Source organism: Bufo bufo, chromosome 10 (assembly GCF_905171765.1).
Source record: "Bufo bufo chromosome 10, aBufBuf1.1, whole genome shotgun sequence".
Classification (NCBI taxonomy): domain Eukaryota; kingdom Metazoa; phylum Chordata; class Amphibia; order Anura; family Bufonidae; genus Bufo; species Bufo bufo.
The window spans coordinates 116,786,344-116,847,291 of NC_053398.1; the positions used below are offsets into that span (position 1 = coordinate 116,786,344).

Here is a 60,948-nt window from a genome sequence, read left to right on the forward strand (position 1 = left end):
GGTGTGCTGTATCATGTATAGTTTGGGGTGCTGTATTGTGTATAGTGTGGGGTGCTGTATCATGTAAAGTTTGGGGTGCTGTATACGGTGAGGTGCTACACTGCTCTACTGTATACTGTGAGGTGTTGTATACTGTGGGGTGCTGTATACTGTGGGCTGCTATACTGCTCTACTATATACTGTGGGGGTACTGTATAGTGTGGGGTGCTATACTGCATACTGTGGTGCTGTATACTATAGGGTGCTATATTGCATACTGTGGGTTGCTGTATACTATAGGGTGCTATTCTGCATACTGTGGGGTGCTGGGGTGCACTGTAACACTAGGGTGAGCCGAGCCCTGGTCTCCTTCCTGCAGAGCGGTGCCCACTTCCAGCCTGAGCCCAGCTGCCCAGAGCACTGATCCTGAGCCGCTGGAGTCCTCAGAACTGGAAGTATTTACAGTCATTCACTGTACTCTACCAGATGTGTGGATTTTTTGTGTGTGTGTTGTGGTGGAGGGCGTGAAATCCTGCTAAGGTGTGGGAAGGCGGGATCCAGGGGGCCCAAGTAAATTTTTGCCCAGGGTCCAATCAATATTAAAGATGGCCCTGGTCAGCACAGTAGCAGGAAGTGGAATGCAGCAAGGACCTGGGCGACGCTGGTGCGCCATCAGCAGGAGAATTTTTATAATTTTTTTTTACACCATCTGCAACCCTTTTTATTGGTTTAAATTAACCTTGCACGCGACCGTTGGTCTGGTCCGCATCCGAGCCGCAGTTTTTGCTGCTCGGGTGCGGACCCATTCACTTCAATGAGGCCGCAAAAGATGCAAACAGCACTCCATGTGCTGTCCGCATCCGTTGCTCCGTTCCGTGGCCCCGTTTTGCGGTCAAGAATAGGCATTTCTACAATGGGACGCCTGTTCCGTTCCGCAAATTGCGCAAGGCACACGGGCGGCTTCCGTGTTTTGTGGATCCGCAATTTGCAGATTGCAAAAGACGGAACGGTCGTGTGCATGAGGTCTTAGTCATCAACATCTGATCGGTGGGGGTCCGACTATCGGTGCCCCTGCCGATCAGCACTGTGCAGAGTCCAGAGCTCTCACTGGAGAACCGCAGCCTCCTCAAACATATTGGGGGAGAGGTGGAGGGAGTGCCGGGTGTCGGACTCCCACCAATCAGATATTGACGGCCTATCCTGAGGACACGTCATCAATGAAAACCCCTTTAAACTTTTGTTATATTTCATTTATGACTTCTATGTAAGCCCTCAATGAAGTGTAGCTTATAACGATATAAAGTGTGCAATTGCTAAAGTAGCAGTTCCATGACATAAGACTAGTATTGCAAACAGTGGGCAGCACAGGAATCTGCATAAGAAATAACGTGTGTAGGCAATAACTTGCTTAGTAAAGGACCCACCAGATCCCTAAGCAGCTGGTGACAACACTGAGCAGTGTACTGCGCATGCGCAAGATTACAGGGCCAGCGCAAGAGCGCAATGATGATGCCTGGCCCTAACAGTGAAGGGGGGCATTGCAGAGGATCTGAGGGTCACTGAGGGGGCTTGGGCCCACCCCTCGGTATACTAAAGCTCTAATTTTGATGAAAACTATCATATCTCTGGAACAGAGCAACACATTTTAGTGATAAAGGCAACGTTGTAATCAGCAGAATCATCCCTACCAGACAGTGTGACTGCTACAAATCTGCCGTGTGTGAACACACCCTAAATGCAGGGAGCTAATTTCTGTCCCTCTACAAGAACCCAGTGAATAAAACACTGGTGGTAATGTCTGTCTGTGTCTTCACACCTGTCAATATCTGTCAGTGACGTCTGCTCGTCCAAGGACGACCTTCCCAGGCCTGGAAGAGGCTCCGCTCCTGGGAATTCTATAGAAAAACAGCCACAAGCAGCGAAACCGCTAAGCAACAGCCTGGAAAACGGAGGAATGAGCCTTCTCCGACCCCAACAGAATCTTAATGAGATGTCATTGTGCCCTTGGACTTAATACGGGCGATAATGAACCCGAACTCAGAGGACTGAACTGCTGATTATCTATCTAATATCTATTTATCTATCTATTTATCTATCTATCTATCTAATATCTATCATCTATGTATCTATCTATCTATCTAATATCTATCATCTATGTATCTATCTATTTATTTATTTATCTATGTATCTATCTATCTATCTATTTATTATCTATCTATCTATCTCATATCTATCTATCATCTATTTATCTATCTAATATCTATCTATTTATCTAGACATTATCTATCTGTTTGAGTCAAACCCCATTAAATTGTATTCCAGGTGCTAGGTACATCTTCTGGTCTAGAACAGAGATCAGAACCTTCGGCACTCCAGCTGCTGTGAAACTACAACTCCTAGCATGCAAACATGCTTGGCTCTTATTCTAACTCCCACAGAAGTGAATGGAGCATTCTGGGAGTAGTAGTTTCTGAACAGAGTGGCGGAGGTTGCTGATCCCTAAACTAGAACATAATGATGGCGGGATCTAGTATTGATATTGGTCTTGTTAGGCCTCATGCACACGGCCGTGCCCATATTGCGGCCCGCAAACCACTTGAATGGGTCCACAATCCGGAAAGTGTGGAATGGAAGCACAGAACCCCACGGAGTGCTTCCGTAGGGTTTCTGTCCGTGCCTCCGCACCGCAAAAAAAAGGAGTGCATGCACTACTTTTTTGCGGTGCAGACGGACCACAGACCGATTCAAGTTGAATGGGTTTGGATTCGTCTGCGGAATCCAAACGGATGCTGCCTGTGCATTGGGGACCGCAAAGTGCACGGAACGGACGATCAACAGCCGCGTGCATGAGCCCTTAGGGCTTGTTCACACGACCGTGCCATGTTTTGCGATTCACAAATTGCGGATCCGCAAAACACGGATGCCGCCCGTGTGCCTTCCGTAATTTGTGGAACGGAACAGACGGCCCTTCATAGAAATGCCTATTCTTGTCCGCAAAACGGACAAGAATAGGACATGACTCATAATTTTTGCGGGGCCACGGAACGGAGCAACGGATGCATCTTTTGCGGCCCCCATTGAAGTGAATGGGTCCGCACCCGAGCCGCAGAAAAAGGCTCGAATGATGAACCAAACCACGGTCGTGTGAATGAGCCCTTACAGATATGTTCCTGGCTTTTGACTGACCAACATTCTATATATATATATCTATCTATCCATTTTCAGAAGTATAATCACCAGCATCCACCAATTCCTATGTCCGCAGTGTGGAGAGATAAATCACCATAAGGCGACACGTAGCGCCCTGACATATAACCGCCTACTAATGTACTGAGCGAATCAGGCTGCTTTCACATCCGCGCTTTGGTTTCCGGTTTTAAAATCCGGCAGAGGATCTCAAAACCCGGACCAAATCGGTTCCGTTTGATTAACACGTCAGGATGCACCTGTTCCGTTAGGGAACAAACCGGACCCATCACTAAAAACAATGTAAGCCAATGGGTGACGGATCTTTTTTTTTTTTTTTAGGATCAGAAAAAATGACTGTTTTAGTGATGGATTGCAGTCCTGTACCTTCATGATATAGAAGGCCTGCAGTGAAGACGTAATCTGTGCTCTTCTCCTCCTGGCGTCACGCTGTTCCATTCACTCCACATATAACCTTATATCGGCGATACGTCCCCCTCCACCCGCACACAACTGCTTCAATGTCAGAGACTCCGACTCACTCAACCGGGAGATTGAAAGAATACCAAGAAACGTGTGAAGTGACGTATCCGGAGACCCTTCTCGCGGATGGCGTACGTGCACAATCAGACACTGCTGGCAGAGACGAAGCAGGAGGACCCTGGGATAGCTCAGCTGTCACCAGCCTCCATTACACCACCCGATATCAACTAAGAGGTGGAAGATAGAGCCTGTGGCGTGATCCCGACTCCCTGAAAAAGCCAGGAACATTACAGGAATTAAATATGTGATTTACGGCGGGGCCGCCGGCTGCTACCTGAGAGCAGTCCGCTTAAAGAAGACTCGTCACCTCTGCTGACATGTCTGTTTTAGTAACCACTCATATGACTTGTGTAATATCAATGCTAAAGCATTTCTTTAATAAAATGCACCGTTGTGTTATCCCTCTGTTATTCCTCCTGGAAATGTACCAATACATTCACCACTGGCGGTTTCCCTTGTCAGTGGAGTGTGTCCCTACACACTGGCGCTGTCTAACCCGCTGACAGGTTCCGACTGTAGGACAACCTGTTGGCAAGGATAATCTTGATGTATTCATGCATTTCCAGGGGGGATAACTGAGGAATGAAGGGCTCTTTGTCATGGAAAATACAAGTATTGACTAATACAGAAATGTCCGAAGAGTGGACAGGCCATCCATAAAACAGCTCTAAACATTACCTAGATCAGGGCTCAGCAACCTCCGGCAATCCAGCTGTTGTGAAACTACAACTCCCAGCATGCTCCATTACCTTCTATGAAAGTTCAGAGAACAGTTGAACAGCTTTGCATGCTGGGAGATGTAGTTGCACAACAGCTGAAGTGCCGAAGGTTGCTGAACCCTGACCTAGATAGATAGACATGAGAAATAGATAGAGAGATAGATAGATAGATAGATAGATAGATAGATAGATAGATAGATAGATAGATAGATAGATAGATAGATAGATAGATAGATAGATAGATAGATAGATAGATATGAGAGATAGATAGATAGATAGATAGATAGATAGATAGATAGATAGATAGATAGATAGATAATAGATAGATAGATAGGTAGATAGATAGATAGATAGATATAAGATAGATTATAGATAGATAGATAGATAGATAGATAGATAGATAGATAGATAGATAGATAGATAGATAGATAGACATGAGAAATAGATAGATAGATAGATAGATAGATAGATAGATAGATAGATAGATAGATGATAGATAGATAGATAGATAGATAGATAGATAGATAGATATGAGAAATAGATAGATAGATGATAGATAGATATATAGATAGATAGATAGATAGATAGATAGATAGATAGATAGATAATAGATAGAATGTAATTTTCTATGGCGGTTCTTAGAAATACAGATATGCAAGAAGATAAAATAATGATTGTAGAGACGGGAATTATCCTGGATTTCCCATCAGAAATCTCATTGTTTTTTCTCAGCCCAAAACGGATGATAACAGGGAGCAATAAACTGCAGCCAACTGAAGATACCGCCCCTTTATCGATTCTCCCGATCTGCTAATATAGCGCAAAATCCACATTTCTGCAATTACAGAATTTATTTCGTTTAGACAGGGAGCCAATCAGATTATTAATTTGCTAATCTATCAAAACTGGCATCTGACCTGCCTTCAAAAGACAAGGAGTCCAAAAGTAACCTGACGTACCTACAAAAAATGAACAGGATCTGCATTTTTTGCGGATCGGATGCAGACCCATTTCTATGGAGCAGCAAAAGATGCGGACAGCGCACCGTGTGCTGTCTGCATCCGTATGTCTGTTCCGCAAAAATATAGAACATGTCATATTCTCATCCGTATCTCGGACAAGAATAGGCATTTCCGCAATAATGCAGAAAGGTAAAGTGCGGCAGGTATTCGTATTTTGCAGATTCATGGTTTACAGAGCGCAAAACGGATACGGTCGTGTACATGAGGCCTTAGGCGAATTACTGATCAGAACATGTCAATGAAGAGTTAACGAAATGTAACAACAGCCACAATTAAGAAAATTCTCACTTCTCAAACATGACCCGGAAGAAATAAAAATGAGACTTCTGGCCCCCAGTCCTGTAGGTCAATGTGAAGGCAATGTGCCACAGACGTCCAGCTACTGAGTACAGCAAACATTGTGAACAGTGCAAGGCTGCGGTATAGCATCGCTGTAGTGAGCGTTGGTGGAGATCACACGTCTGCACCTTCTCCGACCTCAGGCTCTAAATATAAACCCCTATTTTGTGGAAGTGTAGAGAGAAAAGCGAGTGAGCCTACATATGGCAATGCACAGTGCAGGATCTATAAATTATTCAGCATGACCTGCTTAACACAGCTCTGCACTCAGTAGACGTGACCAACGAGGGAACATGCACCGAGCCTGGGCCATATACAACCACAAATAAAACAACTGCCACCATAGGTCGTAAAATGTGTGGCCAACACGCACAGAACCTATATGTAACAGGGATCAGATGAGCATAAGCACAGGTGAGGAGATATAAAAATATACAATGTGGATGGCCAAGGCTGGCAGAGCGGTTTGGGTAACCAGGAAACCACCCAAGGCCCACGAGCTAGTTGAGGGAACCCAAAAGCTGACCCTCAAAGAGGATGAGGCTGATGGAACAGGTTCCACAAGGCTTCATGCACACGGCAGAGACTGTAGGATGGCACACAGAGTCCAGAAAGAAGTTCCCTACAGTCCATGTGTCTCCGCATGGTAACATGGCAGCTGATGGAACATGCCACCATTTGTGTTCGCCATACAAAATCACAGGCACATAGAGGTTCCTATGGGATCATACATTTTTTGTGGGTGCCAACCTGGAACTTGGGTGAAGCCATGAAACTTCCATGAGCATGAAGCCTAATAGACATCACAAACCTGGACTAGTCGTAGGAAAGGCCACCAGGACACTCTAGTTCTGGCACAGGCAATGAATGTGGTAATCATATTAATAGACAATACTTAAAAGACCAAGCACACAAATGGTAACACCCCCCCCCCACCCCCACCCCCCCACCCCAAAAAAAGTACCATACTACCAGAGTGGTAAACTTGCACCATGTTGCTACAGGATAACTATAGGAACCAATATACAGTGGGGGCAACCATTTGGCGCACCGAACAGTAGGCATGTACTTGGATTGGAAAATGTGATGACACTGAGTCATTACCAGATGTTTGCCTCCACTGTATGAGGGTTCTTATGGTACACATCAGGTGAAGGAGTCATCCAAAATGAGGAAACAACACTGAGGATCTGAATAAAATGGGAAGGAAACAATCAGGGTGACTATGGAAACCGGCTCTTCAAAACAGTCTTGAAGATGGAAGTATGGGTCATTGTCCTTCACACGTCATCTCCTTGTGATTAGTGACCATGATGGTTATTGGAGTTGCCGGTGGTCTTCTTCTTCATAACATAAGCCTATCCCGAGCTTCTCCACATGAAGGGCAATGTGACGTTTCACAGTTATGTTCCTGGAAACGCAGCTTACCCAATCTTATTGCATTTTTTAACTTGTATCAAACTTGGAACTGAATGATTGCTGTTGTTCACAATAGCCTATGTTCCAATGGTGGCTCAGGAACGTAGACCTTATATCAAACAAAACGATGATAGACTAATAATGACCCAAGACGTGGCTTATCTCAATCTTCCTTTGAAGCCTCCCAGGCTCCATGCCTCTGTGACCTTGGATGGGGGCCTCATCTTGGCTCTTCTAACATAGTGTAGTGACCTAAAGGCCTGGCTTCCCCAACCCTCCACGGCCCTAGATGAAGTGAATCCACGCATTTTCGTACTCCTTTGGTGGAGACATAGTGGCTTTATGACTCTTGACCTTGTAGTTTTGCCCCTCGTTATTATCCCAATACTCCGTCCCGCAAACCTTGAACCGAATGGCAAACTCCAATGTTCCTTCCTTGTTCAACAAGGAGGGGCAAAGCAGCTTGAACGAAAAGCGGTCCGAATACCTGTCGCTGTATCCTCGCTGGTAGGAGGCCATCACTTCAGTCGACGTGCTCCAAGAATCCACCGTGTATCTGACCATCACCTCCTTCTCATAGGACAGGTTGAGGACTCTGAGATCTCCGCTAACACTGAATGGATCTGTGTGGATGGTCTCCAGGCACACCCTGCGTTGTCTCACCAATTCTAGGAAGTCCGGCTTAGAGCCTGGGTTGGTGAATTGAGGATACAGTTGCGGGGTATTAGGAGAGGGGTGGAGCAACAGCGTGGTGAGCTCCGCCCCCGCGGGACAAGATTCCCTACACCGCAGCCCAGCGAGAACGTGGTAGGGAACTCTAGGCAAGTCTGCGTGGTTAAAGTGACGGACTGAGGTTAACTCCAGCCCCAGAGAGTCAGCAAAACGTACCTCCTTCTTTCTTGGAGCCACCACCTCAAGGTGCCTCCTCTCAGCAGGTGTGGGTAACGACTTAGCTCTTCTTCGGGCAGTTGGGCTCTGTGGCACCAAGCTGATCTCTCTTCCTCGGGTGACCGGTTTGCTGGGTTCCTTGGTCTTCTCCGCAGTGTCTTCTTCATGGTCATCGAGGTCCTCGTCCTCTGGGGACTCGGGGCTTTCCCCGTAGAGCACCGCTGTGCAGCTGAAGTTGCGGGGCAGGAGGTGGCGGTGGGTGGGCATGGTGTCCATACACCCCAGCAGGCAGCTGCTCCGTGCACTCTCCTCCTCCGTCTCCCCACTACATGAGAGGGGCAGTGTGTGCACCACGGAAGGCTGACGTGTGGTGACGCACATCGCATCCCTGCAGGATCCGCTGGAGGAGGCGCTCAGCATCGTGCAGATGGGAGCCCTTGGCAGAGGCCCCTGCCCTGGAGAGGGTTAATCCTGCTGCTGGTCCATGAATGGGTCCTGCAGACTGTCCTCTCGGTGCAAGGGCTGAGCCATCTCTGGTGCATTCCTCATTCATCCAAGGCACTGGTGTCACCTCCCTCGTCACTCCTCTCCCCACCGGGCAGATCTTTAACGCTGCCACTGCTGGCAGGAGCCTGTGCGCATCCGTGGTGGGTGTGAGGCTTCCACCAATGCCAGGCTGCACCTCATGTCTCCATTGGATCTGGGGTTTCTGCTCATGATAACCATGCCTGCTGCTCTCTAGGTCCGGGTGATAGACCTGGGTGCAGATACATAACCACCTGGGTCTGGAATTACAGTTATGCAATGCCAGCCTAGATCTGTGGGCACCATTATACAGAGCATGCCTGTGGTTGCACCCCCTGAATCTGAGCAACCTTCCTACTGCTACACCCTCTGAGCACCCCACCTGTCCTATTACTACACCCTCTGAGCACCCCACCTGTCCTATTGCTACGCCCTCTGAGCACCCCACTTTTCCTACTGCTACCCCCTCTGAGCACCCCACCTGTCCTATTACTACACCCTCTGAGCACCCCACCTCTCCTACTGCTACCCCCTCTGAGCACCCCACCTTCCCTATTGCTACCCTCTCTGAGCACCCCACCTGTCCTATTACTACACCCTCTGAGCGCCCCACCTGTCCTACTGCTACCCCCTCTGAGCACCCCACCTGTCCTATTACTACACCCTCTGAGCGCCCCACCTGTCCTACTGCTACCCCCTCTGAGCACCCCACCTTTCCTACTGCTACACCCTCTGAGCACCCCACCTGTCCTATTACTACACCCTCTGAGCGCCCCACCTGTCCTACTGCTACCCCCTCTGAGCACCCCACCTGTCCTATTACTACACCCTCTGAGCACCCCACCTGTCCTACTGCTACCCCCTCTGAGCACCCCACCTGTCCTACTGCTACCCCCTCTGAGCACCCCACCTTTCCTACTGCTACCCCCTCTGAGCACCCCACCTGTCCTACTGCTACCCCCTCTGAGCACCCCACCTCTCCTACTGCTACCCCCTCTGAGCACCCCACCTTCCCTATTGCTACCCTCTCTGAGCACCCCACCTATCCTACTGCTACCCCCTCTGAGCACCCCACCTGTCCTATTACTACACCCTCTGAGCGCCCCACCTGTCCTACTGCTACCCCCTCTGAGCACCCCACCTGTCCTATTACTACACCCTCTGAGCACCCCACCTGTCCTACTGCTACCCCCTCTGAGCACCCCACCTGTCCTACTGCTACCCCCTCTGAGCACCCCACCTTTCCTACTGCTACCCCCTCTGAGCACCCCACCTATCCTACTGCTACCCCCTTTGAGCACCCCACCTATCCTACTGCTACCCCCTCTGAGCACCCCATCTTTCCTATTGCTACCCCCTCTGAGCACCCCACCTGTCCTATTGCTACACCCTCTGAGCACCCCACCTGTCCTATTACTACACCCTCTGAGCACCCCACCTTTCCTACTGCTACCCCCTCTGAGCACCCCACCTTTCCTACTGCTACCCCCTCTGAGCACCCCACCTGTCCTACTGCTACCCCCTCTGAGCACCCCACCTCTCCTACTGCTACCCCCTCTGAGCACCCCACCTATCCTATTGCTACACCCTCTGAGCACCCCACCTGTCCTATTGCTACACCCTCTGAGCACCCCACCTTTCCTACTGCTACCCCCTCTGAGCACCCCACCTTTCCTACTGCTACACCCTCTGAGCACCCCACCTGTCCTATTGCTACACCCTCTGAGCACCCCACCTTTCCTACTGCTACCCTCTCTGAGCACCCCACCTGTCCTATTGCTACACCCTCTGAGCACCCCATCTTTCCTACTGCTACCCCCTCTGAGCACCCCACCTGTCCTATTGCTACCCCCTCTGAGCACCCCACCTATCCTACTGCTACCCCCTCTGAGCACCCCACCTTTCCTATTGCTACCCCCTCTGAGCACCCCACCTGTCCTATTGCTACCCCCTCTGAGCACCCCACCTGTCCTATTGCTACACCCTCTGAGCACCCCACCTGTCCTACTGCTACCCCCTCTGAGCACCCCACCTGTCCTATTACCACACCCTCTGAGCACCCCACCTTTCCTATTGCTACACCCTCTGAGCACCCCACCTGTCCTATTACTACACCCTCTGAGCACCCCACCTGTCCTACTGCTACCCCCTCTGAGCACCCCACCTGTCCTACTGCTACCCCCTCTGAGCACCCCACCTCTCCTACTGCTACCCCCTCTGAGCACCCCACCTGTCCTACTGCTACCCCCTCTGAGCACCCCACCTATCCTACTGCTACCCCCTTTGAGCACCCCACCTATCCTACTGCTACCCCCTCTGAGCACCCCATCTTTCCTATTGCTACCCCCTCTGAGCACCCCACCTGTCCTATTGCTACACCCTCTGAGCACCCCACCTGTCCTATTACTACACCCTCTGAGCACCCCACCTGTCCTATTGCTACACCCTCTGAGCACCCCACCTTTCCTACTGCTACCCCCTCTGAGCACCCCACCTTTCCTACTGCTACCCCCTCTGAGCACCCCACCTGTCCTATTGCTACACCCTCTGAGCACCCCACCTTTCCTACTGCTACCCCCTCTGAGCACCCCACCTTTCCTACTGCTACCCTCTCTGAGCACCCCATCTTTCCTACTGCTACCCCCTCTGAGCACCCCACCTGTCCTATTGCTACCCCCTCTGAGCACCCCACCTATCCTACTGCTACCCCCTCTGAGCACCCCACCTTTCCTATTGCTACCCCCTCTGAGCACCCCACCTGTCCTACTGCTACCCCCTCTGAGCACCCCACCTGTCCTACTGCTACCCCCTCTGAGCACCCCACCTGTCCTATTGCTACACCCTCTGAGCACCCCACCTGTCCTACTGCTACCCCCTCTGAGCACCCCACCTTTCCTACTGCTACCCCCTCTGAGCACCCCACCTGTCCTACTGCTACCCCCTCTGAGCACCCCACCTGTCCTACTGCTGCACCCTCTGAGCACCCCACCTGTCCTACTGCTGCACCCTCTGAGCACCCAACCTGTCCTACTGCTACACCCTCTGAGCACCCCACCTTTTTCCTACTGCTACCCCCTCTGAGCACCCCACCTGTCCTATTACTACACCCTCTGAGCACCCCACCTATTCTACTGCTACCCCCTCTGAGCACCCCACCTGTCCTATTACTACACCCTCTGAGCGCCCCACCTGTCCTACTGCTACCCCCTCTGAGCACCCCACCTGTCCTATTACTACACCCTCTGAGCACCCCACCTGTCCTACTGCTACCCCCTCTGAGCACCCCACCTGTCCTACTGCTACCCCCTCTGAGCACCCCACCTTTCCTACTGCTACCCCCTCTGAGCACCCCACCTGTCCTACTGCTACCCCCTCTGAGCACCCCACCTCTCCTACTGCTACCCCCTCTGAGCACCCCACCTGTCCTACTGCTACCCCCTCTGAGCACCCCACCTATCCTACTGCTACCCCCTTTGAGCACCCCACCTATCCTACTGCTACCCCCTCTGAGCACCCCACCTGTCCTATTACTACACCCTCTGAGCACCCCACCTGTCCTATTGCTACACCCTCTGAGCACCCCACCTGTCCTATTGCTACCCCCTCTGAGCACCCCACCTTTCCTACTGCTACCCCCTCTGAGCACCCCACCTGTCCTATTGCTACCCTCTCTGAGCACCCCACCTTTCCTACTGCTACCCCCTCTGAGCACCCCACCTTTCCTACTGCTACCCTCTCTGAGCACCCCACCTTTCCTACTGCTACCCCCTCTGAGCACCCCACCTGTCCTATTGCTACACCCTCTCAGCACCCCACCTTTCCTACTGCTACCCCCTCTGAGCACCCCACCTTTCCTACTGCTACCCCCTCTGAGCACCCCACCTGTCCTATTGCTACCCCCTCTGAGCACCCCACCTGTCCTATTGCTACACCCTCTGAGCACCCCACCTGTCCTATTGCTACACCCTCTGAGCACCCCACCTTTTTCCTACTGCTACCCCCTCTGAGCACCCCACCTGTCCTATTACTACACCCTCTGAGCACCCCACCTATCCTACTGCTACCCCCTCTGAGCACCCCACCTTTTTCCTACTGCTACCCCCTCTGAGCACCCCACCTGTCCTATTACTACACCCTCTGAGCACCCCACCTATCCTACTGCTACCCCCTCTGAGCACCCCACCTGTCCTACTGCTACCCCCTCTGAGCACCCCACCTGTCCTACTGCTACCCCCTCTGAGCACCCCACCTCTCCTACTGCTACCCCCTCTGAGCACCCCACCTGTCCTACTGCTACCCTACCCCCTCTGAGCACCCCACCTGTCCTACTGCTACCCTACCCCCTCTGAGCACCCCACCTGTCCTATTGCTACACCCTCTGAGCACCCCACCTGTCCTATTGCTACCCCCTCTGAGCACCCCACCTTTCCTACTGCTACCCCCTCTGAGCACCCCACCTGTCCTATTGCTACCCTCTCTGAGCACCCCACCTTTCCTACTGCTACCCCCTCTGAGCACCCCACCTTTCCTACTGCTACCCTCTCTGAGCACCCCACCTTTCCTACTGCTACCCCCTCTGAGCACCCCACCTGTCCTATTGCTACACCCTCTCAGCACCCCACCTTTCCTACTGCTACCCCCTCTGAGCACCCCACCTTTCCTACTGCTACCCCCTCTGAGCACCCCACCTGTCCTATTGCTACCCCCTCTGAGCACCCCACCTGTCCTATTGCTACACCCTCTGAGCACCCCACCTGTCCTATTGCTACACCCTCTGAGCACCCCACCTTTTTCCTACTGCTACCCCCTCTGAGAACCCCACCTGTCCTATTACTACACCCTCTGAGGACCCCACCTATCCTACTGCTACCCCCTCTGAGCACCCCACCTTTTTCCTACTGCTACCCCCTCTGAGCACCCCACCTGTCCTATTACTACACCCTCTGAGCACCCCACCTATCCTACTGCTACCCCCTCTGAGCACCCCACCTGTCCTACTGCTACCCCCTCTGAGCACCCCACCTGTCCTACTGCTACCCCCTCTGAGCACCCCACCTCTCCTACTGCTACCCCCTCTGAGCACCCCACCTGTCCTACTGCTACCCTACCCCCTCTGAGCACCCCATCTATCCTACTGCTACCCCCTTTGAGCACCCCACCTATCCTACTGCTACACCCTCTGAGCACCCCACCTGTCCTATTGCTACACCCTCTGAGCACCCCACCTTTCCTACTGCTACCCCCTCTGAGCACCCCACCTGTCCTACTGCTACACCCTCTGAGCACCCCACCTATCCTACTGCTACCCCCTTTGAGCACCCACCTATCCTACTGCTACCCCCTCTGAGCACCCCATCTTTCCTATTGCTACCCCCTCTGAGCACCCCACCTGTCCTATTACTACCCCCTCTGAGCACCCCACCTGTCCTATTGCTACACCCTCTGAGCACCCCACCTGTCCTACTGCTACCCCCTCTGAGCACCCCACCTGCCTTACTGCTACCCCCTCTGAGCACCCCACCTGTCCTATTGCTACACCCTCTGAGCACCCCACCTGTCCTACTGCTACCCCCTCTGAGCACCCCACCTTTCCTACTGCTACCCCCTCTGAGCACCCCACCTGTCCTATTGCTACCACCTCTGAGCACCCCACCTTTCCTACTGCTACCCCCTCTGAGCACCCCACCTGCCCTACTGCTACCCCCTCTGAGCACCCCTACGCTACCCTGCTGTGGGTACAATAACATTGTGCCATTTGCTGCACAACGTGGACTGAGTCATCATGACCATTGCGGCATGCCCATGTCTAGCTGGGTAAAACTGTGCAGTGCAAGCCTTACTATTGCTGTAGCCGCCTGTGGGTTTATGTACCAGCGTGCCTAGATCTGTGAGAACAGCCAGCATGCTTCCAAGGTGGCAAGGTATGAGGATGTGTGCCCACTAAGACACCCTGGACTATGAATTGACATATCTGGGTTGCTCTGCTGTGCACCAGGACACATTTATCAATGTGCTTCACTCCATTAGATGAGAAAAGTATAAAACACTGGAGACGCCGGGCCAGAGCTCCGACAGCTTTCTGTGCCATAGTGGAGTGGGGTAACGTTTCACAGGGCAAGGTATTTGATCGTTTAGAATAGGAATGCCAGTGGCTGCAGACGTGAAAGTGTTAATTTTGCCGGAGTCACTTTCCATCATCATCAGTGTTAAGCCTGTCTTTTTCCCACCTCGGATGCTTTTTATAGAATAATACAGTATATATTCCATTTCCTCAGTCTAAATATTTGCACAGAGCTCCGGCGTCCCAGGGGATTTACTGCCAAAGAGAAAGAAAAGGTAAAAATATATATATATATTTATCTGTCCTTATATATATATATGCTGGGGCCTGTGCTAAGTCAGATCTCGCCGTGGAAACAGCGCTATCTTCTGTGCTGCTGTCAGGGAAAGAACTATGGCAGAAAGGACACACCACCCTGCGCTGCAGAAGAAAGGACACACCACCCTGCGCTGCAGAAGAAAGGACACACCACCCTGCGCTGCAGAAGAAAAGACACACCACCCTGCGCTGCAGAAGAAAGGACACACCACCCTGCGCTGCAGAAGAAAGGACACACCAACCTGCGCTGCAGAAGAAAGGACACACCACCCTGCGCTGCTCGTGTCACTGAGCTGGTCGGATGAGCTCAGCCTTATGTTCTGTTAGAACAGGGATCAGCACTCCAGCTGTTGTAAAACTACAACTCCCAGCATACATACTTAATCAGCTTTTTCTTGTAACTCCTATAGTATAGAAGTGAAAGGAGGATTCTGGGAGTTGTTTCAGAAAAGCTGGAGATTGCACACAACCGTTAATTTTTTTCCCGTTTACGGGCCGTTTTTATTTCAATGGGTCCGCAAAAAAAACGGAATGTACTCCGTATGCATTTCGTTTCCATATTTCCGTTCCGTTGAAAGATAGAACATGTCCTATTATTGCCTGCAAATCACGTTCCGTGGCTCCAATCAAGTCAATGGGTCCGCAAAAAAAAAACAGAACACATACGGAAATGCATCCGTATGTCTTCCGTATCCATTCTGTTTTTGCGGAACCATCTATTGAAAATGTTATGCCCAGCCCAATTTTTTCTATGCAATTACTGTATAACGGAAACAAAAAACGGAACAACGAATCCGTGAAAAACGGACCGCAAAACACTGAAAAAGCCATACGGTCGTGTGCAATAGGCCTAAGAAGGGAGAAAAGCTGCAGCAGAAAGGACACGTCCCTTGTGCTGCCAGGCTGAAGATAATCTAGCAGAGCGATGAATGCGGAGATCTCTGGATCCATGTGAGGTACAGGGCTGGTTCTAGCTTTGTTAGAGAGATGTCATGTCCTATATGATGGCTGATCCCTTTAAATAAAAAAGTAAAAAACTATATTCCAATGAAACCTCAAGGGGTATCCATAACTATTTTGCCATCTGAGGCAGGAAATGAAAAGGCGTCCTACTCATCCTTAACACAAGTAAACATAATGTGACCTACATACGTGTCTTATGTGATAGCGGGGAAAATGTAGCTTATTAAAAAAGTTTCCTTCTGTAATGGATTTCTTTCATTTTGCTGCCTCTGAAGAGAACTTTACAAACCCCATTAGAAATCCGGCGCGGAGTCAGTATGATATAGTCTGTAATATGGGGGCCTTGGTGCCTGGAGCTCTCAGAATTCATCAGACTTGGGAGTTAAGCACCACAGAGGTTCTTCTCCAACTCGAAATCCAGGTCTGATCAACCACGAGAGGTCCTGGGTGTCCTAAATCTGAAGCACCCATCTGAAAGCAGCCAAACGTAAAGTGAAAGGGGCAAATTGATCAAACTGGTGTAAAGCAGAACTGGCTGAGTTGCCCATAGCAACCAATCAGATTCCACCTTTCATTTTTCACAGCTCCTTTGGAAAATGAACAGTGGAATCTGATTGGTCGCTCCGATAGAACAGCGTCTAAAGAATTTGGTGACAGTCTACGGGCTGCTCGTCATGGACGTCATATTTCTCATTGATTTTACACCAGACGGCTCTCTCATGGTGTCCATCACTTTACCAGCCATAGTGCAAAAAAAAAAAACTGTGACAGAGGCTCCTGACCCCCTGATATCGGTGCACTACACGTGGCAATGAAGGGAAGACAGACCTAGGACTCCTGCACGCGACTGTATCCGTTTTGCAGTCCGCAAAATATGAATGCGAACTGTGCGCATCCCGCAATTTTCGTTGGACCCACTAAAAAAAAAGCCTATTCTTGTCGACATAACAGACAAAAATGGGACAGATTCTATCATTTTGCGGCCCAGCTGCACCGATGTGGAGGCCGCACGGATGACAGCCATGTTCTGTCCGCTTTTTATTTTTGCGGACCCATATTAATGAATGGGTCTGCGTGTGATCATCATACAAAAATGCAGTACGGACACGGACCACAAATATGGTCGTGTGCATGAGGCCTTAGGGCTAGGTGTTCCTATTATCTAATTGGTCGGGGGATGGTATTAAAGGGAAGGGAAATGCTGCAGTGGTCACTCACTTCATCCGGCCGGTTGCCATGGACACAGGTGTAAGCCTCGCTTATATGAAGAAGCTCTTCATGTACCGGCTGCACGTGAGCTTAGTCATAACCCCCTGATGGATGACTCGTGGCGTCTGTCATCACGAGGTTAATAGCCGCAGCCGTATCAAGGCTCCGGAGCTCTGCAGGCCCGTCCGTCAGACATCGATCCTTGCTGCATGTGATGGGCTTAATATCTTACTATTGCATGGAGATTGACAGCTTAACAAAAAAATCCTGTTTGCACATCATTATAGGCCGTGATGCCATAGCCGTCTCTTACCATATGCACCCTGGTGCCCCCCCGGGTTCTGCAGTGCTGTGGGGGTTGTCTCGTAGTTGAAACCTAAAAATAACAGAAAATGTTCTAAATAATTGGAATTGGAAACTGCGGTGCGGTCAGGTTGCGGTTGCAGAACGGCCGCTCTGCAGTTCAGTACCGCGCGGCCCTATGGTTCGCAGCTGGCTCTTATTAAACGAATGAGACCGCACTGTTTAGTCGGTTAATGGGGTATTCAGACAATGGGACCCGCACCTACACCGAGAACGGAGCCCTGCATAGGCGCAGCCGCCTCCACTTATTTCTATGGGGGCCGCTGAAAATACCTGAGCGTCGGGCCCCATAGAAATGAATGGAAGAGGTGGCCACACAAGTGCGGTGAGCTCCCATTCACTTCTATGGGGAGAGCACGTGGTGGTGGCTCGGGGTCCCCCTCCAGCCGCCAACTTCCCCACTCAGTTCTCGATATAGGTGCGGGTCCCAGCGGTGGGGCCCACACCTATCAGACAATGGGGACATATCCTAGCGATATGCCCCCCATTGTCTCAGATGGGAATACCCCTTTTATGGCCACGTGGCACCTTCAATACCATAACAGCCATTAACAATGCAGACCATCTAAACAGTGCAGTCCAAATTAGTTAAAAAGAGCCAGCTGTGCAGTACTTGACCACAGAGCGTCCCCGTCGCAACACGACCGCGACGTGTGGTTGTAGCCTTTACACGGTCAGGTTTCCGGATGCAGTTTTGGAAGTTAATTCAAGAAGGCGGAAAAGTCGTATCCGTCCTTTAGACTTTCTCTCCTTATATGATTCACTCCTGATTTTGGTTTGCAAAACTGCATCAGGAACCCCAACTGTGTGGCCCTGTTCTTATAGAGGACAGAGATAAGTGGCAGGCAGACACAGCTGAAGCCGCTTATCTTGGAATAAATAAAAGGGTCTAAAGGGGTTGTTCATCCTTGGTGAGTTTTTCTTCAAGCCCCCCATTGTGGCTGGATCCGCATTGGTAATCATACTTACCTGATCCCCGCCACTGGGTCCCGACCTCATAACTGCACCACTCTCTCGGGTCTCCCTGCATCAACATCCAGTTTGACATAGGTCACCTGACCGCAGCAACCAATGACTGCCTGCAGCAGTGATGTGTCACCCATGATGTGTCACCCACTGGGTTAGGCAGCGGTCAGAAGTTGACGTGGGGAGACCCGGAATCTGCAGACAGCGATAGAGCTGGAACCCGGGTATCAGGTAACTATGATAGCCACAGGAGGTCCGGCCACACTGGGGAAAGATCTGAAGAAAAACTCACCAAGGGTCAACAAACCCTTCAAATGCTTATGGGCCCTGGTGCAAAAGTTCGGTCTTTCCCCATTTCCATGCACCCAGCCAAATAGTATTAAACAACATCCAGGTGTAGGGCAATGAACAGGTTAATGCCTGGTATGGCAGAAAAGGTAATAGTGTCAGCATCCCTGGTGATCTAGGGCAGTGAGACGGTTAATGTCAATATTCCTGGAGATCAAGGGCAGCGAATGGTTTAATGGCAGAATCCCTGGTGGTCTAGGGTAGTGAAGGGGCTAATGTCAATATACCTTGTGGCCGAGGGCAGTGAGGGGGCTATTGTTAGGTCTTGCGGGCAGGGTCCTCTCCCCCTCTGTAGCCGTCTGTTAATAGTTTCTTGCTTATTGTATTTTTATAATACAGCGCCATGGAATTAATAATGCTTTCAAATAAATAATCCTAATAAAAAGGAATTGATGTGAGAATCATTAGTGGTCCAGGACAGCGCGGAGGCCCTATTGTTAGGTCTATGGTAGTAAAGGAATTAATGTGAGAATCATTGGCAGTCTAGGCCAGTGAAAGGGTTAATATCCATATAGCTGGTATCCAGGTTACTGACCTCTCCAGACTCATTGAAGCCTAGAGTATACGGGCTTCTAAGAAATTTAGGCCAAGACAAATGATGAAACTTCAGTCTGCTCTGTTGCAGTGGCTGTAACGTCCTGTGTCTTCACTGCTCTGATCATAGAGAGGATCGTGCAGCTGTAACTGTACGACTGCACAGTTCTCTCTATCATTGGGCAGAGTCATTCAGGAGTACTCTGCTCAGTCAGAGTTAGAATGTGGTGAGGGGGGCCTGTGCTGCCTCGTGGATTAGGGTACGACCACATGGAGTGGTCGTGCTGCGGTTGCGACTTGGCCTCACTGCAGTCAAGTACCACGTGGCCGTACAGGCCGTGGCTGCCTCCTGTTAAACTAATGAGGGCCAGGTAATCTGGGTGCTGTGCGTCTACTGGCAATACAGACCGACTAAAGATTGCGGTCCTCATTAGTTTAATTAGGGCACACTGCACCCTTTATGGCCACGCAGTCCTCAGAGATCACAGAGAGGCTGCGTCGTAACCACGACACAACCACGCTGTGTGGTCGTACCCTTAGAGGCCCCGTCACCACCATGACCTCATTTATATCTGAACTTTCCATATTAGTTTTGCATAATGAAGTGGTTTTTGAAGAGACATTTCCAGTGACAGTAAAAATGAAGTAATCGCAGCTCTTACAAGGATTTCCCCCCTGTACAGAGGATGACTAGTGTTGAGCGAATCGAAAAATTTCAGGATCAATTCTATTTGCGGCAAAGCTGAATTTCCTCGTGCTTCGTGGTTGCGAATCATTTTAACCTGAAATGGTGTAAAAAACATAAAAAACAAAACAAAAAATCATATTTAGGCCTCCTGCACACGAACGTAGGTGTCCCGTTGCCGTATTACGGACCGCATTTGCGGATGCGCAATACACGGGCACCGTTCCGTGTGCATTCCGCATCACGGATGCGGAACCATTCACTTCAATGGGTCATCAAATCCGGAGATGCGGAATAGTACGGAACGGAACCGTACGGGAGCACTACGGAGTGCTTCCGTGGGGGTTTCGTCCCGTACTTCCGTTCCGCAAAAAGATAGAACATGTCCTATCTTTTTGCGGAACGGCCGGATCGCGGACCCATTAAAGTGAATGGGTCCGCGATCCGCTGCGGCTGCCCCACGGACGGTGTTCGTGCATTGCGGCCAGCAGCACGACCACGGGGCGCACACGTTCGTGTGCAGGAGGCCTTACCTGATCCATTTGCTCGCGACGGGCCGTCCGCCGCCATCTTGCTTGTAGATCTTGCATGAAATCCTGTGTGCAGTGGCCTATGACGTCACCATGCTGGCCGGCGTGATGACTGCTGCCTCAAGAAAAACCTGGGGAGCAGCGCAGTAAATGATAATATAATCTAAATATCATAATAAGAAACATATATAATAATAAAATATAATAGTGTCTTTTTGATTCCAAATGTAAAGGCTTCTGCAGTGAAATCCAATGTACTGTAGCCATTGATGGAAGCTGTGTACCGCCACAGACCGCAGCACCACAATCAGCACAATGGGCCTGTGCGCTCTCACCCTGGGGTGTGTGACGAGTCCACACTTTTCTCTCTAGCTGTTAATTATTTTGTTACTAGAAAGGCAAAGCTTACAGTCGTTACTAGGGAGAGCTCAAGGAAGGCGATAATGCCGTGACTTTGTAGCAGGCGCTGAGCACCGAGTGAAGGTCACAGCTACATTGTCTATTCCTCTGGCATTCAAAGGGAGGGACGTCACCGCCGCTGTGGTGACAATGAAACCACGCAGGTATGAGACATGTCCTCTCTAATGTCTTCTCAACATGTCACACCCCATTAGACTATTCAGGATTCACCATCCATGAGCTTTATTTCCTGATCCGGTGATGGTGCAGTGAGTGGCGGTACTACATTTTAATGTAGTTGATTGCACCGGCGGAGCACAATGACTACAAATGGACTCCCTTTAACCAGATGGATGAAATCGGGCGTCTTAATGGATTTTAGAGAGAAGCTGTCACCACAAAAGGCGGTGCAATCTGCAGGCAGCAGGTTACAGAGCAGGAGGAGCTGAGCCGAGACTGACATAGTTTTATGGGAACAGATTCGGTAAAACTTTAAAGGGGATGTGTCATTTCAGACATAGGTGGTATATTTCTAGGATATACCATCAAAGTCAGATAGATGCGAGTCCCATCTCTAAGACCTGCTCCTATTTCCAGAACGGACCCCTGAAAGAGAGTGCATTGCGCATGCGCAGTGTGATCTCCATTAATTTCTATGGGAGTTGCGAAAATAGCCAAGCAAACAAACACTTGAATGGCAAGTGAATGGCAAGCGCACTGCACGTGTGCAGACATCACTCCATTCACTTCTATGGGACTGTCAGAAATAGCTGAGCCAGTGCTCGGCTATTTTTGGCAGTCCTATACAAACGAACGTAGAGTGTACCGCGCAAGCGCTAATATAGCTCCATACACTTCTATGGGACTGCCGGAGACAGCTGAGTGCTACCAGCCTAACTCAGATGCTCAACCTGCGGCCCTCCAGCTGTTGCAAAACTACAACTCCCAGCATGCCCTAATAGCTGTAGGCTGTCCAGGCATGTTGAGAGGGAGTTGTAGTTTTGCAACAGCTGGAGGGCCGCAGGTTGAGCATCCCTTAGCCGAAGACACAACTGATGACAAAGCTGTGCACTTGGGGCCCGGGTCCGGTATCCATAGCCGGGCAGAAAACCCCTGCATGTTCTCTGTCCAGGGCAGGGAGACGTCCAGCATCACATAACAGTTCCTATAGGAAATGATAGGAGCAGTTTGGTCATAAAAGGCTGAAGGGGATCACGACGGGAGGACTACTCATATGATGGGGCCCAGAGTCTGTTCAATGCCATGAATATTCATCAGCAGTTCATATAATATAACCTTTTACAAATGCAAATAGTAATATATAGTAATACAATAGTATACATTCTATAAATATTTCATGGCGCATCTCATCTGACATCGTCACCTTCTCCTCGGTTTCTACTGGTTCGTATTTCCAAGTTAATAATATATGTGCCTACGGATCACCTCCATCACTGTGGCCATAACAGACCAGCGGGAAATAGACCTCAGGGGGTATCAGAGGTCTCTTCACATCAATTCACAAGTATGGATCTTTCTCATCTCTGCGGTATAGATGTGATGAATGGAGGAGGTCGGTGGTCTGCCCTTACCGCAGAGGCTTTGCAGATCCATGGAGCATTTCAATGACCCTAGTGAAGACTGGCTGTGACTCTTCACCGATGTGGGAGATGAAAGTCCTTGTAGGTGATAGAACAACATCAAAACTGTATATAATGTATAGTAAAGCCATGTACAGGGACAAATATGGGCAGCAAATGACTTAGGCTGGGGCACATATTATATGCCAGAGGTGGGCACAAGTGACATGGCCGGACCCAGCCTTTGTACACTGTAGGGCGCTGGTCCTGCGTCCATAGCCTGAATGTCCCCGGTTACATGGGAGACATCCTACAGAACAATGCAGCAAATCTGCACCGTGATGTAGTCATATGGGAAGAGGGGATGTATCACTATATAAAAATATATAGCAAATTATCTAATAAATGATCTAATAAATATATAATAAATGATCTAATAAATATCTAATAAATCTATAATAAATGATCTAATAAATCTATAATAAATTATCTAATAAATCTATAATAAATGATCTAATAAATCTGCATAGTGATGTAGTAATATGGGAAGAGAGGATGTATCACTATATAAAAAATATATATATATAATAAATGATCAAATAAATCTATAATAAATGATGTAATAAATCAATATTAAACTACAAAATAAGTTTATAAAAAAGTATCTAATACATCTATAATAAATGTATACATTTATCGTGTAGAGAAAGTTACTACAAGGCACTTACTAATGTATTGTGATTGTCCATGTTGCCTCCTTTGCTGGCTAGATTCATGTTTCCCTCACGTTATACACGGCTCGTTTCCATGGTTATGACCACCCTGCAATCCATCAGTGGTGGTCGTGCTTGCATAGTATAGAAAAAAGCACCAGCCTATGTGAGCTACCACGGTCCCGGCCACCAGAGAGACCAGAACTTTTTCCTATAATGCACAAGTGCGGCCACTGATGCTGGATTGTAGGGTGGTGGTAACCATGGAAACGGGCAGCGTATAATGTGATGGAAAAGTGAATCCTGCCAGCAAAGGAAGCAATATGGACAATCCCAATACATTAGCGAGTGCCTTGTATTAACTTCCTCTACATGATCAGTGCCATTTGCTGAAATGAGACAACCCCTTTAAGGCCTTATGCCCATGATCGTATCTGTTTGCTGTAAGCAAATCGCAGATCCACAAACCACGGATACCGGCCGAGTGCCTCCCACATTTTCCCATTCCGCACGTCCTGCCCTGTGGTAAAAATGCCTATTTTTGTCTGCAAAACAAACATGTTCTATCTTTTTTTTTGCGGGACGGTAGAACAGACATACGCATTTAAGTGAATGGGGCTGCATCCGATCCGCCAAAACATGCGGATCGGATGCAGAGCCGTAATACGGTCATGTGCTTGAGGGCCTACGGCAGAGTTTGGGGAAAGCTTGGTTACAACGGCCCTGGGGGCTGTTACCTCAGCTGTACTAGGTGTCATCCGGCTTTCCCAGAAGCAGAGAGAATGAAAGGGTTTTTCGGAGATTTTGATATTGATGGCCTGTCTTAAGTATGGGTCATCGATATCTGATCAGTGGGGGTCCGTCCAGCTCCCTACACCCCCTCCATCAGCCTTCCTACTGTGGACAGAGCTTCTAGTGCTGGAGCTACTGCAGAACGGCCGACTCCTGACGGCGGCCCATCACATGTTAAAGGGGTATTCTCATCTGGGATCGCTAGGATATGCCATCAGTGTCAGATAGGTGCGGGTCCCACCTCTAGGACCTGTGATATCTATAGAATTAAAGGGGTCGTCTCACTCGCAAGTGGCATTTATCATGTAGAGAAAGTTAATACAAGGCACTCACTAATGTATTGTGATTGTCCATATTGCCTCCTTTGCTGGTAGGATTCATTTTTCCATCACATTATACACTGCTCGTTTCCATGGTTACGACCACCCTGCAATCCATCAGCGGTGGTCGTGCTAGCACACTATAGGAAAAAGTGCCGGCCTCTCTGGTGGCTGGGACCGAGGGAGCACACGTAGGTTGGTGCTTTTTTCTATAGTGTGCAAGCACGACCACCACTGATGGATTGCAGGGTGATCTGTAACCATGGAAACAAGCCGTGTATAATGTGATAGAAAAGTGAATCCAGCCAGCAAAGAAGGCAATATGGACAATCACAATATATTAGTAAGGGCCTTGTATCAACTTCCTCTACATAACAAATCCCACTTGCTGAAGTGAGACCACCCCTTTAAAGACCACTCCATTCATCTCATCTCTATGGGAGGTCTGAGCACGCTCGGCAGTTTTCAGTACTCCCATAGCAGTGAATGGAGGGTGGTCGTACATGCGCGCTTACTCTTGTGCCACCTCGGGGGCCAGTTCTGGAGATAGGAGCGGCTCCAGAGATGGGACCCCCACCTATATGACACTGCGGCCTCTTGCACGCGACCGTATGTATTTTGCGGTCCACAAAAAACGGATCCGCAAAAAAATACAGATGACATCCATGTGCATTCCGTATTTTGCGGAATGGAACAGCTGTCCCCTGATAGAACAGTCCTATCCTTGTCCGTAATGTGGACAGTAATAGGAAGTTTTTTTGTTTTTTTTGCGGAACGGAATGCACATGGAGTACCCATTGAAATGAATGGTTCCGTATACGGTCCACAAAAAAAAAACGGAATGGAAACGGAATGAAAATATGTTTGTGTGCAAGAGGCCTGATCCTAGCGATATGCCATAAATGTCCCAGAGGGGAACGCCCCTTTAAGGGCTCATGCACACGACTGTATGCCCTCGGCATCATAGGCTACAATATGATATTATGAGTGCGGGACAATAGCCCTGCGGGCGGGCGGATGCGCGCAGTATCATAGTAACCGCGCACGATGTACGCCGCTCCAGGACGTATGGCCCGCTCACGGACTGTATCTCTCGGAGGGCATACGGTCGTGTGCATGAGCCCAAGGGTCGGACAACCCCGGTGTGGCTTATTTGTAAGGAATGTAACAGGGCAGGACTAAAACCAACCAAATACTTCTTCCAATTTCTCAAAGGGGTTTTCCAGGATTTACTCATTAATTTATTTTTAAGTCATCAAAGGGGAAGTCCTGGAAACACTGTGGCCACAAGCAAAGAGATAGTAAAGCTGAGTGCAGGGTCTGAGCATGACAAAGAGAGAGCCCCCGTGTCAGGCCCCGCCCCTCTCCTCAGGGGGAGGCCGCCGCTGTACGCCCGGGCACAGGGGCCACGAGGACGCCGCAGCAGCATCAGAACCAAGGTCAGCGGCTCAGCAGGGTCGCGTGACGCGTCACTTCCGCTGGAAAGCACCGCCCCCGGACACGTGACCCAAGCGTAGCCCCTGACAACGGCTGCGGTTCGTTTTTGTGCAGGGAGGGCGGAGATGGAGACCGCATAGAGCGCACCGCGTCCTGTCCCGCTGCTGGAGACGAGGGAGGATGCTGAGGGTCGTAGTCCCACACTACCAAAAGAGTTCGAAGAACGCTGTGAACTTCTGTAAGTCTTCTGCTAGAATGCTGGGGCTTGTAGTCCTTGAGTTAGAACAATGGGACTTGTAGTCCTTCTCGAGTTAGAATGCTGGGGCTTGTAGTCCTTTTGTTAGAATGCTAGGACTTGTAGTCCTTCTTGTGTAACAATGCAGGGACTTGTAGTTCTGTAAATGATGCTGGGGCTTGTAGTCCTTCTTGTGTTAGAATGCTGGGGCTTGTAGTCCTTCTTGTGTTAGCATGCTGGGGCTTGTAGTCCTTCTTGTGTTAGCATGCTGGGGCTTGTAGTCCTTCTTGTGTTAGCATGCTGGGGCTTGTAGTCCTTGTGTTAGCATGCTGGGGCTTGTAGTCCTTCTTGTGTTAGCATGCTGGGGCTTGTAGTCCTTCTTGTGTTAGCATGCTGGGGCTTGTAGTCCTTCTTGTGTTAGCATGCTGGGGCTTGTAGTCCTTCTTGTGTTAGCATGCTGGGGCTTGTAGTCCTTCTTGTGTTAGCATGCTGGGGCTTGTAGTCCTTATTGTGTTAGAATGCTGGGGCTTGTAGTCCTTATTGTGTTAGTTTGCTGGGGCTTGTAGTTCTTGTGTTACAATGCAGGGACTTGTAGTTCTGTAACTGATGTTGGGTCTGGTAGTCCTTGTGTTAGAATGCTGGGACTTGTAGTGCTGTGAATCTTGTGTCTTTGGATAGGGTTGTATACAGTGATATGAGACCCCTTTAGGGTTGTATCTGCACCTGTGGTTAGGGCTCCTGCCCTCCGGGGTCCCTGTAGATAAAACAGGAGCCCCTGGAGGAGGAGATTTATCAAGATTGATGTAAAGTAGATCGGCTTAGTTGCCCATAGCGACTAATAATCTTCCACCTTTCATTTTTCAGAGCTCCTATGGAAAATGAAAGAATCAATCTGATTGGTTGCCATTGTAAGGCCTCTCTCACACGAGTGATACGGATTGTGTCCGGATCTGTTCAGGAACAATGGTTTTGCAAGTTTAGTCCGTTTTGTCTGCGATTGCGTTCAGTGTTTCAGCTTTTTCCGTGCGGGTGCGATCAGTTTGTGATTAGTGTTGAGCAAACTTGTGTTTTAAGTTCGGTGTCTAAAGTTCGGGCTATCGAAGAATCGCGTTATGGATTCCGCGACCCCGGACGATAACGGAATTTAGAATCCATAACGCGATTCTTCGATAACCCGAACTTTAGACGCCGAACTTAAAAGACAAGTTTGCTCAACACTGTTTGTGATGCGTTTGTCACGCATGTGAAAAAATAAACAAAAACAGAGGAATAACAATCTACATCTCCCAGCAACCATCGGTAAAAAACGCATTCTATGCGGAAGCCCCATTCACTTCTATGGAAGCAGGGCTGCGTGAAAAACGGAGAAGGTAGAACATGCCGCCATTTTTATTTCTTTTCCTGAACGCAGAGATAATGCGTGAAAAACGTCCTGTGCACCGACCCCTTGAAATGAGTGGGTCAGGGTTCAGTCTGGATGCGAGGCGCTCGCTTTACGTTCGCTCATGTGAAAGTCGCCTTAATCGGTCAGCGTTCAGTCCGGAAGCTGTTTTCAACATGGCCGGCGACTGCTCTTAAAAACTGCTTGTGTGCATGAGCCCTAAAGCTGGCCGTACACATGCGAACTGGGCCCGGCCGAACCGGAGTATCATACAGAACACGGAGAGAACATACAGAGGTTGTCTGAAGCCGGGACCTCAGAGCAGCAAGGTGCTGCCCACTAGTGGATGAGATTTTCACGACACGCCGTGCGGTCATCCTGCATGTGGATTTCACGCTTTGCAGTGCAGCATTTCCACAACGCAGTCCATAGTGGACCTGCCACATGTGGCTGTATCCTTATGGCCTCCTTCACATGTCCATTAGGAGATCTGGCGGGCTGTTCCGACACACTGACTGCAGTGAGGTCCGGCGGTATTCTGACCGTTTTCGTTTTTTGGAATAAATGCTGCGTTTCGGCTGGAAAAAAAAAAAACATTGCGTGCGACAGCAGGCATTTGCGCCAGATCTCCTAAATAGAGATGTGGACCAGGCCTAAGACAACTTCTGCCCGATCTGTAGGATTGGGGATGAGTGTCTGACCAGTGGGGGTCCAACCGCTGAGGTGCAAAAACGGGGGGACCCGTCACTCCCCTTTGATTGGAGCGGCAGTCACTCATTCAACCCTATGGGGCTGCTGGAGAGAGCCGAGCACTTGGCGGTCTCTGGCAGCCCCTAGAGCAGGAGCCGTAGTGACCACCACTCCATTCAAATGGGGTAGGACGGGCCCCCGTTCTCGTAATCGCCGGGGTCCCCAGCTGTCGGAACTTATCCCCTATCCTGTGGGCTGAGGATACGTTTTTGTAATGGAACAATCCCATTAAAGGGGTTGTCAGACACTAGAAGAATGTACAGGGCGGTCAGAGAGGGTTGTGCAGGATAAGGAAAGGCTGCTTTCTTACAGAAAGTGCGCCACACCTGTCTATAGGTTGTGTGCGGTATTGCAGCTGTGCTTCATTGAAGTGAATGGGGCTGAGCTGCAATACCGCTCACAGCCTGTGTGCACGTGACCGCTGCCAGCCAATCCGTGTCCCCAGCCGTGACATTCGCGGTAGATTTTTTTTGACAGGCAGCAGAGCTCCTGCGTGACCACATTCACCGTGGTGTGACTGGTAGCGTGGCAGTTTCCTATGGATACATACAGTAATTAGTGGGTTTATAATCTTCAGCCCAGAGATAACGTTGGCTGTAATCCCGTATCTGTGGCGGTGTTCATCCCTCCTGAGCCGGTAATGGCGCCCGCATGATCTATGGGAGGTTATCCGAGACCCTGTGGAATTATTTAGCGGCGCGCCCCCGGAGCCGCACTAACCTTGAGTTGTGATGTCCGCGAGACTCGTCTTTTAATTAAATCTCATTGATTCTAGGAATCGCTGGGAAGCGAATTGTCTATTTAAGATGTAATTTTCCGCATTTCATTGACCTGATTATCCAGTTACCACTGAAGAAACCTGATCACCGGCAAGGAGCGGGAATTGGTCGTCTAAGGCTCCATTCACACATCAGTGTTCCACGTGTTCTCCACGGACAGCACACGTACCCATTCATTTTAATATTCACACATCAGTTTTTACCACGGTCCGTGTTCTTAGCGCGGATGCATGCTCTATTTTATCCGTGTTCACAGATCCTGCACGCCCATTATAGTTTACGGGTCCCCAGGACAGGAAACCTGCAGCATATAAGGGTGGAGCCACTCTCCCGCCTCAGTGAGGTTTCCTGTCCTGGTGCGGGAGCCTGCAGTTCAGTGTGTCCTGACCTGGAAGCCCTGGTAGATACTGGAGGGTCAGTGACAACTATTCCTTGTTACCTGCCTTAAAGATTCCTCCCCCATAGGTGTGGGGTTGAAGGAATATGTGAAAGCGGCGATGATCGGGAGTCCGCAGAAGGTGTCGGTCCCTCAGGTGAGGAGGACCGCACCACCGTGGAGAGTGTGGCCAGAAGGCCCCAGCGTAAGCGCAGACCAGCCAGGACGCCACAGGACGCAGGCGCGCTCTGATGGCGTCATACCGGAAGTCCATGCGTTCCACGGCCATGCGCTTCCGGTCAGGTGACCGGAAGTTCGGCATTCCCGGCTTCTTTTAAAAGTTATCAGGTATGGCAGCGATCCGGACGTTTCAGTCTTCTGCGGCTGCGTTCAGGGTGTCGGAGGGAAGGTGATAGACGGCAGAAGTTCTGTCCCAAGTGGTGTCCGTGGCGTGGTGGGTCTGCAGGATACAGTGGATCTCTCAGGTGAGAGGGGCACTCTGGTGGCATATGGTAACTATTTGCAATGTTGATTGTATGCAGGGTTACCTACTATTATGGAAGAGGAAAGGAGACATTGAGATCCTGCCGCCGGTATTGTGAGTTCTAATGTTTGGTCCTTAAAGGGTTAAGGCTGTTTCCTTAGATATGGGTATGTTTCCTTTTCTTAGACTGCGCCTAAAAAAGTGGTGGCCAAGAAAAAGAATAAGCAATGCCCTATCTGCAAATGCCCGCTGACATCTTCATACGCTAAGAAGCTCTGTCAGCAGTGCATTGAAAAACCGGTGGCGGAAGAGACTCCGGGTATTCTGAAGGATTTGAAGTCTCTTATGTCCGAAGTTAAAGTGTCCCTGAAAGCTGGTAGAAAGAGGAGAAGAGCGGTGAGGCAGGAGTCGGATGTGGAGTCAGAAGACAGCGAGTCTCATTCTGTGGATGGGGACTCTGATGATTCCTCCTCTTCAGAGGATGAAGCGAGAGAAAGGAAGTTCCTATTTCCAGCGGAAGATACGGACAAATTACTAAAAGTTATTCGATCTACCCTGGTGTTAGAGGACACCAGGGAGGATAGATCAGTGGAGGATTCCGTATTTGAGGGTCTTAGGGAAAGGAAGCGTAGATGTTTCCCTGTTCATAAATCTATTTTAGCGGTAATAGAGAAAGAATGGAAAAAGCCAGATAAGAAGCCATTTATTTCAAAGACCTTTAAACGAAAGTACCCCTTTGAGGAAGAAGCATCTACATCCTGGGATAAAGCCCCAAGACTTGATGTAGCTATTTCAAAAATTTCTAAGAGATCCTCCTTGCCTTTTGAGGATATGGGGTTTTTAAGAGACCCTTTAGATAAGAGAATAGATTCTTCACTTAAAAATACTTGGGAGTCTTCTGCGGCTGCATTCAGGCTTAGTATAGCCGCCACAGTAGCCGCGAGGTCAATGTCTCTATGGCTGGATAGACTGGAGGGGCAGATCAGGGACAGGTGTCCTAGGGAGCAGTTGTTAGCGTCCATACCTACTTTCCAAAAGGCTGCAGACTTTATGGTGGATGCGGTGAGACTGGAAGCCAGAGCCGCATCCCTTTCTAATTCTGCACGCCGGGCCTTGTGGCTTAAAAATTGGAAAGGAGGAGATATGCCTTCGATACTGAGGCTATGTGGCATTCCCTGTGACGGCCAATTTCTTTTTGGGTCAGAACTAGACTCTTTGCTTGAAAAGGCTGCAGATAGAAAGAAGAAATTTCCTCAGGAGTCCTTCACCCAGTTTAAGCAGTATAAACAGCCCTTTCGGAACCCGTCCAGATTTTAGAATAAAAAGCAGACGGGAGATGGAGAGCAGGGAGCAAGGCCTAGTTTTGGGAATAAGGGGTTTTTGTTCAGAAAAACAGGGAAAGCAATGACGCCAAGATCCCAGTAGGAGGAAGATTAAAGTTCTTCCTTCCTGCTTGGGAGAAGATTGCAGGAAAATGGCTGGTCGGACTTCTGCAGGAAGGGCTAAAATTGGAATTCTTGAAATATCCCGCAGAAAGATTTGTGATCTCAAGATCTTCTCTCGCAATAATGCAAGAAATAAAAAAAAATAACAAACAAAAAGGTGTTGATTCCTGTCCCAGAGTTAGAGCTAGGGAGAGGTTTCTATTCTACTCTGTTCCTAGTGAAGAAACCAGATGGGTCATACCGGACGATTATAAATCTAAAGCACCTGAACAAATTTCTGAGGGCCAGAAAATTCAAAATGGAGACTATCAGGTCAGCAATCTATCTTTTATCTCCAGGATGCCATATGGCGGTTCTGGATTTAAAGGATGCCTACCATCATATCCCAATACATCCAGACCACCAGAGATTCCTCAGGGTGGCTGTAAAAACAGATTCCGGTGTTCTTCACCTTCAGCCTCTCTATGGCGCCTCGGATCTTTACCAAGGTAGTGGCAGAGATGGCTTCCTTCATCAGAAAGGCATGAACGTGATGTTCTCCTTACCTGGACAATTTTCTGGTGGTGGCCGAGTCTCGGGAGACGTGTGTCAGGGCGCTGAATCGGGTGATGGAGGTACTTCAGTCCCTAGGATGGTTATTGAACTTCCAGAAGTCCAGGATGCAGCCATCAACAAGTCAGGTTTTCTTGGGTCTGGTATTGAATTCCAGACAGGAGAGAACTTTCCTCACAGTGGAGAAAGTTGCCGGGGTTCAGGAGGTAGTTCAGAGGGTTCAGTCAGGAGAGGCCCTGTCCATAAGGAAAGCTATGTCCCTTTTGGGAGTTCTGACGTCTTGTATACCAGCAGTCCAGTGGGCTCAAAGGCACTCTCGGCAACTACAGGGAGAGATTCTGGCTGCCATGAAACGGGCAGGGACGTCCCTGGAGTCGATTTATAAGATCTAACGCTTTCATCCCTGAACTGGTGGAAGGAAGCAGAGAATTTGACTCGGGGAGTTCCCTGGTCCTTTCCGGAACCAGTAGTAGTAACTACAGACACCAGCCCCTGGGGATGGGGGGCTCGTGTGGAGGATCAGATTTTCCAGTGAGAATGGTCCCAGGGTCAGAGACATTTTTCTTCAAATCGGAAAGAGCTACGGGCGGTCTTACTAGCTTTGAGAGCAGCTCTACCAATGATCCAGAACAGGCATGTGAGTGTAATGTCCGACAATCGGGCGGTCATCACATACCTCAATCATCAGGGAGGAATCAGGTCAGATTCCTTACGGAGGGAGACGGAGTGGATTTTCGAAGAAATAGAAGGGAGAGTTCTCCATCTCTCAGCCATTCACATAAGAGTCGTCAAGAATTCTCAAGCAGATTTCTTGAGTTGCCACAGGTTACGTCAGGGGGAATGTTTTTTTCCCAGATAGTGGATTTATGGGGTCTTCCATCAGTAGACATGTTCGCCACAAGGGAAAACAGGAAGGTCGAAAAGTTATTTTCCCTCAGTCCAAGGGAGTACCTGTCTGGAGTGGATGCCTTCCTCCAGAGATGGGACTTCCCTCTAGGATATGCCTTTCCCCCTTTACAGTTAATTCCACTAGTGATAAGGAAGATCAGGTACGAGGAAGCGAGAGTGATTCTAATAGCGCCCTTCTGGCCGAAGAGGGTATGGTTTTCCCTTTTGAGAGCCATGTCAGTTTCAGACCCATGGATTCTGCCAGGGATCCCAAACCTGTTGTCACAGGGTCCAGTGTTCCACCCGGAGGTAGAGTTTTGAATTTGAAAGGTCATTTTTAGCTACTCAGGGATTCTCAAGGGAAGTTGTTTCTACTCTGATGAAAATCCATAGAACAGATTTGTCGGGCAGCTACCTGGTCTTCTCCGTCCACTTTCTATAAGCACTATAGGCTTCAGCTGGATTCTATTTCTGACCTACTCTTTGGCACAAAGGTCTTGGGCACTGTCACCCACCCTGAGGATGATTTCGGAAATCTCTCTCTAAGGTGCTGTCGTGGGGGAGGGGAAAAATGATGATTACACTTACCGGTAATCGGATTTTCCTGACCCCACGACAGCACCTCTTTATTCCCTCCCTTTTGGTGTGGGGCTGTGTGTTCACAGGTGTCGAAAAAAAATAAAAAAGTGTATATATGTATAAGATTTAAACTAACGTAAGGGGGAGTCCCTCTCATGCTCTGGAAACTCACTGAGGCGGGAGAGTGGCTCCACCTTTTTGTGCTGCAGGTTACCTGTCCTGGAGACGGAGCCATCTCTCTAAGGTGCTGTCGTGGGGAGGGGAAAATCTGATTACCGGTAAGTGTAATCATCATTTTCAGCTGTGCAGGGTCAGTGAAACACGGATAGCAAAAAACTGACATGAGGATCCTACACGGAGGCATCACTGACCACCTTTGCACAGATTTAAGCACGGACGTGTGAATGGGGCTCAATCCAGAGTGATCTTCCGGAGATTAGTAAAGGTCCATTCACATGTCCGCACAATAGCTATGCCCAGATATGTGCCCCCCTCACCGTAGCAGTGTGATGTGTGACACTACATGCTGCTGCTGCTGTGGGGCTAGGGCCGTATTTAGAGTTGATGTTGCCCCCCCCCCCCCCACTGAAGTCCATATTTTTTAGATAGCTGACATGTGCGCTTATTTTTTAGATAGCTGACATGTGTTACATGTGCGCTTGGCAGCTGAAGACATCCGTGTTTGTCCCATGTTCATATGTGCCCGCATTGCTGAGAAATATTAAAGTTGTATTATATGCAAATGAGCCTCTAGGAGCAACAGGGGCGTTACGATTACTCCTAGAGGCTCCGCTCTCTCTGTAACGGCCGCGCCCTCTGCACTTTGACATGGCCCGGTATGATCACACTTTCACTGCCAGCGGCAGTTGCAAAGAAACTGGAGTCTCTAGGTGTAATGACAACGCCCCCGTTGCTCCTAGAGGCTCATTTGCATATATTAAAACATCATTTTTCTCAGCAATGCGGGCACATATGAACATGGGACCAACACAGATGCCTTCAGCTGCCAAGTGCACATGTAACAGGTCAGACAGTGTCACAGGTACAAAACTGCTGACAGATGCCCTTTAAAGCAGTTGTCCGGGTTCAGAGCTGAACCCAGACATATCCCCTTCTCCTCCCACTCTGCCCCTCTGACATTTCATACTCCAATGCTCCCCCTTGGCCTGTGCTGTAAAGGCAGCGCTAAAGCCTGTCCATTAGTGCCGGTGGGCACTGCTAGGGGGGGGGGCCCCCCCCCCCCCCAATTATAGTACCCGTACAGTGCCCTCAGTACTAATAAGGCACCCCTAATAGAAATAAGGCCAATCTATAAGGCACTACTATGGAGCCCTCAGTAGTAATGCCCGTCACCACTGCCCACAGTATTTGTCTGTTCAGCTTCTTCCCTGTGGGGTGACAGGGGAGCAGGGTCACTAGTGGGGTGACGGGAGGAGGGGGGAGCAGGGTCACCAGTGGGGTGACGGGAGGAGGGGGGAGCAGGGTCACCAGTGGGGTGACGGGAGGAGGGGGGAGCAGGGTCACCAGTGGGGTGACGGGAGGAGGGGGGAGCAGGGTCACCAGTGGGGTGACGGGAGGAGGGGGGAGCAGGGTCACCAGTGGGGTGACGGGAGGAGGGGGGAGCAGGGTCACCAGTGGGGTGACGGGAGGAGGGGGGAGCAGGGTCACCAGGGACCAGTCACATGAGTCTGCGGCTCCTTACCTCTCCAGCGGCCCTGTCATGTTTCCCAAGGTCCTCGGGCAGCGCGCCCCACTCTCCTTACAACAGCCACCCCCGGGAGCTGTCCCCTCCTCCTTTCAGCTCCCGCCGGCTTCCCCTGCTGCGCCTTTACCAACCAATAACAAAGCTCCTTGCTGTAAGGTTTGCTATTGCTTATTTCAGGCACAGGCAGCATCGCTGCGCTGCCTGCGCCGTTCACAGCGTGCCCTATGCTGATGAATGTGCGAGAAATGTCTAGGGCGTATTGGTACACCTTAGACTTTTTCCATGGAATAAAATGGCCTGAACATGCGTCTGTGACGCTTCTACAGGCGTTATTGCGACCTCTGCCCACCAGTCTTCTATAACATACATTCCCATGTAAATAACTTAAATTCCCTTCTTCAGTCCCTCGAACACATAGTCCCATGTAAATAACATTACTCCGTTACTGATAATACAACCGTCTGCATCCGTTATGAAACGGATCCAGTTGTATTATCTGTAACATAGCCAAGACGGATCTGTCATGAACATTCTCTGACACTATCGAAAACTGATCCGTCCCCATTGAATTGCAATTGCATTGTGGGTCATGACGGATCAGTTTTGCTCCGCATCCCAGGACGGAAAGCAAACTGCAACATGCTGCGGTTTGCTCTCCGGTATGGGAACGGAACGGAATGCATTTTGGAGGGTTCTGTTCTGTTACGTTTTGTCCCCATTGACAATGAATGTGGACAAAACGGAAGCGTTTTTCTCCGGTATTGAGCCCCTATGACGGATCTCAATACCGGAAAATATTAACGCTAGTGTGAAAGTAGCCTTACCCTCCAGTCCTCTATAATATCCAGTCCTATGTAAATAACACCAGTCATCTCTCCCCAATCTTCTGTAACATACAGTCCCGTGTAACTGACACCCCTCCCCTCAGCCCTCTAACATACAGTCCCAGTTACGTAACATATTTCCCTCCCACTAGGGAGGGAGGGAGGAGGTATAATGGGGAGAACCACATCTCCCAGCATTTCTCTGGCACTTACATTCATTCCATGGCATCACAGGTCTCCCCTGCTGAGCTGCCTCTTTCTGCACTGGTCACATGACAGTGACCTCATCACAGGTCCTACCTCCACTTCCACTGCTGAAAAGATCACATGACTATGATGTCATTGCAGGTCCTTCAGCTATGGAGGATAGGCTGAATGGGCAGCAGATTCACAGTAAGGCTCCATTTACAGGTCCGCAATTTCATTCCACTTTTGCGGAACGGACTTGCGGACCCATTCATTTCTATGGGTCTGCATTTCCGTTCCCGAAAAAAAAAAATAGAACATGTCCTATTCTTGTCCGCAATTGCGGACAAGAAAAGGCATATTCTATTAGTGCCGGCGATGTGCGGTCCGCAAAATGCAGAACGCACATTGCCGGTGTCAGTGTTTTGTGGATCCGCAAAACACACTACGGACGTGTGAATGGAGCCTAAGTCCTAATCAGGGCCCACCACCACCCCAAGATTACCAGGTTACCCTGTTGGCAGAGTAAGGCAGGGAACAAAATAATAAAATAAATTAAAAAACAAACACCTCAGCTGGCACTGGGAAGGGCCCCCTCTCTCTGGGCCCCTGTGCAGCTGAACCAGCTGCACAGGCGATATGTCCACCCCTGGATTCGCCATGGTCCATGTCCAGCCTACGAGCCCGACTCTTCTTCTAGATAATAGCGTTTGTCTTCAGAAAATGACATCACGGTTGCAGCTTTATTAATGTCCTCCAGCCATAAAGGTAGTAATTTAATAAGTAGACAGACAAGAGCAACGTCTGGAGCATGAAATAAAAAAAAATAAATGACAACGTAGTCATCCTAACTGGGAGACACCCATTAATCAGACAAGCCATCTGGAGCTCTGGTCATCAGGCTGTCTTATCCATGCTGGGAGGTTGCCTGGAGAGACACGCCGATCAGCCACCACATTAAATTACTGATGAGTGGAGAACATTGATTGTCTTGTGACAGCGGCACTTTACGAAGGCAGCAAGTCGGTTCTTGAAGGTGAGAACAGGAAAAATCGGCGAGAGTAAGGCTCCTTTCACACGGGCGAGAATTTGGCGCGGGTGCAATGCGTGAGGTAAACACATTGCTCCCGCACTGAATCCGGACCCATTTACTTCAATGGGGCTGTGCAGAGGAGCGGTGATTTTGACGCATCACTTGTGCGTTGTGTGAAAATCTCAGCATGTTCTATATTGTTCGTTTTTCACGCAACGCAGGCCCCATAGAAGTGAATGGGGCTGCGTGAAAATCGCAAGCAAGTGTGGATGCGGTGCGATTTTCACGCATGGTTGCTAGGTGATGATCGGGATGAGGACCCAATCTTTATTATTTTCCCTTATAACATGGTTATAAAGGGAAAATAATAATCTTCTTAATACAGAATGTTAATGTAAATTAGGGATGGAGGGGTTAAAAAAAAAAAAAAAAAAAATTTATCTCGCCTCATCCACTTGTTCGCGAAGCCCGGCTTCTCTTCTTTCTTGAGGACCTGGGAGGAAAAGGACCTTTGGTGACGTCACTGCGCTCATCACATGATCAATAACCATGGTGACTACACAATAGGCAGCTGGCTTTAAGGATATGACTGTGTAAATTTTGTCAAGCCATGTTGTCTGTCTCTCTCTCTTCCCCACCCCACAATTTTCCAAAATCTTCAGACATAACGGATACATGGGAGATTTGCATGCAAAAAAGAAAAGGAAAGTGGTTGAGATTTTAAGAACTCTCATCCACTTGGTGAAAAAAAACAGCATAAATTTATAGCCACAACAGATTTCGCCCTTTGTGGTGTATAGCGTAAAAATCTGCAGTGGCCAAAAAAATAATTAAAGTTCAAGTAAATGGAACAGATTTCCAGTAGCAGATATTTCTGCCACTAAATCTGACGTGGGTGATGGGCTCATGCATACAACCGTATGTTCGGTCCGATCCACATTTTTTGAGGATCAGACCCATTAGATTCAATGGGACCACAAAAGAAGCGGAGAGTATACCGTGCGCTATCCGTATGTCTGTTCCACAGTCCCCGCTAAAAAGACAGAACACGTCCTATTCTTATCCATTTTGCGGACAAGGATAGGACATTTCTACAGGAGTTAAAAAAAGAAAATGGCGGCATGCACTCGGCTGGGACCCGCGGATTGCATACCCAAAATGGATCCGGTCGTGTGCACGAGGCTTGAGTGTGACCGGAGTGGTTCCATGTTTCTGATTTTCTATTGCAGATGCGGCGCTGATCAATGGCTATCCAAGTTAATGATTCACTGCTGGAAACGGTACAAGAACTGGAAGAATTTCCTCAAAAAGTCTGCTCTCCTCGGGAAGAGAAATGGGAGAAGGAGCTGACAGAAGCATTGATGGAGGTCAGCGAGAAGATGCTTGAAGACGATCAGAAGGCCACAGCGTGGGTGATAGGAACAGGATGGGAAGAAGCTGTGAGTACCTCATATTTCCCTGTGTCACTGCTTAGGCGAAGGCTACTTTTACAGGTGCAACCCCTCGATCTCAGCTGCTCTGATCCGTGAGACGACATGGAGATGCCTAGGTATTTAACGATTTTAATGTGAATTTAAAACCAAAAAACTGAGACATGCAGTATCATGATGAGCCAATAGTTTCATCTCAACCAGAGTTCTTCACTTGCAAGGGGTCGTCCTCCCCACTTGATTGACATGGCTGAACATCTCACCTGGCCCTGACAATCTTGCATCTGTGGCTCTGCTTCCACCTTCTACACTTCCGGGAAGCAGAGCAGCAGCACGAGATTGTCAGGGCTGGGTGAGATGTCCAGCTTTAGGAAGGAGCTTCTTCAGCAGTGGGGTCAGCTCTTCACAGGTGAAGAACTCTTGTGGAAAGGACAGATAGATTTGCTGCTCTCTAATGCAGTACTTTGGTCCATGGTGCAGACCAAACATGCCCATTAAAGTCCATTGGTCAGTGGTTATTACAGCCCATAGGTAGGAGAGGATCTGGAAAATCCCGATTTCAGGCTAGATGTGCACATGGAAAACGGCCGACACACAAAGGGAAAAAAAAAAAAATATGGACCCTTCACAGATGACAAACTCACAATTTTTTTGGGGGGAGCAGACATGTTGATCTTTGCTCAGTTTAGTTGCACTAGGTGCTAAAATGTGCCCCTATTGCAGTCATGCAAAAATGGCAAGTCTTGAACTCCTGTAGTTCTACCATAGATTTAGCACCTCGATCACTATAGAAGGCAGTAGGCCTAAGACTGAGTTTATAGAAGTGTGTTTGGTCTGGGAAACACACTGTGTGATGGCTGCATTTCCTAGACCGAACTCCGCATTATAATGATGCTGCGTGTTCATATCTGACTTTGGCTCTACGGTACACAATGACCCGCGGTCAGAGAGGAACTGACAGCAAGTCATGATGCTACGAGTTCTGGTCGGAGGAGCAGTGTATGGTCCAGGAAATGCAGCCATCACAAGGCGCGTGCATCCCAGGCATTTAAAATGGGCCCAATGATTTCAATGGGGTCTGTCTGGCCACGACGTGTCCTATTTTTGACTGACACGTGAATAGCCCTATAGGCTTTAATTGGCTCTAAAGACGGCCGTCACACGGTCATTTTTCACCATCGTGTTAAGGTCTCATTCAGGTGGCCACAAGTTAGCATTTGTATTACAGTTCCTGCCCGACCACAGGTCTAATGATCCAAACCGGCATGGTAGATCCCCATGGTGCTGTTAGTTGGGTCATTAGACCTGCGGTTGTAATGCAAACAGTAAAATGCGTTCTCGTTACGGCCGTACGGTTAGTGCCATGTGAATGCAGTCTTGCTTCCCTTTCTCATGCCATCATACAGAAGGCCTAACATGGATTGGCACCTGATGGATGCCTTAGTAATGTACAATTACATGCTCATTTCCCTTTGAATCCAGCGTAGCGCAAAAAAATTTATGCTTTGTGGTTTCTACTTTTGCAGGTGTGCGGCTGGGGTCCAGCTTCAGCAACGGCGTGTCTGCACCCCCTAAAGAAACAGAAGAAGCTTAAAACTGGGGAGACCACAGACTGTATCTTATGCCTAGACCTGCACTTCATACCCGAGAGTAAAGACACGGCTGCAGAAACTAAACCCAGCGCAGTGACCAACCAGAAGTCAATGAGTGAGACGAGCCTCAGGGATCATGTCCCACTCCCTGCAGAGATGGACTTGGACTCCGACTTTACAAGTGACCGACCTTTCACTGCCGCGGTTTCCAAGACAGAAACCTGTGGCGAGATGTCCACTGGAGAACCAAGACAGAACAAGGAGAAGACTTTACAGAGGAACTCTTCACCATTTGCCGGGAGAGCCATTCCTATTTGTACCAACTGTTACAACGCAAAGGCAATGTTTAACACGCCCATCTTACTGCCACCGCTGAAAGCTTCCCCTGGAAACGGGCACGCGGAGCAGATGGCACGAAGGAAAGAGATTCTGCTCCAGCAGCTGGAAAAGCTTCCTTCAAAGGGATTTATGGGCAATTCCCTGACCGGCCAAGTTCTCCAGAACATTGACCTAAGGGTAGAGCGGAAGCTTCTCGAAGCCATGAGTGACCTTCCTCCAGAGCAGCTAAGACTACCCGAACCACTGTCCTTCATCACCTCCTGCACACCAAAAACACCGCTCAAGGATGCCGAGCGTTTGCACTGGCAGTACTCGTTACTAGCCCAGAAGTCTACTGCCGCAAACGGCAACTCTGTAAAACACGCCGCCAACTCCACCCCGGTGGGCTTCCTCCACACTAGAGCAACACAGAACAAGCGAAATATCCGCCAAGACCTGAAAAACCTCAATGATTCTAAAGTTAGAAGAGCAAAATCCGGCACCAGCCACGTACCTGACACAGTGTTACCTGCTTTAACTGTTACCAGAGTAGAAATACCCATCAAAATGAAACTGTGCTAATAATGATAGTAACGTAATACAAGTCACATTTGTAACCAGCTACCTCTATTAATACTACATGTTACCTGGTGCCAATAAACCCTGGGGAGAAAACAAAAAATCTCTGGACTATATTCATTATGAGGAAGAAAAAATAAATAAATCTATGAAAATTCCTAATATTAGAGGAAGGGCTAGGGCTCATACACACAGGGCAGATTCATCTGTACTTTGCATGACTTAAAGGGCTTCTGTCACCCCGCAAAATATTTTTTTTTGGATAGTTACATTCCTTATAGCGCGATATAGGAGAATATAATGGTATTACTTACTTTCATGCGGCCGTTTCTTTAGAAAACGAAGTTTTATAATATGTAAATGCGGTCTCTACCAGCAAGTAGGGCATCTACTTGCTGGTAGCCGCAGCAGAAATCCGCCCCCTCGCCGTGTTGATTGACAGGGCCAGCCGTGATCTCCTCCTCCGGCCGGCCCTGTCAGTAGTTCAAAAATCGCGCGCCTCTGTTCAATCGGCGCAGGCGCTCTGAGATGAGGAGGCTCGTCTCCTCAGAACTCCCTCAGTGCGCCGATGACGTCTTCTCTTTCGGTGATGTCATCGGCGCAGGCGCACTGAGGGAGTGCTGAGGAGACGAGCCTCCTCATCTGAGAGCGCCTGCGCCGATTGAACAGAGGCGCGCGATTTTTGAACTACTGACAGGGCCGGCCGGAGGAGGAGGAGATCGCGGCTGGCCCTGTCAATCAACACGGCGAGGGGGCGGTTTTCTGCTGCGGCTACCAGCAAGTAGATGCCCTACTTGCTGGTAGAGACCGCATTTTCATATTATAAAACTTCGTTTTCTAAAAGAAACGGCCGCATGAAAGTAAGTAATACCATTATATTCTCCTATATCGCGCTATAAGGAATGTAACTATCCAAAAAAAAAAAAATATGACTTTTGCGGGGTGACAGAAGCCCTTTAAAGGGAAACTGTCATTTGCTATGGGGCTGCTAAACTATCCTCATGCTGTGCAGCTAAATGCACTGAAAATGCGCACCGTAGATCACGTACATTGTATTCTATGAGAATTTGAAATACTCATGTACACAATGCAGATTTTAAAATCAGCAGCATATCAATTTATTTTATTTGTCCATCCTATGCATTCAGTTGGCATACGTTTTGCCGGATCCAGCAGGCAGTTCCGGCGACGGAACTGCCTGCCGGATTCCTCTGCCGCAAGTGTGAAAGTAGCCTTAGAGTAATCACAAAAAAACTAAAATAATGTTTTTCTTTATAAAAAAAAAATTCATAAGCCCACCAGTGCTACCATCTCCCCCTCCTAGCCATGTCCTCAGCACCAGTGAAATAAAATACATACGGTACATCTCCTGTAGGGTGTCAGGAGAACAGTGCAGCGCGGAGCAGGCTGGCGGGTGACCACGGAGCGGTGAGTAATAGCAAGAGCTTCACTCACGCTCTGGTCACATGACACAAACGAATCCTGCATCGAGGATTTTGTGTGACGAATTAGGCTAAGTCTACACGACAACATTTGTGGCGCGACATTTTGTTGCACTAATGTCGCGCAACAATTTTTATAATGGCAGTCTATGGTGTCGCATTCGAGATGGATTTTTCTGCGAAAGTTGCGTCGCAGTGCGACACCATAGACTGCCATTATAAAAATTGTCGCACGACATTAGTGCTACAAATGTTGCAGTGTAGTTGTGCTCTGTCGCGCGACAAATGTCGTCATGTAAACGTAGCCTTACTCGATTCAATCGAGTAATCGTTTCAGCCCTACCCTGCATGATAAATTATAGCATTGGTTGCTAAGCAATACCAGTTTTCTGTAGTTTTCTCACCCCCCCTCTTAATAAAGCGTTTTGAAAGGGAAAAAAGAGGGGTTTTGCATTAGTGTTTTTTCTTATATTGGTCTCACAAGGTGACATGTACATGTTACTATTTGATGGCTTACATAATACACCGCACTGTGTAGTGCAATGTATTATGCTCAGACAGCATGAGGCTCATGTCCATGACAGCCCTTTGTTACATCATCCTGCTGCCATGGCAACCCATCAGCTCCCCGCAATAGCACGGCAGAGGGGGCTAGCTGTGATCCTAGTCACTGTAGCAGAGTGTCAGCTGTACTGTGTAGACTCAGTGCCATACCCCACACAAATTTTGGAGGCATTTTTCATGCTTTTTTTTTTTTCTGGCATGTTTCAAGCCGTAGACTTTGATGTGATATCTGCCCGCAGTGTTTTTGGCAAAAATAAAAAATGGCATATTTAAATTTGTAAACACAGCTAAAAGTGCATCTGTCAGCAGATTTGTACCTATGACAATGGCTGACCTGTTACAGCTGAAGACATCTGTGTTGGTCCCATGTTCATATGTGCCCGCATTGCTGAGAAAAATGTTTTAATATATGCAAATGAGCCTCTAGGAGCAACAGGGGCGTTACCGTTACACCTAGAGGCTCTGCTCTCTCTGCAACTACCACGCCCTCTGCACTTTGATTGACGGGACCAGGGAGTGTAAAGGTCATCACACCTGGCCCTGTCAAAGTGGAGAGGGCGCCCCTGTTGCTCCTAGAAGCTTATTTGCATATAATAAAATCATTTCTCTCAGCAATGCGGGCACGTATGAACATGGGACCAACACGGATGTCTTCAGCTGCCAAGTGCACATGTAACAGGTCAGCCGGTGTCATAGGGACAAATCTGCTGACAGATGCCCTTTAAGGCACCATCCGCACAGCGCTGTTCTCAACCAGAGGCCGCGCTGCCCTTCATGCTGCAGATTATATCAGTAGTTGTGCTAATAAAGGGCATGTCCTTTCTCAATGCGGTCGTGGCCGTAAACCTTGGCCACCCATCGAAAGCTATGGAAGGGAGAATCAGCAGAAAATTTCCGATGTCATTGTGAACAGCAGCTGCCTGGTGGCTGCAATAAAGGTGTTGCCAAGCAAACAATTTTTTTTTAAAAAAATTTTTTTAAAGAATATTAAACTTTTGATTTAGTTTTTGGTCAAAAGTCCTAATAACACTTTTTGTAATATACTTTATAAAAATTTTTTTTTGTATTTTTAATATACTTTTCCCTCCCAGTGCGCTTAAAACCAACTTTTCTGTACACCGCTGACTTCTCAACAGAGTTCGGAGTACACATTTTCTCTCGAGTATGGGCCGGAGCGCATATTGCTGCTCCTGCCGGTACTCTCTCCCCCCCCCCCCCCCCCCCCCCCCTGCAGGTTTACTGGATACTGGCATAGCACATAGGTACCCTCTACCCATGTGCTATGCCAGGATTAGCTGAGCGGCTCCTGCCTGCTTGGCTAAACTAAGAGCTGACATGCAGGACTTTTAGCTTAGTGAAGCAGGTACAGGTAGGAGCCGCCCCGCTCAGCTAATCCTGGAATAGCACATGGGTACAGGGTACATGTGCTATGCCAGCAATTAGTAAGCCAATGAGCGCTCCTGCCTGTATTCAGTGTTCTGCGGCCCCATTCATAAACTCCATACTCCGCTGGTGTACAGAAAAGTGGATTTTAAGCGCACAGGGAATGGTGCGTCTTAGGGAGGGAAAAGTCAATTAAAAATTTAAGGCTACTTTCAGACTTGCGGCAGAGTGATCCGGCAATCTGCATGCAAACTGACAGCATTTGTAGACGGATCCAGATGCGGATCCGTCTTACAAATGCATTGCAAGAACAGATCCGTCTCTCCGGATGTCATCCGGAGAAACGGATCAGTTATATATTTTTTCCACATTTTTACCGGTCTGCGCAGACGGATCCGGCATTGCGGTATTTTTAATACATTTCAATGTAAATTAATGCCAGCATTCCGGCAACTGATCCGGAATTTTGTACGGAGATAATACCACAGCATACTGCGGTATTTCCTCAGTCCAAAACACTGTTCAGTGACTGAACTGAAGACATCCTGAAAGGATTTCTCTCCATTCAGAATGCATTGGGATAAAACTGATCAGTTCTTTTCCGGTATTGAGCCCCTAGGACGAAACTCAGTGGCGGAAAAGAAAAAAACGCTAGTGTGAAAGTACTCTTAAGTGCCTTAATAAAGTATATTACAAAAAGTATTAGGGCATTTAGGACATTACCAAAAATGTATCAAAAGTTCAGCTACTCTTTAAAAGGGTCAAGATAGTAAATAAAGGAGTCACCTTACCGATCCCCCACAACTCTTCACTTCCTGGCACTGGCTTGACACACAGGAAATGGCTGGAACTGTCCCCCTCAGCCAATCACTAGCTGAAGCAGGACACTGTTGCAGTCAGTGATTGGTTGAGTGGTCGAGGAAGCGGAGAGCAGAGCAGCATCGAAACGGAAGCTGCAAGGAATCAGTGAGGTAATTGAAAACTTGTTTTTACCCATCCTGGCCCTTTAAAAAAAATAAAAAAAATTGTTCTCCCAGACATACACTTTAACCAAAGAGCTGTTCTCAGTGTGGTCTAGCAAGGCATAGAATATTCACAGGCACTAAAGACCTTACTCTTGAAGAAAAGCACCAAGTAGATTGCCTGGCCCATCTTGGAAAGAGTCTAATATAGCACATTTGAGACTCCCATAACTTGGAGAAGACCAGCATAGTGAAGGTTAAGACACCCGCACTTTGGGTACCCAACGAACATATCCAAAACCCCATTTTCTCACAAAACGAGAAGACACTTTGCTGCCTGATATCCTTTATCATGACAGAATAAATAATTTACAATGGAAACCAAATAAATAAAGTGCTTCTCGAGGTTTCACAGCCAATATAAAAATAGACTGACCACCTAATGTCCAATGACACATGCATAAGCTTTTAGAATCACGGTAACAGAGCACTGCGTCGTTGGGCTGTAGTAGTTTCTGCCGCAACGTCTCAAGACTGTCGCAGGACAGGGAGGAAGGTTGGTTTCACAGGATGCATAAAGACATGCATGGTCAGACTGATTAAAGAAACGGTGATGTTCATTCACTGCTATCGGCATGATTAGTTCTGAGGTAAGATCTTCAGTTGTCAGATTTTTCCGAGAATAAAGAGAACCTCTCCTCACAAGTCTGGGTTTCTACTGAGCTGAACTGAGACTCCATTGTATTCCATGCCAGGTCAGCCAGCAGAAAATCATCCATTGCAGTCTGGGTCTCGTTACTAGTCAAGAAAAGACTTCCGAGAGTATCAAAGGAACTGTCGGTCGTCTGCGTTTCAGCACAGTTCTGCCGTACGTGGCTCTCTAGAGAAGGGCAGGGTAGGGTTTTGCCGGTCGATGCCCCCTCAGCGTGGCTCTCACCATCTGAAGAATCCGTACTCATTGAGAAACTTGACTGCTTCAGGATGTTCCCCAGACGCAAGTGAGAATTACTATCTAAAAAGTAGTCGAGGTCGGTTTGGGTTTGCGTATCAAACATTTCCATGCTGAGAATGTTGGAGTTTCCTTTGTTCGGGAAGGACTGGGTGGAGTCTTTGGAAAACAAGAAGTCTGTTTGAGTTTCTATATCCAGGTATTCAGAGTTAAGGTTGCCCAACACGCTCTCCTCGGTTTGGGTTTGGATGTTCGAGGCTGAGAAGAATTCCTCTATGTCAAAATCTATACTTGGGTTTTGGTTACAATTGGATGATAAATTAGTGTCTCCACCGGACATTGACTGGCTGGAGATGTTGTCTGACAGGATCTTTTCAAGATCACTTAAAAGTTCCATGGTTTGGGTTTGGTTATCGATCATGTTTTGTGGTGGGAACGTCCCGTTTTGAGTGTTAAAATTCATGAAAGAGGTCTGCTTAATCTCCTCTTCCCTGATGTCTTTGAGATTATTGGTCTCCAGTAGGGTTTGTCCCAAGGATCCAGAAATGTAACTATGGCCTGCTTGGCTCGTTTGGGTAGATACAGTGTAGAGAGAACTAGCACTTGTGAAGATGCTATCACACATGACCGACTGGTCCACTAGCAACAGGTTGTCTCTTAACATAGTGTTTGTTTGAGTTTCCCGAGAAACGCCGTAAGTGCCACCACAACTGACAGAGTCCTCAGACTGAGATTTGGTGGGAAAAGAAGCAGCACTTTCTTGATGTGTCTGAGTCTCAACACTAATCGGTAGAGACATTTGGGCATTGAACGATAAGTCTGTTTGAGAAAAAGACGACACGCAAGGTTCAGTAGACGTCCAAGAGTTATTTGGCACCATATTGTGTGAGAAGAACGACAAGTCAGTCTGGACATCGGACGTGGTTCTGGATTTAGTAGTCACACTGCTCACTGCGTCGGAGGCTGAAGGCTGTGATCCTTCCATATTGACCTGCACATATGTATTTACAGAACCTACTGGACTACTAGCCTCGGAATCCACGCTAGAAAGAACAGTCCCATTATACTGAGGTACTATTTGTAATGTACTCATTACTGACCCTCGATTATTAACCGCCATGACCATGGGCTTCATGGAGCACTCTGTAGATGAAACCAGGACAGGCAGATGGGCCACTTGCACCACTGGTAACTTAATGAACATCAGTTTTGGTTTTGGTAAAAGGAGTTTTTGTGCTTGGTTTGATTGAATGGAAAGCATGTCCGTCACTTGGGCACTCACGTAGGTTTCATTGGTAGTGACAGCCTTCCAGTCTGCCAGCTGCTGGCCATCATTCGTGGTAGCTGTGGACACGGTGGGCTGCTCTTCCATCACAGTTTTCTGATTTTGCTTAGATGCTTCAAGTTTTCGTTTCTTTACAGGCGGGTCTCTGCAAGCAAATCACACATTGCCCATGTTAAGCAAGAGGTAGAAGATAAACTATTCTACTTTCGTGGCTTTTCCCTCCACCATCTAAAATAAGCTATTATGAGCAGGAGAGCCCCCACAATGAGCCACACTGACATCAGTGAGAGGTCAACACAAAGCTCTCCAAAGGATCTCTTTTGATCTGGCTCATTGAAGGGGGTGCAATGGTGAACCTGCTGTATTCATTCAGAATGCCCGATTGTCCCTGTAATAACCCCATCTCACACACTTTAAAAGGGTTTTTCCTCATCTCAGACATTCGGTCGCATATCGCTAGGATGGAGCCAACTATGGCCACCCTCCATTCATTCCTATGGGAGCGCTGAAAATACTGCTCGGCTATTTTGTAAGTCCCATTGAGATGAATGGAAAGCACATTGCGCAAGTGCGGCCACTGCTCCATTCACTTCTATGGGGCTTATGGAAATAGCCAAACCAGTGCTCGGCTATTTTTGGCAGTCCGATAGAAATGAATGGAGGGCGGCTGCACATAGCAATTAATAACTTCTAGTAGGAATAATAATTAGCCTTCAGTAAGGGTACAGAGAGGTGGAAACCAGTTGGGGAGTGTACCTGCACAGACTCACTCTATCCAATCAGTGCTGCCATTTTCAGTCTGTGCAAGTACACACCCCAAACTTGTTACCACCCCTCTGTTCCCTTACTGAAAGCGGATAGCAATTCATTCATAACTTCTAGTAGGAATAATAGAGGAATGGCACAACATAGAGCCATAAGAATAGATGCTCCAGAATTGTTATTACATGGGAAATGCATGTAGCTATTAAAACAGACATGTCAGGAGCGGTGAAAGGTCCTCTTTAAATGAATTATGCAGTGCAAAGCTATTGATAACCTATCCTTATGGCTTATAGATGGAAAATAAAATGAAATTATTGCAACATAATACACCATGTTTTTTCTGACTATAAGACGCACTTCCCCCACAAAAAGGGGGGTGGCAGTGCATCTTATAGTCCAAATGCTAATGACCACTTTCATTATGGAAGCATGCAGAAGGAGCGGTGAGGGAAGCACTTGCACTGGCTCTACTAACTCTGGTATTCTTCCGGGTCCCACTGTGCGCTGTGTCCTGACCATGCACAGCATCAGGATGTAGTTCACGTAGGCACGCACTATGACCGGATGCTGTGCGACGTCAGGTCACAGTGCAGCGGGGGACAGAAGTAGTAAATCCTGGCAGTGCAGTCCAGAGCAAGCAAGGTCATTTTATATTTTATTTTTTTAAACGTCTGATCCGAGTCTGATGGGGGCTGATCGAAGGTCTGGTCTGTGACTGATCACTGATACAGGTTGGGGGTCTGATGAAAAATCTATTTTTCTTATTTTCTACCACCAAATCCTAGGTGTGTCTTATAGTCTGAAAAATATGGTATATTTATTATTACTTGGATTCATTTTTTCACATTTAGCTTAATCACCAGCAAACTCTCTAAGATGTACAGTTGCCCAGATGACCAAACAGGAACCAAGAATGAAAATAACCGCTTCATGTGACAGGACACTGTTATAACAGAAAAGCTAAACATTAAAAATGAAGCAAAGTAATATGAAATATAAACCATGTCAATTATTTATTTAAAAATGCAGTTTCTGATGTACGGTACAATCTCGAATAAGCTATTTTAGTGCTTTTGTCTGACCTGAGACCATTCCTCATTTGCAAAGTCAGAAAAATAGAAACCTCCTAAAAGTTACTCCTCGGTGTAGTCTTCTGGGGCCCAAAACTAAAAAAAATTTAAAAAAAAAAAATCGCTATACCCAAGATTCTGGAGTATAGTGAGATTTTTAACTTTGGTTTGAGGGTTTTTACAGATAATCCCTCCAGGTATTCATTTAGGGGCACAAGAGCTATACGTTTTATTTAGGGGATTTACTGGAATGCCAAATGGTAGGTGGGAAATTAAACAAATTGATTGGGGGTTAGCTAAAAATCAACAGAGCTAAAACAATCTTTTGCACATAGGCCAGGCTTTGAGGGGCAGGTCTCACAGTGGTGGGCTGCGTCTCTTCTAATTCCCTGCTTTGAACTCCCGCGATGCCTCTTTTGGGGCTGGCCTGGCGCTACCTTAGGGATCATGCACACAAGCGTATTTTTTTTCCCGTTCTTTTACAGGTGGTCTGTTTGTGGAGCCATTTCTGTAGTCTGCAGCATCTGATCGGACACCCACCCATAAACCTGTTCTAGTCTAGGACAGCTACAGGCTTATTGGTCAGCTATGGGCTTCCGCTGACCCGAGCTAGATGCACCAAAATATGCCAAATTTTGGCCCAGTTTACGACAGTGTCTAGGGGCTGTATCGCATATGACGTATAATGCTCACCTGTGCTCAATCGGAATCTCGTGGCCCATCCTGTGGGTATGCGATAACAGGGCCGTTCTGCTGGTGTAAGGACAACCACAAGTGCACTTAAACGTCTTCCCACAGTATCCAATATGTCGCTTCAGGTCCCATTCTGTGCCGTATGAATTTCCACATCTGTCACATTTGTGCTTCTTTTCAGCATGCATTTTCATGAAGTGCTGGAACATGCAAGGAGACACAAGATACAGAAAATGTGATGTTTATGGAAAACTTTGCTAATGGGGTGCAAAAAAGGTGTACAATATTGATGACCTATCGTCAGCACAGGTCATCAATATCTGATCATTGGGGGTCCAACACCTAGCACCCGACGATCAGCTGTTTGGCGAAGCCACGGTGTTCTGGCGAGTGCTGCAGCCTCTTCCTAAGCCAATGACGTCACGTTCATCGGTCACATGGTCTAGGCGCAGCTCTGTCCCATTCAAGTGAATGGGTCTGAGGTGTAATACCGAACACAACCACTACACAATGTAGAGCAGCGAGTGCAGAGGGTTCTTCACATTCAGGGGGCGCAGAGTCAGACCCCTGCCGATCTGATACTGATGATCTATTTTAAGATTACACCAATCTCAAAATCCTGGATAACGCCCTTAAAAGGGTATTCCCATCTGAGACAATGGGTGCATATCCCTAGGATATGTCCCCATTGTCCGATAGATGCGGGTCCCACCTCTAGCACCTGCACAGAGAACGGAGCAGGGAGGGTGGTGGCCGGAAGGAACCCGGGTTTCCCCCGGTCCAGCCACCAAACGCTCTCCCCATAGTAGTGAATATGCAAAATAATTGTGGAGCCCCAATTATGGGTCTTCAACAAATCGAAAGCCAGATATCCCTAAAAAGAAGGAAAACAGAGTAAAGGGGTGTCCCCATTACAGAGATCCCCAAATCCACCATATTAAGTGGCCCCTGTGTCAAGATCCCGCTCTTTTACAAGCTTTAAGGATGCGACGGGGAAGACCTAAGCCAGTTATCCATCCACAGACAGCTGTTTCGGGGTGTTGCCCCTCATCAGTGTGGAGTAGGATTCAATGTGTTGAAGACCCATAATTGGGGCTCCACAATTATCCCCGTTTCCCAGAGAGCTTTGCACTTTGGATTGCTGTGTCGAGACTCCTAAATGGGGCTCCACAGTGTTTTCTGTAGCTGGTCTCCCTAAGATCAGCCATTGTTTTGTTTGCATAGTAGCGAATAGGAGCGCACCGCGCTTGCGCAGCCACCGCTCCCATTCATTCCTATAGGGGTGACGGAAATAGACGATCCAGTGCTCGGCTATTTTCAGCGGCCCCACAGAAATGAATGGAGGGCTGCTGCGCATGTGCAGTGCACCCTCCACAACTTTGCGGGCCCTGTTCTCAGTGTAGTTGCGCGTCCCAGCGGTGGGACCCGCACCCATCAGACAATGGGGGCATATCCTAGCGATATGCCCCCATTGTCTCTGATGGGAATACCCCTTTAAGTCACAAACGTACAGTCAATTCACTCAGTTCAACTATGTTATATGCAGCCCTTTACTAATAATTTTTTCCTTCAGCGAGAACCTCAAGCCCATCGCTATCTTCAGCGAACATAATTGCGCACACTGGACCAGCCAGCCGGGCAGAATTACTGAATGGGTATTACCATGTGTATCGTCAGGGGAAGAATAAAAAAAATAAAAAATAAAATAAGCAACGGTTCTTGAAACCACATTGATGGTTGAAAGCAGTTTCCTGTGTTTTAAAAGGATTGTTTGAAGATTTTAATTTTTTTTTAAATAAAGCCTGGAACTGTGTAAGGGTACTTTCACACTAGCGTTATTCTTTTCCGGTACCGAGATCCGTCCTAGGGGCTCAATACCGGAAAAGAACTGATCAGTTTTATCCCCATGCATTCTGAATGGAGAGAAATCCGTTCAGGATGCATCAGGATGTCTTCAGTTCAGTCTTTTTGCCTTTTCAGGACGGAGATAATACTGCGGTTTTATCTCCGTCCAAAATTCCGGAACGCCGGATCCGGCATTATGGTCTGTGCATGCGCAGACTGCAAAAAATGTGGAATAAATAAATGCCGGATCTTTTTTTCCGGATGACACCGGAGAGACGGATCCGGCATTTCAATGCAATTGTCAGACGGATCAGGATCCTGATCAGTCTGACAAATGCCATCAGTTTGCATGCGTTTTTATGGATCCGACAGGCAGTTCCGGCGACGGAACTGCCTGCCAGAATCCTCTGCCGCAAGTGTGAAAGTACCCTATAATAATATAAGTAACACTGCCCTCGCCAGTCCCCGGCCGCTCCCATTTCCTAAGTCCCTGGCTGGGTTCTACCTCTTGGTCGCTCTAGACACTGGTGACCAATCACTGGCTGAGGCAGGTCATCGCTGCCACCAGTGACTGGCCGAGTGGTCACATTACCTGTGCCTAGAGGGACCAGGAAGCCACAGGAGGGGCAGGGCATCAGCAAGGAGAGTTTTACTTATACCTACGGGGAGAGATTCCAATAATCAGACATTAGAGCTGCGAGGAAATCATACATTAATGTGAATGGGGTCTTACTGCTGTGACTATAGGAGAGTGAAGGTGCTTTGTGCTGAGATTCCTGTAAGGGGGGGGGGGGGGGGGGGGGCTGAGACTACTGGGGGTGGACTGAATTACACTACTCTTCCAAGTGACAATTGACTCTGGGGGGGATGGGGGGAGGTGTTCGGCCATGTAAATCCTCAAGTAATGTACTGCTTTTTATTAAAATAAAATGTAATGTAATGGCTGTGCATGCGCAGTACGTGTCAAATCAGCTCCGTTCACTGTTTAGAAAGCATTGTGGATGTGCACTGTCCGGCGCATGCGCAGTCAGCTAAGTGCCAGTAACCAAAGTTCCCCAATATCGTGCATGTGCCAATCAGCCTCCTCCTACACTGCTCCCTTATTCTACCCAATGTAGCTCCTTGTGAACGTGCACACGCAGGCCTGTACAGCATGGAATTCTGGGACTTGTAGTTGCCACGACGAACACACCGAACAGTCCTGCCGATTTCCACAACAAAGCGGTTCTGCGCAGGCCAAGTGACGAGGCTAACGTGGACACTTGGGAAACTGAAAAAGCATTGGGCTGGCCTTTAGAGCCAGGAGAAAACATCTGGGGACAGTTGGAATAGCCCAGGGATGGCCAACCTGCGGCTCTCCAGCTGTTGTAAAACTACAACTCCCACCATATGCCCTGCTGTAGGCAGTGTGAGCATGCTTGGAGTTGTAGTTTTGCAACAGCTTGAGAGCCTCAGGTTGGCCATCCCTGGAATAGACCTTTAAGTACATAGCAGACAGAACCACTTACCTGCTTTACGCGGGAGAACTGTGAGAAAGGCCTGTTGGTTCCTCGAGGACATCCTTCTATTGGGCAGCAGTACAGCTTCTGTGGAGCTTTGAAATCTTTCCGTAACGTGGGGTTCGTTACGCCGGCCTGACAGAAAAAAATATAAAAATTATAAGAGCGCGAGGGGGCAGACTGACGGACAAAAGAAAGGCGTGACAGACAGTTCTTAAAATAACAGGGACAACGTGGCACAAAGAGAGTCACCAGGAACAGATCCAAAGTCACCAAGCGACACAATACACCTGCTCCAGAGCACAAATCAATGAATTCCCTCGGGGAGAAGCAGCAGCAGAAGGAAACCGTCAAGGATCGGAAAATCTTCAAGGACGTCACGTTCACAATGCCACGGAAACCTTAAAGGGGTATCCGAGACCAACGCAGACCTCCACACGTGGCGATGAAACTCACCTGGTCCCCGCCGCTGGATTCAGCCAGTGTCTCATCAATTTAAACGGGTTACCCAGGAAATGATGACGACCGATCCTCCGGACAGGTCATCATCACAGCGGCGGGAGGTCCTAGTACCGGCGACCGCGCAGCACCATACATAGTATAGCAGCTGAGCCCCAGGTGACGATCTACGGGGATGTCACACGGCCTAGGAAAAGGCTGCAGCGCTCACGGAGCATCGGAGTCTTCTAACCTGGGAGTCGCACCCCCACCGATGACCATCAGTACATCTCACCAGGAGAGAACGGATCAAACGCATTCTCTGTATTCTCATTAGCGCAGGATATAAAGGGGTGTGGCATGAGAGGAAATCAGGGAGAGACCTGTGTCACGCTCCTCCCCCTTAGGCCCTGCACTATTCATAATAGACATTGCCTGAAACAATCCTATGTCTAGTGAAAGGTACCAAAGTATCACTGCACAAAACCAGCTCCCCTTCTAGAAGCCATGTTGTTCGTGTATGGCTGGTGACCGGACGCTCCCATTGGCTGCAGCTGAACCCCGAAGCAACCACATTCAGTTTATTAAATAGCATCTGTCAGCAGTTTTCTACCTATGACACTGGCTGACCTGTTACATGTGCGCTTGGCATCTGTGTTGGTCCCATGTTCATATGTGCCCGCATTGCTGAGAAAAATTATATTTTATTATATGCAAATTAGTCCCTAGGAGCAACGGGGGCGTTGCCATTACACCTAGAGGCTCTGCTCTCTCTGTAGCTGCCACGTCCTCTGCACTTTGACAGGGCTATGCATAATGAGGTTTTTACTTCCTGGCCCTGTCAAAGCGCAGAGGGCGTGGAAGTTGGAGAGCCTCTAGGTGTAATGGTAACGCCCCCGTTGCTCATTTCCATATAATAAAACATCACTTTTCTCAGTAATGCGGGCACATATGAACATGGGACCAAACACAGATGCCTTCAGCTGCCAAGTGCACATGTAACAGGTCAGCCAGTGTCATAGGGACAAAGCTGCTGACAGATGCCCTTTAGAGGGGTTTCCTGACAAATACGAGTATTCTGCTCGTCCACAGGCCCCATCCTATCAGACTGTATAAGGACAAAGCCTATTGCTAAGGGTAATAGCATCGCCCTTTTATCAGTTTATTCATACATTTCCTGGAGGAATAATAGAGGGGGAAAAAATGCTCCAGATTTGTTTGTCTCCATTTGGGATCTAAGTATTAACTAAGTAGGAAATGTACAGGTGAGCTACCACCATTATACCGGACGGTGATGGAACAGCAGCCCACCTGGGTACCACTGCCCACCTGGGTACCACCGCCCACATCTGCATTATGTGAGCCATAAAATCACATCCAATACATCTTCCCCATCACTATGGAATGTCTGTGTTTCTTATGGCACCCCCTTAGGTTACTGCCTTATGGTACTTCCCACAAATATCTCACCTGCACTCCATGGGACTTCACCAAGTGCATGTTCAGGGCGGGGGGGTTAGGGAGCACTTTCCCGCATCCATTCACCGTACACAGTATGTTTGTACGGACCTCCCGGGAAAGGTCATTCACCGATGGTTTAACGATCTCCCAGTGCTCGCAGGAGTACGGCGCCCGTACCTTGGGCCCTCCATGGGCCGCCATGGCACCACGACAACGGCGCCGCACACACAGACAGCGTGCATCCGACTCCTCTCCCCTCCCCCACTACTACCCTGTACGCCGCCAGATCTATTTCCGGGGCGGTGCAAGGGGCAAAAAGCAACCCGCTACTGGCAGGGACGCTAGCAATTTGCATATGTAGGCGGTGTATGCTGGTGGGTGTGGCTATATGAGTTCTCTGACGGGTAATAGCTCCGCCTAGTTTGCGTAACCTTCCGCATGGTGTTACACCTGGAAAATAGTTCCAGGGTAGAGTGGTATATATATACCCTGTATGTTTAGTGTATGTTACCTAAATATATTGCAGCATAATCATTATGAATATGGTTTATAACACCATTTGTCATGTTCTACAGTGCTTAAGGGCAAAGTTTACAGAAAAAAGAATACAAAAATAGATACTAGACTGATATAGGTTGTGCACAATTAGAAAACATGGCTGCTGCCTACAGATTGCCTGTGGTGTTGCAGTTCAGCACCATTCCTGTCAATGACGCTGACCTGCAGTATCAGACATAACCCCTGGACAGGGGTGGCGCTGTTTTTGGAGGAAAGCAGCCATGTTTTTCTATTCCTCGACTACCCCTTTAAGTAGATTTTCCAGGATTCATATATTGATGATCTATCCTCAGAATAGGTCATTAATATCTGATATGTGGGGGTCCAAATCCCAGTACCCCCGCAAATCGACTGTTTAAAGAGGCCGTGGCGCTCCAGTCATCCTTTTCCTAGACCAGTGACGGCTATGGTTGTCACCTTTCCCAACATAAAATACTGGTCAAATTAAGCCACACCCCAAAGGGTGGGGGAGGGGTGGCTTAAGTCACTGTGTCATAATGTGGCCCCCAGTAATATTAATGCCTCCAGTAGTGTCCCCAGTAATAGTAATGCCTCCATTAGTGCTCCCCAGTATTAATAATGCCCCCATTAGCACCCCCAGCATTAATAGTGCCCCCAGTAATAGTAATGCCTCCATTAGTGCCCCCCAGTATTAATAATGCCTCCATTAGCACCCTCAGTATTAATAGTGCCCCCATTAGTGCCCCCAGTAATAGTAATGCCTCCATTAGTCCTCCCCCAGAATTAAAAATGCCTCCATTCATGCCCCCAGTAATAGCAATGCCTCCATTAGTGCCCCAGTAATAGTAATGCTCCCATTAGTGCCCCCCATTAATAGTAATGCCTCCATTAGTGCCCCCCAGAATTAAAAATGCCTCCATTAGTGCCCCCCAGTAATAGTAATTCCTCCATTAGTGCCGCCCAGAATTAATAATGCCTCTATTAGTGCCCCCCAATATTAATAATGCCCCCATTAGCGCCCCCAGTATTAAAAGTGCCCCCATTAGTGCTTCCAGTAATAGTAATGCCTGCATTAGTGCCCCCAAGAATTGATAATACCCACATTAGTGCCCCTCAGTAATATTAAAGGGTTTCTGTTACCTGAAAAATGGGTATTAAGCTGGATGACATTAGCGATGTGCTAATGTCAGCAGAACATAACTATATTAGTGCCATCTCACTGCCTGCAGCCTTTATTGAGAAAAACAAACTTTTATAATATGCTAATTAGCCTCTAGGAGTAGGGGGGGGGAGGGTTGTACCTTCTCCTAGAGGCTCAGTTTGCCCACCTCTTTTCATGCCCTTCTTCTCTTGATTGACAGGAACAGGGCAGCGCTGTTCTCCACCCGCCGGTCGTGCCTACTGCGAAAATCCCGCGCCTGCGCCGTCCCGTTCAGTATTCGGCGCAGGCGCAGTGAACTACCCACCAACCCCACCAATACGTTCGTCCCTATTTCCCCCCCCCCCGGAATTAATACTCAGAAACCGTCTCCTTGGTATAAATGGCCGCAACGGCCCGTTTATTAAAAACCACCACATTCTCCTCCAACTTTTAACACTGATAAACATAACAGTGAACACATAACACAAAATTAAAGTGCAATAACATTCCAACACTGTGTAAAGGATCCTAGAAGGCAACCCAAGCAAGCTGCGTTCATCACACCCCATCTCCACTTGACTTTTTACCTTACCCTTGGCCGCAGTCACTGACCCAAGGGCACCAAACCTTCCAAAATTCTCTCTCGATAAACCCCTGTAGGCCTTTTATCCCCCAACAGGAGCCCCATCCGTCGACTTACCGACCTCCTGAGATGCACGCTCCAACGTGTCATGCACCTGTTTAAAACATTGAATTGCCTTCCAGGACCCTCCATTAACCTGCCACAAACGAACATTATTGACACCTCACCTATGGACGCCCTGCCACACCTTCAAGGCTGTTTCCAAGCCCTCTTGGATCCCCAAGGCCCACATATCCGTGCCAACGTCATTCAAGTGCACACCATCGGCCCTCAAGAATTGAGGCGAGGCAGCGTCCAATTCCTTATGCCGCACCACAAAGCCACCCTGCCGACGAACAAAACGCCCGACTTCCTTATTCAGCTTCACCCGCGCACTGTTAATACGATCCACCGACCTCGCGAATCGCCATGACCTCCGAGCCACCACGTCAGACCAGACAACCAACAAATCCGGAAAATCAACTAACAACCGCAACAAGTCCAGCTTGATATGCCGAATCACATCTCTGGACCGCCGAACACCCAAATCATTACCCCCCACATGTAGGACCAAAATGTCGGGAGGCCTATCTAACGCCGCGGATGCATGGAACTCAGGTAACACCCTACCCCACAAGAGACCTCGCTAACCTATCCACCTCACTTGCAACTCCTCAGGCCGGAACCCCAATTGCCTTCCATTTCTCCGCACGTTGGCTCGCAACGCACCCCAGGGAACATAAGAATTTCCCAGAATCCACGCCAAGCACGATGAGGACCCTGTAAATAAACAAAAAATTAAAACTATGCCTTAACAGGCAACTTATACAAATGACATAATGACTCAAAACACAGTACAATAAAACCAATCCTTATAACATATGAGGCCGAACATACTTCCGAAAACATGCTGATTCCCAACGGCCAATCCGCTTAATAGCCTCATCCCCTAAACCCCATCTGGCCGCTTCGGTCGCCGCGCCTATCCGGAAGGAATGAGACGCAAACTCCCTGGCCGGGTAACCTCCCGCATCTAGGCACTTCCTGAACACCGCAACAAACTGGAAACGAGACAAGGCCGTGATGTCGCCGTGCGCTCCTTTGTCTCATTCTCACAACCGAAAACGACCGCCAGAAGTACAATCGGGAAATCCCTGGTGTAGTGTGCGTCGATGTGTGCGCAATTTCTCCAAAATAACATCACAGAGACGTTCTCAAGTAGGTTCCAATAATGTGCCTGCCTCCCAGCGGCTAGGCGTGGTTTATTTATACCAGAAGATGGGAGGTGGTCTTACAATCATGACCAATGAGGAGACAGGTTATGGTATGAAGTGATTGGCTGGAAGGCGATCTTACAATCATGACCAATCAGGAGACAGGTTATGGTATGAAGTGATTGGCTGGCAAAGATGTGAATGATCGCGCGAACTTATGTTCGCGCGTTCACACACATATTCGCGCCCTTTCCATTGCCACGCTTATCCTCGTGGATGAAGAAACCCTCGCTCGACGGTCCCCATCCCTTCCCCCTCAGCCGGTCCCATGACACTGGTATCCTGCAGTAATACCAGGCCGGGCACAAATCAGCTGGGGGCACAGCCTGTGCCTCCATAGCCGCTTGAATGCTCCGCTCCAGCCAGGCAGAGCCATGCTGCTCTGCCGCTGCCCTGACCGCCAAAAGCAACTCATCCAGAGAGGACATGCCGCAAAAACTACGCTACCTCACACTTCTCACGTTTTTTTTCCCCAACTCGCAGGTCTAACCCCGGACACTAATGCACGTGCCCCACCCAACAACCCTTTATAAACAGCCCGTGAAATTAACTAATATCGCCCCCCCCCCTTCCACCAATCAGACTACAGCACCGAGAATCCCATAAAATTAACCCCTTCCTGCCTTCGTACTTCCCCCCAAGTCAGTATGCACTTCGCTACTGGCTGCGCCTCGCTCCACTGCTCCAAGGAGATTCGAGTGACGTCGCTGGATCCTTCTATGTGGTAAGTATATTATTTGTTGCCCAGCGCTTTATTCCCACTTATACCACAAATCAGTGAGGGTCAGTTCGCAGTGTTCGCCAGCGGGTCTCCAGGAGCAGGCAGTTCCGAGAACAGCCCAATGAAGGCCCATGGCGGCTGTTCTCGGAACTGCCTGCTCCCGGTGACCGCATTTGATTTTAGACCGGCTCGCAGCACAGGCACAGGTAAGGGCTTACCTGTGCATCGCCGGACGGGTGAGTCTACCTTACTAAAGATGGCAGCCCGCATATGTTCGCTGGCGTACACTGCGAACTGACCATCACTGCCACCAATGATCAAGGGGGAAAATAATAAACGATATTTTAGAGAAAAAAAACAAATACTAATAATTTATATATTTAGAAACACTATATCACCAACGAATAACATTAATTGATTCATTGGTGATATAGTGTTTTTTACTGAGTAATGGCTTCAGGCAGTGAGATGGCACTAATATAGTTATGTTTAGCTGACATTAGCACATCGCTAATGTCAGCCAGCTTAATACCCATTTTTTAGGTGACAGAAACCCTTTAATGCCCCAATTAGTGCTCCCCAGAAGAAATAATGCCTCCATTAGTGCCCCTAGTAATAGTAATGCCTCCATTAGTGCCCCCCATGGATTAATAATGCCCCCATTAGTGCCCCCATTAATAGTAATGCCTCCATTAGCGCCCCCCCGCCCCCCCAGAGACTGCGACTGGAACCCGAAATTGGGCAATTTTCTTGGTGAACTAACTAGTGAAATACCTGCTGACACGTACTTTACCGAGTTTGTATCTGCAGGTCCAAAGACGTAGGGCTACAAACTCAACGACGGGAAAACCGTATTAAAAGTAAAGGGTATAACTCTCAATGTCGCTAACACTCGACTTGTTAATTTTGACAGCTTAAAAGACCTTGTGTTGGATTACTCACGCAATCCCGATCCCAAGATGCAGAAAACAATAGGTATAGAGCAAAACACATTTTCAGAAATAGGAAGCGTTGGGGCATAGAGACAAGACCGTTACGCAAAACGCAAAAGTGCGTCTACACAAAGAGACAACTGACGTCGGACTTTACAACTTTACCTTTCGGCTATTAAACATGGCCGCACAATTTCAACAGCCATTTTCTCGTATTTTAGCAGGATCCTCAAATTCCGGAAAGAGTTTTTTTGTAAAATGGTTGTTAATACAAGCTGATACTCTGATGTCGCACAAACCCGACAACGTCATTTGGTTTTCCGCATGTTGGCAGAAATTGTATGATGAGCTAACCCATTTGTTTACAAATATTAGGTTTATCGAGGGACTACCGCTAAGTTTTACAGAC

General features: G+C 48.5%; 3 protein-coding genes across 3 annotated transcripts; 1 reads left to right on the top strand and 2 right to left on the bottom strand.

The window, feature by feature from the left end:
• Positions 1-7,313: 7,313 nt before the first annotated feature.
• Positions 7,314-8,609, bottom strand: LOC120980822 (protein phosphatase 1 regulatory subunit 3E-like). The gene has a single exon (XM_040410130.1). It carries the CDS (start codon positions 8,513-8,515, stop codon positions 7,493-7,495), a length of 1,023 nt encoding a protein of 340 aa, XP_040266064.1. The 5' UTR covers positions 8,516-8,609; the 3' UTR covers positions 7,314-7,492.
• Positions 8,610-25,958: 17,349 nt separating this feature from the next.
• C10H16orf46 (chromosome 10 C16orf46 homolog) lies at positions 25,959-41,053 on the top strand. Its single transcript, XM_040409752.1, has 3 exons — positions 25,959-26,076; positions 38,285-38,494; positions 40,012-41,053. Exons 2-3 carry the CDS (start codon positions 38,300-38,302, stop codon positions 40,975-40,977), a joined length of 1,161 nt encoding a protein of 386 aa, XP_040265686.1. The 5' UTR covers positions 25,959-26,076; positions 38,285-38,299; the 3' UTR covers positions 40,978-41,053.
• A 4,613-nt stretch (positions 41,054-45,666) lies between these two features.
• ATMIN (ATM interactor) lies at positions 45,667-55,602 on the bottom strand. Its single transcript, XM_040410209.1, has 4 exons — positions 55,340-55,602; positions 53,441-53,566; positions 50,088-50,287; positions 45,667-47,704 (listed from the first exon to the last, which is right to left on the bottom strand). The coding sequence occupies exons 1-4, from the start codon at positions 55,529-55,531 to the stop codon at positions 45,985-45,987; spliced, it is 2,238 nt and encodes a 745-aa protein (XP_040266143.1). The 5' UTR covers positions 55,532-55,602; the 3' UTR covers positions 45,667-45,984.
• Between the last annotated feature and the right edge of the window lie 5,346 nt (positions 55,603-60,948).

Coding starts and splice junctions, on each gene's coding strand:
- C10H16orf46 (XM_040409752.1), top strand. CDS start 38,300: ATGGCTATCCAAGTTAATGATTCACTGCTGGAAACGGTACAAGAACTG. Junction 38,495..40,011: donor GAACAGGATGGGAAGAAGCT/GTGAGTACCTCA, acceptor CTACTTTTGCAG/GTGTGCGGCTGGGGTCCAGC.
- LOC120980822 (XM_040410130.1), bottom strand. CDS start 8,515: ATGCTGAGCGCCTCCTCCAGCGGATCCTGCAGGGATGCGATGTGCGTC.
- ATMIN (XM_040410209.1), bottom strand. CDS start 55,531: ATGGCGGCCCATGGAGGGCCCAAGGTACGGGCGCCGTACTCCTGCGAG. Junction 53,567..55,339: donor TGAAGTCCCATGGAGTGCAG/GTGAGATATTTG, acceptor TTTTTCTGTCAG/GCCGGCGTAACGAACCCCAC. Junction 50,288..53,440: donor AGTTCTCCCGCGTAAAGCAG/GTAAGTGGTTCT, acceptor TGCATGTTCCAG/CACTTCATGAAAATGCATGC.